This window comes from Lissotriton helveticus, chromosome 11, assembly GCF_964261635.1.
Source record: "Lissotriton helveticus chromosome 11, aLisHel1.1, whole genome shotgun sequence".
NCBI classification, from domain to species: Eukaryota; Metazoa; Chordata; class Amphibia; order Caudata; family Salamandridae; genus Lissotriton; species Lissotriton helveticus.
Window position 1 is genome coordinate 634,001,009 of NC_136072.1, and position 72,089 is coordinate 634,073,097.

A 72,089-nucleotide genomic window follows, 5' to 3' on the forward strand; every position below is an offset into this window, starting at 1 on the left:
GTGCAGGATGGGTGTGCCATGAGATGTCAGAAATCCCCTCTCCTTCCATAAGAGCCCAAAATGATGAACCACCCCGAAGGCATATTGGCTGTCCGTGTAAATGTTTGCTGTCGTCCCCTTTGCTAGGATACATGCTCGTGTGAGGGCAATCAGTTCTGACGCCTGTGCGGATCGTTGCGTGATGCGGGCGGTTTCAACTACAGTTCGAGCTGTGGTAACTGCATAGGCAGCTGAGGTGATGCCATCGGGGAGTTTAATGCAAGAGCCGTCTACCCATAGCTCTCCGTCAGGGTTTGGAAAGGCAGTGTCTCGGAGGTCGACTCTACTCCTAGTCTGTTCGTCCGTGAGGGTCACACAGTCATGTATAGGGGGGACATTTGGGTCATTCTCGGGCAGAGGCAACAAGGTGGCTGGGTTCAGTGTGGTGCATCTTTTCAGCATGATGTGGGGTGCAAGCAGAGTCAGTTCGTATCCAGTCAGTCGTGCGCTAGTCAGGTGTTGCATCTTAGTCTAGTTCAGGAGGGTGTCAACAGCATGGGGCACTAATACCGTGAGGGAATTCGAGAGTACGATCTCCTCACTTTGTCGGATAGAGACAGCAGCGGCAGCTACGGCTCGAAGGCAGGCAGGCAAGGCTCTCGCTACGGGATCAAGAGTGGCAGAGAAATAGGCACATGGTCGTTGCTTGGGGCCGATGGTTTGAGTCAGGACAGACAAAGCGCATCCCTCCCTTTCGTGAGTGTAGAGAGAGAAGGGTTTGGAATAATCGGGGGTTCCTAGGACTGGTGCAGAACAAAGGGCGTCTCGAAGTTCTTTGAAGGAGGATTGGCATTCGGGGGTCCAAGGGAGCGGGAAGGGGACATCTTTAGCTAGTAGAGAAAGCAGTGGCTTTACAATGAGACTGAAGTTTGGCAACCACTGCCGGCAGAAGGAGGTGAGGCCTACCAGGGAGCGGACTTGTTTCTGGGTCTTTGGGACAGGGGTTTCTAGAATGGCCTGAATTCGATCGGGTGTAAGCTTTCTCCCATCTTTGGACAAGAGGTGGCCTTGGTAGGTGACCTGGGGTTGGCAGAATTGCAACTTCTTCTTGGAGACCTTGTGGCCATTTTCCGCAAGGAAGTGCAGGAGTTGGACAGTGGTAGTGACTGCAAGTGGAGTGGTGTCGGCCGCCAAAAGGATATCATCGACGTATTGTATCAACACCACTCCATCCGGCAGCTGAACGGCGTCCAGTTGTCTCTTGAGGGCCTGGCTATAGATGCTGGGACTTTCTGTGTAACCTTGGGGAGCTCTACAAAATCTATATGAGCGGCATTTTAACGTGAAGCCGAAAAGGTAGCGGCTGTCTGGGTGGATGGGGATGGAGAAGAATGCATTCTTGAGATCGATTACAGTGAAGGTGGTGGCTGTGGAAGGAATCAGGGTCAGAATGGTGGTGATATCCGAGACTACGGGGTACTGAGGTACAACCACTTTGTTGACCTCTCGAAGGTCGATGATGAAGCGGTACGCTTTCTCATCTCCCTCACCCTGCTTCTTTACAATGGGTAGGATAGGGCTGTTGCAAATATTGCTGACTACTTCCTCTACCACTCCTGCCTCTACCAAGGACTGGATTATCTTTACCAATGCCTTCTCACCTTCGGGCGATATCCGATACTGTGGGAGTTTTGGGAGTATCGCATCTTGGCGAACAGTTATGTGCACAGGGTCAATCATCATGCGTCCTACGTCAGCGTCAGTTTAGGCCCACGATACAGAGGTAGAGAGTCGAGTAAGGATGAGTCAGCGTCAGAGATGGAGAACATGTGTCGTGAGGGATAAGGTCTGAGCAGAGTCGGGTTATCGTACAGAATGACTCGGACTCCGTCCTGTGAACACCTAATAGTAGCTCGGAAATGCTTCAGTAAGTCAAGTCCCATAATGGCATCGGGGGTGTTGGAGGAAAGCAGAAACGTCGTGTCAGTGGGGTTACTGTCCAAGTCGAAGGAGATCGGCGCGGACAAGGGATTAGTGGAGGGCGTTCCATCAAAACCTATTGATGTTATGTGTGAGCCAGACAAGGGTGCCCTTGGAATCAGTCGTTTAGATAACGCACTACGTGTCGCGCCAGTGTCTACCAGAAATGGAGACTTCGTACCTAGGACCTTAGTGGTGACATAAGGACCTTGCTGGTCAACATAGAGCTCGACTGGATCCCTCCCTTGCCCTTGGCAGCCCTATGCGAAGTCGCGGGCATCGTCACAGTCAGCCTGCTGGCATTGATTCTGTCGGGGGGCGGTCAAAAGTGTTCGGTCTGCCTGGTCTGTCATTGCTAGCGTCGTTTGTGTGCCCTCGTCCCTGTCCTCTATTTTTCGGCCCATCCGCTACGTCTTTTGTGTCTCTATTTTTGTACGTTTCTAACAGGACCGGACACTGGGACTTCCAATGCCCAAATCCCTTGCAGAACGCACACTGGTTGTCGTCAATGTCTGTCCGTCCAGCATAGGGCGGGGGGTACGGTCTTTAGGGGGTGGATTTCTAGGGGCAGTCGACTGGTAGTGTCCTTTGTACGGTTCCCTACCTATGGTCGCTCCTTGCAATTGAGCGATCATTACTCGTTCTTTCAAGTCCTTTTTCTTTCTCTCAGTCGCTTTGTCGTTCTCATTCTTTTGTCGTTCGTAATATTGAGCCATCTGAAGGATAGCCGCGGGTTTGGAGGCAGCCCAACTACTTTCACTAGTCTGTAGTTTCTGCGAGACTTCTGGAGTCAGGCCCTTTACGTAATTCTTCTGGACGAATAAGTGATGTCCGGTTGCAGAGGTCATGTCCTGGCCGCTGTAATCGGAGAACACCGTTTCGAACCTGGAAAAGTATTCTGATACGTCTTCCTGGGGTTTCTGGCAGCAGGCCGTTACTATCGACCAGTCCACCTTCTTTTCTGGGACTATGGTTTTGAGTTTTTGTACCATTTTGTCTGGCAGGTCTAGAATTGATTTCAAAGGTTTCTGTCCGGGCTCTCGTTGCTTGTCTATGCCATCGAGTTGTAACCAGGTATGTCCGAACAGCTCAAGGTGGTCGACTTTCTGGATTAGCTTCCACACATCAGCTGTTAGACATAGCCCGAAAAACAAGTCGATGTCCGCTAGGGTCATAATCGTCGACCCCAAGGCGGTACCTAATTCTGTGTAGAAGGCAGTGGGGTTCTTTCGTAGATCAGGCAAGGACTTTTGAAAAGTCAGGATGTCTTGCTGATCCCAGGGTTGGTAGACCCAGTTTTATATTACCCTCCCCCTCGCATCTTGGTGGTTAATATCGTCGTGTGTTCCCTGTCCTCGTGAGGGGACCCAATAAGGAGCTGCTTCTCTTATCGGCATCATGGTGTTAGTTCCCTCGGTTTGAGGTACAGTCGCTACAGGGGTCGTGGTGCTAGCTTCTAATCTTTGTTCAGTGAGGTGGCGGGAGACTTCAAGCGTGCGCATGAAGAGGTCCGTCACATCACGCTCACCTCCGTCTCCAATGTCGACTTTTCTATACAGAGTCGTTAGGCTTTCAGGACCTTTGGCTTGGTACCGATCTTCATAAGCATTAAGGGTGTGGTAACAGAAACGTGTCACAAAGTGTCGTTTGTGGTTATTGGCATACGAATTGCATATATCTGTTACGTAATCTTCGCTTTCTTTCCGTTCCACTAGCGTCTTTACGATTTTATCAATCCCTGCTCGTTCATTCTTACTCCATCGGTTTAGTCTAGCGGAGTCTTTCTTCTCAGTGTCGGGGTCATCTACTGTTGCTGCTTGCGCTGCGCTGAGTACAAGGGGCTCGGCCGGTGCGGAGGCCGTGAGGACCGAGGCTCTGGTACCGCTCTCATCTGTGCTTGGGGGTTGCGTGCGTTGCACTAGGGGTTGAGAAGGGGCGTATGGAGGGGGCATGTAGATGATCGGGGGACCTAGCAGTAGATCATCGTTCGCTCGCTGCTTTGAAGGTAGCTCAGGGTAAAGCGTGGCGGGCGTTCTAACGGGACATTGGCTTGATGTTTCAGATTCTTGTTTTAGTTTAGCTTCCTCTCTTTCTTTTATTTTTTCTTTCAACTTGTTCGCGGCTAAATGAGCTGCTTTTCGTAATTCTTTTTCTAGTCTGACTTCATTTCTTTTCTTTCGCTGTTCTGTTTCTTTGCGCCACATGCCAAAACTATCAAGCATAGTGGGCGTTGTTTTATGGTTACGAAGGGCTGTTTCCAGCACGCTTATTTTAGTATCATCGAAGGATCCTATCAGTGGCCACTGACTTTCCTGGTCCTTTTTAGTATATTTATGCCATAACTTACTATAAGCTACGGCGACTAGTCCATACTCTAAAAACATATCCTTATTAGGGGTGCCTTCCAGAGGAGCCGGATGATCCACCTCTAATAAGCGGTCCGGGCTGAACCAACTACTGAACAATGGGGAGAAGATAGGCATGACGGGTTACAATGGGGACAAAAGTCTGCACTACCTATCCTTCACTACTTTGCGAAGACTAGGCAGAATATTTCTATTCTACAGTATTCGCAAATAGGGAATACCCAAAGAGAGAACTAATTCCAAACAGACAATGTTCGGACAAACAATCAATCAATCAAATGAGGAATAAAATAGGCGCGACGGGTTACAACGGGGGCAAAAGCCTGCGCTACCTACCCTTCACTATCTGCAAAGAGAGAGGGAAATTCCTGTTCCTCCCCGTTTGTAGGCAGAGAAGATCCTTTCAGAGAACCAATTTCGAACAGTTAATGCTCGAACAAACAATCAATCAATGGAGAGGAAAGTAGGCGCGACGGGTTACAACGGGGGCAAAAGCCTGCGCTACCTACCCTTCACTATCTGCAAAGGGAGAATACTCCTATCCTTTCCCGTTTGTAGACAGAGAATCTCTCAGAACCAAACAATCAAATGCGTAATACTAGTATTTTCCAAGACAATCAAACAATCAATTCGCAATTCGTCGTGTTACACGACCTTACCCGGACCGCATGGACAGTTTCTCGTCTTCCGCTTCCAGCGCCTGATCGTCCTCTATTCTCCGTAATTGCTGTGGCACTCCTGATGGTTCCCAGTCAGGACCGTAGATCACTCGAGAGAGGTCTGCTCGGAACCGGTGAAGTTCGGATGATCGGCTGCCAGACGAGGGTCTATCGGGCAGGAGCTCTTTCCCGATCGATGCAGTCGTTCACACTGTCGTTGGGACCTCTCCCACTGGATCCACGTGTCGCTGATGGGCCCCACGTTTGGGACGCCAATTGTGGAAAAAGGGCATGCAGGTCAGATCGATTACCCCTTTTCAATGTTTGCCCGGCGATAGCCGCCTCTCATACCATTCAATATTACCAAACAAAGAGGCAGGTGCTGGAGACTGGAAGGCAGGAAACAGGAGTTTATTCCGTCGGAGCAGAACACGTCAAATCAGACAACAGGGTATCTTCTCGAGGTGCTCTAGCCGCATCTCTGAGGCCTGGCCTCTTATACACAAGTTTATGGCTTTATTACGTTCATGACATCCGTGGTATCGCTTTGAAGTACGAAAAAGGCATCTTTGGAATCCCCGGTTCGGGCCCGTTCTCACACGTATCTACAGTAGGGGTCCCCACCCAAATCTCAGCATAATGGCTGTCGCGCAGCTGTACATTCCGCTGGGAACAGGAATGCGGGCGATCGGTCGGATCTAGGGGTGTGAAGGCATTGATTAATCCCCGCTCCTTTGATGTGAGGCGAGGTCCTACTGTAGGGGGCAATAAACTGCATCTGTTGGGCTAGGTGATGGCCTGGGATCAGGCCGGACAATCGGGCAGGGAGGAAGAGGTTATCAAAGGGCCTGTTCTATGAATGAGATGAAAGAGTGAGGGGGTTCAGCACGTGTCGTGGCTCGGAGGCAGGGTCGCGCTGGAGGTGCGTTTATGGCCCAGGCAGGAGAGACCGGGGGGGGTGAGGGGGAGAGACGTGCTGGCTATTGGCAGTGGGCAGAGAGACCATGGTTTTCAAAAAAATGGCTGCTGCTGCAAGTGTGCGTGAGTCTGAAAGGGGACAAGATGGCGCCGATAAGTTGACATCACAAACCAGATTTTAACAAGGCTACTCCGCATATCCTTGAGGGTGCAGAGGCAATGAGCTTTACTCTCAAGTTAGTTAATACCTCCTCATTCTCTGGCCTACTAATCTACAGGCCCCCTGGCCCGAGAGCCCCGTTCTTAGCGGCAATTCACACTTACCTTGAAAATTCTCTTGAGCACAACCATTACACCATTTTGGGAATTTTTACTTTCATTTGGAGGACACAAACAATGCAGAGCTGGTCAATCTCCTGGACATATTCTCCTGTCATGATCTCAAACAAATAGTCAATGAACCTACCCACTTGGCTGGCCACACTCTGGACAGCATCTGCACCAACATGCCCCTTGCTGCAAAAAACAAGGTAACACCAATGCCATGGTCTGATCACTTTGCCGTGTTCTTTACCATTTTGCTCATCACCTCCCCTCATAGAAGGCAACTTAGGTCCCCCCCAGGAAATATCGAGCCTGGAAATTAGTTACCAGGTCGGACCTATTGGGTGCTCTTGAGGATAGAGTAGTGGCCTGCTCAGATGCAAACCAGGTGGCTATGGCTCTCCAAGCCAGCCTTCTTAATACCGCCAACCTGGTAGCACCGGAGAAGGCTTTTAGAGTGCGGCAAAAACGGGTGTCTGCTCCGTGGTATTCATCCGATTTGAAAACCTCTAAAATCAAATATAGACAGCAAGAGCGGGTCTGGAGAGTAAACTATGATCCAGCCCAGAAGAAAACCTATTGTGCGGCACTAGATGACTATAAGAAGCTAATAATTCAGGCTAAAACCTCCTATTATTCTAGGAAAAATGAAGATGCCGCTCACTCTAGCAGAAAACTATTCTCCACCGTCAACTCCTTACTGAGCTGCCCCCGCGGCGCAAGCTTTATACCAGACAAAGTATTCACGGATAAGATGGCGTCCTATTTCCAGAACAAGGTCCAATCCGTGTATAATGATCTGGCCAGAGCAGCGGATAGTTCACAGGTCGAGCTGAGCAGGCACAATGGCATCTGTAAAGCACAAAGTGACCTGTCAATGTTCTCCCCATTGGATGAGAACGCGCTGACTGACCTACTGCTGGCCACCAAGTCAGGCTCTCCTTTGGACCCCTGTTCACCTTTTGTACTCCACCTGGCACCGGCAGAGATAAGCAATTTACTACTGCCGGTATTGAATCAGGTTTGAACTCGGAAATCTTTCCATTAGCTTGGAAAAAGGCCTGTATACGGCCTTTGCTCAAGAAGCCCAAGTTAGACCCTTCTGATGAGAAGAGCTATTGTCCCATCTCCTGCTTGCCGCTGCCAGCTAAGCTAGTGGAGAAAGCCATGAATAGAGAGCTATCTTTCTATTTTGAGACATGACATATTCTCGACAGCACCCAGAATGGCTTCCATGCGAATTACTCCAAGGAAACTGCTCTACTGATGGCAGCTGAGGAAATTCGGAAGGGGATGGATGAGGGAGGCAGGGTCACATTGGTTCTTCTGGATCTTACAGTGGCCTTTGACACCGTAAATCACGAGGTACTCATCCAACGGCTGCAGGATATCGGTGTCAAAGGCCTAGCGTTAGATCTCCTCTCCTCCTTCCTGTCTGACAGGGAACAAGTCATCTTCTGGAACGGATTTCAGTCAGACAAATTTTCCCTTCCAGGAGGAGTTCCCCAGGGTTCGGCGTTATCGCCCACCCTGTTCAACATCTATGTCTCCCCCCTGTCCAAGCTAATAAAGAGTTTGGGTTTCAAGCTGGTGTCATATGCTGATGGCACTCAGCTGATCGTTTCCGTGTCCCACCCCGTGGATTCCATGGTTGCGGACTTCGCCGGCTGTATGTCCGAAGTCATGCAATAGATGAACTCGAACTTCTTAAAATTAAACACTGAAAAGACAGAAGTCCTAGAGTTCGGACAGAAAGAGTCTGTCTGGAACCACAACTGGTGGCCCACATCGGCAGGAGTCTGTCCGGTCCCAGTGGCTAAAGCAAGGAACCTGGGGTTTATCTTCATGGATCTGTCATGGAAGCCCCAGGTGAATCAGGTGGTTTCTGCCTGTTTTTTCATGCTTAAGGGGCTGAGAAAGATCCTGCCGTTTATTCCTTACCATCTCAGGAAAACGGTTATCATTGCCACTATCTTTTCCAGATTAGACTATGGAAACGCCCTCTATTTAGGAGCAGGGTGTGCTCAACTGGCCAAGATGCAATCAATCCAGAATGCAGCAGCCAGGATGCTCCTCCACCTGCCTAAATACCATTCCCCCTTTCAGGTTATCAGGCAGCTACATTGGCTCCCTGTTCAGAGGCGTATAGACTTCAAAGTGCTCTGTCTGGTGCATAAAGCCCTGGCTGGTGTGGGGGCCTCAGATCTCCAGCACCTAGTCATGAGGTACCTGCCAACCCGACCCCTGAGGTCTGCCTTGCAAGGGCTGGCTATGGTCTCTAAGATCAATAAACACGATGGGGCGGGAAGGACTTCTCCCATCTAGCCTCGAGGCTTTGGAATTCATTACCTCAGCAGCTAAGACAAATTGCCGGCCACAGGAGGTTCAGGAAGGAGGTTAAGACTTATCTTTTTACTCGATAGGACAGTGGCCAGCGCAATCTCAGTTACCCTGCACACCGCCAAGACGCCTCGGCATTAGTGCGCTTTAGAAATACCATCACTCACTCACTCACTCACTCACTCACTCATTCACTCACATTATTTCATGAATCTCCCAAGATTCTGAACCATGAGAAGAACAGGGTGTAGTTCCTAGGCAATATCCTGTGTTTTTTAGAGTGAGATTCGATTGAGAACAACTCTAGACTAATATGTAATATGTGTACACTCATGAGGAAACAGAGATAATTATTTATTTTCCATTGACAGATACCATGTGCAGTTACTCTTTAACATTCTGGGGCTCTGAAGCAGACACACATTGATCCTTTGTTGAAGTAGCAGGGCAGGGACCAGGTGAAATGAACCTACTACAATATCTTTCTCATTTGTTAATCCCATTTTCCCTTCCCCTCGGGTACTGATGCAAGCTCAGCGTCTCTCATCTAATGCAGCGGTTAGTGCTCAGGCAGATAAGGCATCCAGTCTCGCCCCATTGGAACCACCTGGAATTCAGGTGAGTGGGGCTGCCTAGAACACTGACACTGTGTAGTCTTCCTAGACAGCCACACACAATGGGAGCTTAGGTGTGACTGGATGGGCCATCACTTGCCGGTTGGGAGGGAGGAGCTGGGCACAGACCCAGTTACCCTTAAATAGTCTGTATCCCGACGCCACAAAAAGATCTGCATACACCTGTAGTTAGTCTGGAACCAGGGCAGGGAAGGCGGGGCATCTGTGCATGCCTCTACAAGCTTCTCCGTACTTCAAAAGCACAACTGTGTACAAAACAAGGACCTCAGACACCAACTCTTCAGTACACTTCTGGACCTGTGGATACTGTGCCAGGAAGAAGGACTGCTGTGCTACTACAAGGAGTACCATACTGCTGGACTGGTGCTCTGAAGGAACTGCTACCCCACTGTGCTGACCTGCTATCTGCTGCCCTCTTGACTGGGGAAGAACTGGACCTGCAACTTTATCTGAACCCAGGACCTCAGAATGACTCAAATGGCTCATCGGCTGGTCTCCTGATCCTAGCCTCAGGGACATAAAAGGCTCTCCCAAAGCTCCTAGACCGGTCTTCAACAAGATCCTGATCCCCAAGCTGTGCCTCCCAGGTACTGGACCTGTGGTGTGGCTCACAGGCTCTTTAAATCAAGTTTCTGGGCTGTTAGTGATGCGAACGTGCCCATTCACGCCATAATCACGCAGTTCATCACCAAAATCTAGCTCGGGGCACCATCAGCCTGTCCCTTCATACAGCAGCATCAGCAGCCCATGGGGGACTGTGAACATGAAGCTCCAGCCCGCCCGTCCGCGACACTGACCGCTCCATGCCGACAGCCGCGCGCAACGCTCTTTTTGGTCTTTGCGACTCTCTTCAACCTGATTAAGAAATTGGCACAAAACTTGAGAAGGTAAAACTTTAGCAGGACTTCTCTGGGAGTGTATCTGACCCATGCTCCTTTATGGTTTGCCTGAAGACTTTGACCTGGTCCAGCACGACCAGATAGCAGCGGTTGGCACTTTCTGCTTCCAGGTGCTATTTTACAGTTTATTCTTTATAAATTCATAGTTCCGATTCTACTGATTGGATTTTGGTAATTATGGTCTTATTTTATTTATTCCATTAAGCTCTCTTTTTCTAACCTGGTGTTAGATATTTTTGAGTGGTGTTTTAGCTGTTTTACTGTTTGTAGTGTTGCCTCTAAGTTAAGCTTAAATGCTCTGTGCCAAGCTACCAGGGGGATGAGCACAGGTTAATTTGGGGTTTGCTTGTGCCTTATCCTTACTAGGTTTGTAGCTACTGCTTGACCAGGGCTCAAATCCCAGTAAACCAATAACCCCATTTCTAACAGTGTTCCACTACATTGATATATTTAAAAACTATTCCATTTAAGCCCTCGTTCATTTTCCACAGGACAACGTCTCAGTATCCCTAACTCCACTCTGGTGTGTGTACCAGAAATAGCAGAGCATGATTTATCAATAGAAGCACCACTTTCCACTGTACATTAACATTACAAGTGTATTTTGGTCTCATGCAAATATAGGCTTAATTTAATGATTAGCAGATTGGGCAGTATCTTTCAGGATTGTGAAGGATTTTACCGCCACAATCTCATTAGCATGCCACCTGCAAATGTATAGCTAAATGCTGGCCGAGCAGTCATTTCTGTACATTGATGGGACAGTCCATCACTGTTGTTCCTTCCAATGTATTAAAAGTGTGGTGGATGGGGGGCGTGGACGGCGATCGACCAAGATGGCCGCGTTCTGGTGAGGCTCCGAGGGTGAGACTGTAGCCCTGTAGTAATCCGGCCAATAATCCTGTCTTTTGGTGACCCAGACACCACAACAACGTAGCGGAGGTGATTTGCAGTGAAGCGACCCCTCTCTGAGCCCGCCACGATGCCGGAGGCCCGAGATACGTCGTGAGAGATGCTGCGGCCTGCACTGGCGCCAAAAGCACCGGCCTAGATTTATCAGCCCGACCAAAGAGGCGCCTTCGCGACCGTCGCGGGTGGACGCGGGACTGAGTTGGGCGCCGGGAGGCGGGTAAGTGACGGCCTGGCTTGCCCCCCCCCGCGCCCTCCCCCCTGCCTGCCATCGGCCCCTTGAGGAACACACGGGGGAGCCCGCTGCCTTCCAGCTCCCGTTGGTGAGACTGATTCCGAGCCGCCGGTGGCCGCTGGCATCACCGGTCCCGGCGGTAGATTGAAGCACGACCCTTGAGGTCCCACCGCAACCGGGAGTGCCGGAACCCCGCCTGCATCCTCCGCGGAGGGACACTCGCGCTCTACACTTCGACCCCCCAGCGGCGCAAAGACGGCAACAGAGACCGAGGCTTGCTAGCCCCACCGGGCCCGGCGGAGGCCTGACTCGTGGCCCTGTCGGCCCGCCGCGGCCTGCGGTGGTGAGCTTCTTCCAGTGTCCACATCGGAGGACCACTTACACGCCAGTCGTGGGGTGCATTACGACCTCCCCCACCCCCCCCCCTGCTTCACAGTGGCATATTGGACATTGGGACTGATGTCCCCATCAGACCCAGCAGCGGCGTAGCGCACACTCAGCCACAACCCGCAGTGGCGGGATTCCTCCGGCTAACAACGCAGGGGCCAGCATACACGCAGAGCGAGGGGGACCCCTAACCCCTTGATCCACAGTGACACAGCAGCGGTGAAAGATAACCTGGGACTGGCATCCCCGTGAGACGCCGGACGACACGTGGAGGGGCAGACTCTTACCCCCCTACCAACCGACCCGAACCCCGATCTGCGGCACATCCCCCCCCCCTTGCTTGGAACCGCAATGGGCGGCAGGGGCAACCGAGGGACCCAGCAAAGCAAGTTGGACAAATTTGCCTATGCCAAAGATTTTCCACCGTTGCCGGAGCAAAAAAGGACCAGCGTAAAGGGTGCGGAGGGTGGCGCGGTTTCGGCCATAACCCTGGAAGACATTATGGCGGCCCTGACGCAGGTGCAGACCACGGTGGGCTCCATCTCCACGGACGTCACGCTCCTGCGGGCTGATCTACAGAAGATGTCGGCGAGAGTGACAACAGTTGAACAGGTCACTACAACACTTACATCTGACACGGCATCGCTATTGAAAATAGTGGCGCGCTTGGAAGAAGACAATAAAATACTGGCAGACAAGATGAATGACCAGGAAGGGCGCTCCAGGCGCAATAATATCCGCCTTATTGGCCTGCCAGAATCGGAGGGGGGGCCTGCCATGGACCTCTACGTGGAAGACCTAATAAGGAAAGTGCTGCAGCCTAAAGGCCTCTCCAACTTCTTTTCGGTGGAGCGGGCGCACAGAGTCCCGGGGGGGCGTCCCCGCTCAGGGGCCCGACCACGACCTGTTGTGGCGCGCATATTCAACTTTAGAGATCGCGATGCCATCCTACAAACGGCGAGGGTCGCGCCGCCCATACGCATACAGAACTCGGAAGTTTTAATTTTTCCTGACTACACGACGGCGGTGGCGGCGAAACAGAGAAGTTTTATCGAGGTGAAGAAGACACTAAGATCACGTGAGCTGCCGTACTCCATGCTCTTCCCGGCGCGCCTAAGGGTGGTAGCTGAGAAAAAAACTTAGTTCTTCGATACGCCGGAGGAGGCACACGACTGGCTCGAGGGATGGAGACCGGTGGAGGGCTCGGGCAAGCAGACCAACAGGCGAAGGAGACAAGACCAGTCCGGCGAGCATGTCGTGGATGGGCTGGAGGAGAAGGCTGAGACGGGCCCAATCGAGGACTCTGGTGACTGACTCCTGCGGCATTAAGGGAAGTGTCTAAACCTTTTTATTTTTCTTATGGTTGAGAACTGTCGCAGAGGCGTTGAACCAGTCCTTTTTGGACACTCACCTCCTTGGTGTACTACTGAGACTTTAAAAGTGAACTGGGACACTAAAACTGTTGGGGGCTACTGGTCCCCCTTGTACTTTCACCCCCCCTCAAGCTCTTGTAAGCAATGTTGTCCTTTGACTGGGGTAGTAAGTACTCTGCTGAGTTGGGGTGGAGGGCAGTTTGGAGTCCGCGAGGCAGGGAGGCAGGGAGGGGGGAGGGGGGAGGGGAGGAGGGACTGTTCTACGTTGTTAGTTTTGGTTTTCATTGTAGCGATGCATTTGACTACTCTGTTAGGCATGCTGTTGGGATTTACAGAATCGATTACTTGTATGCTGAGCACTCAGATCCAGGATGATGGGGGCTGACTTGCTCTCGACTCGACGGGGAGGTGGAACTACTGTGACGCCGTCACTGTCGATACTTTCCTGGAATGTCCGGGGCCTGGGGGACAAGGTCAAGAGGGGACTGGTCCTGAAACACATCAAAAGGGAGGGGGCTGCGGTGGTCCTCCTGCAGGAAACACACCTCACTGGTACGGCAGTGAAAGCTATGGATCGCTGGGGTTTCCAGATGATGTTACATTCTGAGTTTACCTCTGGGTCAAGGGGAGTAGGCGTCCTAGTTAAGAAGCAGTTCCCCCTACTTGTCCAGTCTGCCAAGTCAGATACGGCAGGAAGATTTGCCGCTATACACGCGCAGTGGGAGGGACAACCCATCAACATCGTCTCAGTATACATTCCTCCTGCACTACAGGCAGCAGCCCTAGCGGACCTTAGCACTTTCATACTAGGGCTCCCCGAGGGAGGTTTACTTCTGGGGGGAGATTTCAATCTGATAGCTAACCGCCTGCAGGACAGGGTTCCTCCGAAATCGGCCCCAGCTGGCGCAACGCGCCTGGCAGATTTCATGACTGCGATGGGACTGGAAGATCAGTGGAGGAAGTACAACCCCCAGGGCCGACAATACACATACCACTCTGACGTACACAACACGCTCACCAGGCTCGATTATTTTCTTAGCTCGCCGGGTGGGCCTGGTACTGTCTCCAGAATAGAGATAAGGCCACGAGGCATTTCAGACCACTCCCCCCTACTACTTACCTATACACATCACCAACCCACGCGGCGCCGGATTTATCCTATCCACGCATCACATCTGCATAATTCTAAGGTCAAACAGGAGTTAAAAGTGGGAACCAAACAATACTTCAGGGACAACACGGGTTCGGTGTCCTCAGCTGCCACTCTATGGGAGGCTTACAAAACAGTAATTCGGGGATGTGCGATAGTCTCCATCACAGCACTTAAGCGGGAAGGGCAGGCGGAGCAGTTAACCCTAGAGACAGCGGTGACGGAAGCTGAGGCGCGGCATGCGGAAGATCCAAACCCCACTACAACACACGCTTTGCGAATAGCTCAACAACATCACAAAGCTCACCTCGCGGAAAAGGTCCGATTGCAACTAGCTGCCACACGACACAGGGTTTACGAGATGGGGGACAAAGCGGGCAAATTACTGGCCTGGCTGGACAGACGAGACAGACGCGACAGGTGGATAGCACAACTGACGGTACAGGGCGATGTCCCCATTAGGGATCCTGGTGCGATAGTACAGGCGTTGGCGACTCACTACAAAACAGTATACGCGTCCGCGTTTAAGATCTCGGAAGACGAGGCATACACTTACATCAAAGATCTCAAAATGCCAGTATTGACTGAGGAGGAGACGCGGGCCTTAGACGTAGACTTAACAACAGAGGAAATACAGCTGGCGATTACAGCCCTACAGACGGGTAAAGCGCTGGGACCCAACGGGATACCAGTAGACTTATATAAGCAACAGGCTGAAACACTCGCACCACACTTGCTACATATGTTCAAGGATAGCCTAGAAGCTGGTGAACTCCCGCCAGATCAGAGAACGGCCACGATAGTGGCGATCCTCAAACCAGGGAAACCTGCGGACCAATGTACGTCATATCGCCCAATTTGCCTCATTAACGCGGAGGCAAAAATACTTGCGAAACTGTTGGCGCAGCGCCTCACGCCTTATCTGCCCAAACTCATACATAAAGATCAATCCGGGTTTATGCCGGGCAGAAACACGGCCCTCAACATGCGCAGAGTGCATGGTGCACCGGCACGGGCAAAATATCTGTTAGAACCCGCAGTGATACTGTCCCTTGACGCCCATATGGCGTTCGACACTGTCCACTGGCCCTTTTTATTTGCGGTCTTACGTCACTTCGGTTTCGGCCAGAAATTCTGCTCCTGGATCCGACTGCTATATGCAAGACCGATGGCTCATGTGGCGGCGAATGGCCATATCTCTGAGGATTTTCCCTTACATAGAGGCACGCGCCAGGGCTGTCCACTCTCCCCGCTGCTGTTCGCCATGGTCCTGGAATCCTTGGCTGAATGGATAAGGTGGGAACCAACGATCAAGGGCATCCGCTGGACGGATGACTGGGAAGATAAAATTTCCTTATACGCCGACGACGTGCTTGTCTACCTCACTGCACCCAGGCGCTCGATTAACACACTATTAGATGTTTTCACGGTCTACGGTCGGGCTTCCGGCTACTCGATCAACTGGTCCAAATCTACTATGTACATACTGAGCGGTCCAGCGCCGAGCCTGCCGAGCACCTGCCCGCTGCAGATCTCGGTCGACGGGTTTAAATACTTAGGGATACACGTTACAGCTGACCCTGCGTCCTTCCATAGGCAGAACCTGCAGCCCCCCCTTGACCGACTCAAACGTGACATTCGTCACTGGGAGTCGCTGCCACTGACACTGCTGGGCAAGGCTGCCCTCTTCAAAATGATGGCCCTGCCCCGCTTTCTATACGCTCTAGAAAACACGCCCTATCCTGTCCCCCCCGCGTACTTTAAAACCATCACAGCACAAATCTCAGTGCTATTGTGGGGCTCTAAACCCGCCCGAATAGCGCAAGCCAAACTCACGCGTGGCTGGTACGACGGAGGCATAGCACTCCCAGATGTGCTCCTGTACTACTGGGCGTCACAGCTGAAGGTTATTAATCAATGGCTTCATCTTCCCCAGTCTGAGCCGGCCCTGAAGGCGGACAGGGCGCAGTTGGGATTCTCCGGAATGCTGACTCCCCTGTACGATACATCGCTAGTAGCGTCGAAAATCGGCCCACTGCGACACACTCTCACCGTGTGGCACGCGGCGTTGCGCAGACTGAAATGGCGGGGAGTGCTAACGCAACTCACCCCGTTATGGGACATAAAACGACTTGGGCACCTGCGGCACTCCAAGGGCTTCGACCGTTGGGATGCAATTGGCATCTCCACCATTGGAGACCTGTGGCAGAGAGGGCACGTACTGCCTTTTGAAACACTACAACAGCAATATGAGCTAGCACCGACCGAGCACTTCAGATATACACAGATACGTCATGCCTTGACAATGGTGTTCAAACCTGGTACAGATATCCCAGAGGCGTCCCCGCTAGAGGACAGACTGCTGACAGACTTTATGCCTTCAAAAGCAACATCGCTAACCTACAGAAAACTTGTAAATAATCTACCTGACCCCCTAGAGGCCCTGCGAAAGAAATGGGTACATGACTGCGGCGACATGGATGACACAGAATGGCAGGAGGCGATTTCATCCCCAAAAGAAATAGGTATCCCCGCACGTTTGCGCCTAGTACAACTCCGTATATTACACAGGTCATACTACACAAGAGATGCACTACACAAGATGAATAGGATAGCACACCCCTACTGTCTGCGGGGATGCGGGGACATAGGGAACTTCTACCACACAATATGGGAGTGCCCCCGAATTGCGCAATATTGGGCACAAGTGATGCGCACCATGTCACAATCGGAGGACCTCTCTATACTCCCAGATCCCAAACGGTGCCTCCTGAACGTGTGGGAGCCCAATGATCTCACGCTCTATGGACAAAACTGGATGACAATAGGTATGATGGTGGCGAAGAGGAATATAGCACAAAGGTGGGGTGGGGGGTTACCACCATCCATAGCGACCTGGAAACAGGACATGGACGCTGCAATGATTGCAGAACGGGCTGTGTACCGGAACAGAAGATGTCCTAAGAAGTGGAAAAGGGTGTGGGGGTCATGGAATAAATATAGAGGGGACATTTGCGACCCACCTACTGATGAAGATGACACTGGCTCTGATAGACTTCATTTTTGTTTCATCTGGGGTACTAGCCAAGGCACGCGAGTACATGGTGGTCACTGCTAGTTTCAGTGATCACAATCCTGTCCTCCTGATGCTGGACCTAGACTGTTTCCGGACCCATAATCCATCAGATGTGGCAGCCCCAAGGGCCTTGATAACTAAAGACCAGGGAAGGCGCCTAAAATGGGAACAAATAGTCCCTGAACACTTCTTCCATTCACTTGCCCAAGAGTCAGAGGCGGATATGGCAGTATGTCTGGACCCAACTGCTCGAGGCCCGGATGTAGTAGTCGCATACGAGGAGATATGCGGAAGGATTGCTAAGAACTTGGAGCTAAGGTCTATCGGGCTAAGGAGTAAGAAACCCCAGAAATGGTTCAATAAAGAATGTTCCCAGAAACATAGTGCTCTGATGAAAGCTCTAAAACAAAAACCTAGGGACAGGACGTTGGTGGCCAAGATTACAAAACTGCAGTTTTTAAACGTAAATCTGGAATCAAGGAAGAAGCTTGGGAGAGCCTTTTATCTACGGATGTACAGAGAGACAGCAAAAAGTTTTGGGCCATTGTGAACCAACCCTTCTTTTCTAATGAAGGGAAGACCGATATGGACTGTGTAATAGAAGATGATAGATGGGTAGCCCATTTCGAAAAGATCTACGAATCCACAGCACCTGGTCTAATCGATAATGTCCACAAATCCCCTAACCTGGTTATGGAATTTAGTAGTTTGGAGGTTGAAAGGGCGATTAGAGACACAAGCAAACACAAAGCCCCGGGCCCTGATGGGGTTCCTGCAGATCTCTACATCCAATACCCCCAATTCTGGTCGAAGATATTAATGAACGTTTTTAACGCAATACCCACAGCTCGTTTTCCTTCCTCTTGGTCCACCTCTATCATTGTGCCCATATTTAAGAAAGGGAACAGGGGGACCCGGCTTGCTACAGGCCAATCTCCCTGCTGGACTCTGCCGTTAAGATCTTGGGCAGGGTCATTTTGCAGAGGCTTGAGGATTGGCTTGGAGAGAGCAGGATCCTCTCGGAGTTACAGTATGGCTTCAGAGCACACAGAGGGACCATGGACCAGTGTCTCAACCTCCACTTAATTATCAGCAAGTACACAGTGGTGAAGGGGGGACTCCTTTATTTGGGTTTTATGGACTTATCATCCGCTTTTGATTTGGTCAATCGCTCAAAACTGTGGTCTATTTTGGGTAATATGGGTTTGGACATAACTTTGGTTAATTTTCTGCACGACCTTCATTTAAATTTATTTGCATCTGTTAGGGTGAACAGGGAGGGAAGGTGCACAGCAAAGTTTAAGTCTGGAAGAGGTGTCAGACAAGGCTGCATTCTGGCACCTCTCCTTTTTACATTGTACATCAACTCCCTAGGCAATTCTTTGAACTCAGTCACCCCAGATATTCCGCGTATGGGGGGGGTTCCCATTCCGGTCCTCCTATACGCGGACAACGCCGTCCTCTTAGCTCGGACTGGCACAGGCCTTCAAAAACTCTTAGATCACTTTGGCCTCTTCATGGAAGCTCTCGATCTTAAAATCAACTCGACCAAATCCCATGTTATGGTTACAGGCTCACGGAAAAAACACACGAAGATCAGATCTTTTAGCTGTAATAGTTCACCAATTTCCAGGGTCCCCTTCTTTTGCTATTTGGGCGTCACCTTTGATGAGAAAGGAACATGGGGTGCACAAATGAGATTAAAACAGAATGGAGTTACTAGATCCACTACAGCCCTCCTGCACTTCTCTAAAAAACTGGGATCAAAACCTATGGAAGCTATGACCCGCATCTATAAAGCTAAATGTTTGGCAATTGCCTCTTATGGGGCTGCCATATGGGGCTATGTTTCATGCCCAGGCATTCAGATCGCAGAAAATAATTTTTTGCGAGCTTTATTATCACTACCTAAATCTTCCCCTATACACACAATTCATAACGAATTAGGCTTGGGTCACGTTACTGACCTCTTAAAAATGGCCCCAGTGATATATTGGGTTAAAACGTGGACAAACGAGGAAATCAGTTTAAATCATTGCATCCTCAAAGATTGTCTGTCTCTGGATAAAGCCAATAACATCCCGTGGCTGGCGTATGTTAGAGCGGCATGCGCGAGACTTGGGCGTCCAGAAATGTACTCTTTACCCCACAATTTAAAAAAAGAGGATGTAAAGTGGGTCAAGCTGCATTTCCAAAACCTGTTGGAGGCTGAAAGGGAAACGGTAGAATTAGGTAAACCAATGGTACGATCACTTTTTCAACTCTCCTCAACTTTAGCCATGGAACCTTACTTGAAATATGTTACTAAGCCTTACCATCGCTTTTTACTCATAAGGTTCAGGTTCAATCTAATACACCTTGTGCTTGGCTCACAATCAAAGTGGGGCTCACCAGAGAACTTACCCCTCTGTACCTGCGACTGTTTTTCCATACAGGACACCCTCCACTTAGTTATGCTTTGTGAACATTATTTGGTGGCTCGCAAAAAATTCCTGGTACCTATTCTGAAAAAATTGAACTTTGTCCAGGTACGGCCAGCATTATTACATTTACAGATGCTGAACTCGGTACAGACAACATATGGGGTAGCTTGTTTTCTGGCAGCAGCTGCCAGACAAAATAAACTAAGAATGGCTGCTATTTCTAACAACCAAATTTTGACACTTGTATAACTTTTGTTGGACACCATGTAAATTTGCTCTTACAGTCATCTATTTTTAATTATATTCGGTTCTTTGTGCTTTTTATGAAAGTGTAGTAATATCTTTTTATATAAGTTTAATTGAATTTTAAACTTGTTTTGTATATCATGTTTTGCTTTTATGGTTTTAAATAACCGAATAAAGTTTCTTTGACTGACTGACTGGCTCTGATACCGAATAGTAAGGCTCCACCCGGGGTGCACCCCGCAGCTCATGATTTACCATGTATACTGTTCAGCTCTTATGTTAATGATGTACTTACAAGGATTCTGATCCCAAACTCAAATGCATACCGTGTTTTATATTGCCGAGTGACATTGTATCGCACTGTTTTAAAAAATGCTAATAAAAATGTTTAAAAAAAAAAAAAGTGTGGTGGATGGCTGCTGCCAGATATGTGATCTGTCCACCAAACTATGGGCCTCATTTATGAAAAGTGACGCATCGCTGCGTGAAAACAGCGATGCGTCACTTTTCATTGCACCCTCCTTGCGACACCAATGATGCGTCATATTTACAGTATGACTCATCATAGCGCAAGGAGTTACAGATATGTCAGTATTTCTGATGTATCTGTATGGCGCAAAAAGTGACGCATTGCTGGAGTGTGTCACAAAAGTGACGCAACTCCAGCAATGTGTCCTTTCACATGGGGCAAGCCCCATGTGAAAGGGCCTGCATCAGTCTTACGCCTGCTGTGAGGCAGGCGTAAGAAATTTACGCATTTGTCTCCTAGAAGTGGTGCAGTGAAATCACATAGATTTCACTGCGTCACTTCTACGACCCTTTCTTGCGTCAATACGCCCCCCCTTGCATACATAATACCTGGCACAGGTATAATGTGGCGCAGGGGTTTACAAAGTGATGCATATACCTAGATGCGTCACTTTGTAAATATGGCGCAACAAGGCGCATATTTTACGTCACTGGTGCGTCACAAAAAGTGATGCACCGGCGGCGTAAAAGTGAAGCACAGCCTCATAAATGAGGCCCTATATAATTTTTTATTAAGAAACAAGCTTTCAAAGTGTCATTTTGTTACTTAAAAAACAAAGGTTTTCCGACCCTGATGCCCTGCGAGTTCTTGCCCAGGGTGTGAGAGTCATAATTGTTTTTTCCTGTCCCTCACTGCAAGTTTTCCTGGTGGTATCAGACAGGGGAAAAAGCATTACACTAACTACTCTAAATAGGGTGGTCAATTTGATGTTCTTTTTCCAATGGTTCCCAGTCCATCAAGCCTTTGAAGGGAGCATTCTGTCGATGCACCTAGCAGTCGATCCATTGATTGAATACTTAGATCTGCCCATCTCTAAATGAGGGGTTGTGACAAGCAAACAAAGGAAATAGCAGAGTCACTAGGGACCTGTGGTATATTAGGTTATTGGATGAATAATGGTCCCTAATGGAGTATTTCAAGCAAACTATTGTCAAATCCAACTGGTAATTTCACGTACAAATAAAATGTAAAGAAGCAAATAGCAAAAATGTAATAAATGACCAAGTGGATGCTAGGGACGAACATGCTTGGTGCTCCTTGAAGTGTGATAAATACCTAGTGACAAAGATGATCAAAATGTACACATATATGGTGTTTGTTAACTAGTGCACTATGCAGTTTATGTTTAGAAGACTGCTATAATCTATGAATTTGGTATGCCGCATTACCACTCCAACCACTCACAGCAGGTGCCTTCTAGATCAGCCACATTTAATTTACAGTTTTCCCCATTTGGCATCTCTGTGGGTTCTCCGGCTCATGGCTTGGTATCACTGACTCACTGGTCCCTTCTAGATTTCTCCTGACCAAATCTAATAGACATTAAGGACATCCTTTTCCAAAAACATGAGGGTATTGAATAGGGTACAGTAATTCCCATTGTTTGATAAAGGGTTTGGTTAGTGCACCTCAGCACGTAATAATCAGATTGCTAGATGTAATCTTTGGTACAAAGTTTGTGCCCCTCTGGATGATTTTAGTTTTCTTTTCTTTGGAATTTGAGTAGCAATTCCATGACAAGATTCTGATATCGTCCTTTGCTATTTCTGCAGTTTTTTAAAAATATTGTCACTTTTTTTTTTTACCTTAGCATCATCTTCTTGTTTAAAACTTCTATTGAAGGAAATGTTCCTGACGATTCTTTCATTGCTTGACAATGTGGATGCCTTGGTCCTGATGCGGGATTGTACTGTTGTTTTAAAGTCGAATTGTCTTTGTTTCTTTGATCACTTCTGTGTTTTCAGGCGGTTACTATCCATTCTACCCCACCACAGAGAAACTTAAATTGATGTATCTTAAATTTTCCTGGGTTTCCTGCAGCATCTCTGAGTTAACACTCCATCATTTTGTATTACTTTCAGCAGCTTAGCAGGCCATTCTGAGGGTTATTTTAATTTCTTGCCTATTTCATCTTCAAATTCAGTGACTGAGTAGTGTAATGTGCATTGCCGAAAATCAATCTGCCTTTTCTATGGTTTACTCACTTTAGCTCTGGCTTTAGATTGTGTGTTTGTAATTTTCCTCAAATACGAGCTCATTTAAAACACATTCATAGGCTCTGGTGGTGCAGTAAATTCCCACCATCTACAGACAGTGTTTATATAGCACAACTTTGTGTGGCCTGGAAGCCTTTGTGTGTGCTTGCATGTTCATGTGCACAATAAATGTGTGTGCTGTATTTTTCTTCACATGATCAGACTCATGATCAGGCCTGAGTGACCCCCCTGACTAGACCATTGGAAGTTTGCAAATTTTCCTGAGACAAATTGGATCACCTACATTGATGACAAGTTGATTGAGGCTCTGTAAACCTACCATCAAACTTGCATTCCCTTTTTGCATCATGATCCATCCAGCCCTTTTGATATGATGGTTAGCTAAGTGTATTTATGTGGTTAAAACTGGTTGATTTATGAAATGTCGGGCATTCATGTCTGTCTGGGGTTTCCTATTGAAGACACTGGAGTTCTGAGGGCACCCAAAACGCAACTCCAATATTGAAGGGTGCTTTCCATGCAAGACAGCTATTGTACTATATCATGTTCCATATAACTATCACATCCAAGTTATCAGAGGCACTGACTGCATTCTGATGTTATACTGCGTTCTTATCTCCACTACCAGTCAGAACATGGCCTCTCATTCACTCCACTATTTTGTCCCCTTCCATTTCCTACTTTCCTACCTCTTCAGTTCCTGATTTGCAGCAGAATTGCCTGGGCATCTGATTCATACTTTATTCTGTCATTCTTTATTCATGGATTAACTGCCTAGACCAGGGTCTTCAACAAGACTGACGTAAAGCCCCAAAGTTACATCTCCATCTTATGTAGGCCCTGACTCTATCTTTGCTGAGCTTCAAGCTCCTAATCAATGGGGGTCACCATTTTTCCCGATGTATGCAGAATCTTTGTCATGTGTGCCATTAGATGCAGATGTCGCCTGCCATATTCTTTCTAAGAACTGTGAAAGCGTCAAGTCATTCGACTGACAACATAAATACCACACTTAACGCAACATTTGTCTGAGTCAAATCTTCTTTCCACCATGCCAAGGTTAAATAGGAACATGTACAGACATATAACCAAAATAATATAGTCTTAACGTCCTTTTACCTTATATGTTCATAAGGACACATCTTTGATGCACACCTTGATGCACATTATCTATGTCAGACATTCCTAAACTTATGTAAAAAATTCCCATTTCAGCTAAGATTTAACATATGATTATTACAACTTTACCATTCTGGCAGAGATGTGCTCACCTACTGCCACTTCACAGAAACTATATCTTGCCTGAGGCTGAGAAAGCTGAGTCCCATAGGGATACAGACCAATTGCTACCTTAGTGCGTGTTTGCCTCTGCTGATGAAGACAGTGTTTGCCTTCAACCAGGTATTCAGTGCATCTCTTCTTCCTAGGAAACTCTAGACTGCAAGTTGCACTGCCTTCCATGCTCTCTTAGTACAGTTCATAGAATCAGATGTTGGGGTGTTGGGTTGTAGATGACATTTTAAATCACATTTTATCAATGTTAGAAATGTTCAGTCTATTCTTGTTATTTATAATGTGTCTTCTTGCGGTTTTTATAATATTCTTTACAGCAACCTGTCTTTCACATAATCGTTGGTGCATTCGATCAACTTCACTCTTGTCATCCTTGGGTGGGAAAGCACACCTTGCAAAGTTATGCCGAAGTTGTAACTTAAGTAACGTGACCTTTGGATAATGTATAATGTAGAGAGTTGTCACAAAAGATGAAAATAACAACCACTCTCTACACCGTCAAGTAACTGAAATTGACCCATCACACTACATGCAATTGATGGTTGTAAGAAATGGTAAACTGCAGATTAAACCCCACCAATATCCTCCACAGAGGCCACAGTACATGGCATTTGGCTCTGCACAGGTGTCTGGATGCAAGATATGGCATTTGGCCACATCACAACCCTTACCCCATTTCTTCCAAAGTACCTGCTTTATATAAACAAACATTACTTTGCCACTAAGAAAGGTATCCTTAGCTACATGTAACAATGTTTCTCTGTTTTTTGTGATTGATTGATGCACAGACTGTTTAGGTCAAACTAGCTCTTAACAGCTTTTGCCAGTGTATAGCAGCCGTTGGGCATTGGACCTGGCTTGTGGTCAGGGCCTGTATGCAGCTGCAAAGCCCAACCAAGCCAGCTTTGCTTATGAACAGCAGGCTGTGGGTAAAAGACCTACATCCAAGTCTAGTGCACTACCTCCTCCCACCCACACCAGCTTCTCCACCTCATACAAATCCATGACCATTGGATGTGCACATTGGTGTCTGGAGGCAGGGCCTGACTTAAGGTTAAGGCATGTACACGCCCCTCATATTAAACATCTACTGCATGTGGCATTCAGCTATGCATAAAACTAGTTAGGCACCAAGCAAGACATTTGGCCAGGTACTGTGGTGACCCCGTGTCCTAGGAGTTTCAGTACAGGCCTTTAGCTATGTTCAATGAGGGCTGAGTGAAAGGTCTTTTCGTTGGCCCAGTCATTGTGACTATTCCTCATTTAAACAGATACCTCTGCACATTGCATCAATGTGAGAATTGAACACGTTTTTGCCTTTTTACAAACCCTGCACACAACACTACATCCTCAGTTGCCTTTCCTTCTCCATTCAGCCACACAGTTGAGGTACACACCCGGTGCCCATGAACCCAAACCTATTCAATAAGGGCTTCATTTAAAGCCCAGGTTTTAAAAGTAATAAGTGCATGTACAGTGGATAAATGAATGGGCATAGTAACAGAAAGAATATAACATAATAATATTTTAAATAGGCCTCTCCGAAAAGAGTCTTTAATAATAAATAACCTTAGTGGAAAATATTATATACAAATCAGTAAACTAACATGTCAAGCAAATAAAATAAAAAAGCGGTGATTCATCAAAAAATGCTTGAGTTCAAAACAGATATGCTCACCCAATATTATTGAAGCAATATTGCAGTTTTGCTCACCACACCAGACATGCTTCTAATAAAGAATGCAATATGTTCCTTTTTTGCATATAGGGATAATTTTTGCTTCTGGACCAATAATCTTTTGAGGAACTTTGCCTTCTGACTCTTTAGTGTACCTGGCTGGCTGAGACTGGCTTAATGTGATCTTTGGCTTTTTGCAAGTTCACAAGAAAACACATTCAAATGTCTAGCAGACTTTACTTTTATCCTTATACTAGAGTAAGAAAAGGAGCTTAAACCTCAAAGACTCAACTTAAAACATGGTCATGCAATTTACAAACATATTGAGCTTGTCATTTGGTACAAAAATAAAAATAAAATCTCCTTTGAAAACTTGAATGCTGGCTCAGTTCTCTTGTGAATTAATGCATGATAGAATATATAAATATCACTTTGTGGTATACCGGAGCATAGCTATAGCAAGAAACTGTTTAGAGAATCTTTCATCATCAAACTTAATGCAGGCTCTTCTTAAACTTTGTTCAATGGTGGGAAGAGATGAGATGCTTACTTCACACAGGGAGAGTGAGAGAAGGCCAACCTAGTTGCATTCTCCCACAAGCATGTCGGCACACAAGAGGGCAACCAGACTCTTTAAGAAGAAAATACAAAAAAAACACTCAGAGATTCTACAGGAAAATCAAGAGACTTTGGTGTAGATGCCTCACCCACTAATTAGTGACATGCTTCATCATCAGTGCCTATCCACACCCTGGGCGGACTTGGTATACCCCAATCAGAATTACTATTTATTAATAGGGTACCGTGGGCTTGTTAAAATACAGGTACAGGGTCCTAATTGAGCATTATTTTCTCAATTTGGGGATGAAGTTCACTTGCTTCTTGAGGGTCCCTGGGGGCCAACTACCCCTCCTGTTACCTTCATTAAGTCCCACACAGTGGGATTGCTAAGAGGTCTTTGGAGGCCAAGCCCCCCTTTCTCCACCACTCTGCAAACGTGCCTCCTGCCACACTGCTGGTTGGGGGATGAAGTCCACTTTACTCCCGAGGTTCCTTGGGAGCCAAGGAGCTCTCCTAGTACCTCTTGTAAGTCCTACGCAGCTGAATTCCTGAGAGCTGTTTGGAGGCCCAACCCTCATTCTCCGCTAATGTGAGTGCTAGGTAAAAAAACCTTAGAAATTCACTAAAACACCTAAGGTTACAGAGACGTTATAGTTAGAAAGATAATTTTAAAAAAACATAGAAATTCACTAAAAAATAAAGGTCACAGGGGCATTTTAGGTAGCAAATATAATTGAAAAACCTTACAAATTCACTAAAAAATTCAAAGGTTACAGGGACGTTATAGTTAGGCTGACATTTCACTCGTACAGATCCAGAGAAATTCATCCGTAATAGTTACCTGAGTTAACTATAACTTGTGCCCCCGCAATGCATTGCTTATGACCTCGCATATTACATCACTCATGACATGGTCAGTGACATCACTGATGACATCACTAATGATATCTCAAATGACACCAGTGGTTACATCAGTGATGACATCATCCAGTGACTGTGAGTGTTTTTAAAACATTTATGAGTGTTAAATATATATACCTTGGTGTATTGGTGAATCAGTGGGTGTATGAGTTACTCTTTGGATGACTGAGTGGGTGCATGACTGACTGTATAGGTGAGTGATTAGGCATCTCAGTGAATGTATGGATGAGTGCCTGGTTGTGTGAATGTATCTGTCTGTCAGTTGATGTCTGAGTGGGTATATGAGTGTGTTAGTGGGTACGTGAATGGCTATATGGGTGATTGATTGGTTGACTATCTCTATGGTTGTCTGGGTGTCTGTGTGTGTGGGTGAGGAGGTGTGTGACTGCCTGTATGGATGAGGGATGGGTCGGTGTATGGGTTAGTGAGTGCATGTGTGAGAAGATGTATGGGTGAGTCAGTGCCTGTATGGCTGTGTCACTGATTGAGTGCTTGTGTCAGTATGGGTCAGTAACTGTGTATGTGAAAGGCAGTATAGGTGAGTCACTGATATATGAGTGACTGTATGTGTGAGTGAGTGAATGTGAGAGTGGCTATATGGAAGAGTACATATGTCTGTCAATGACTGTATGGGTGAATGAGTATGTGGTACTTTTCGTATGAACAAGTAGGTGTATGAGTATGTAACTGTTTGGGTAAGTACGTACCTGTATAATTTACTGTATCAGTGAGTGTGTAGGTGTGCGGAAGTTCTATGGGTGGCTCACTCAGTGTGTGAGTGCCTGTATGGGTATATGAGTGGATATGTCAATGGCTGTATCGGAGACTGAGCAGGTGTATGAGTGGCAGTATCAGTGAGCAAGTAGATATGTGTTTAGATCAATGAATTAGTGAGTGGCTGTGTAAGTACTGGTATTGATCTGTCAATGGGTTTGTGAATGGTTGTGTGGAAGTTGCAGTGGGTGGTGAAAAGATTCTATAGAGGTATGAAAGGGTGCGTAAGAGATGATGTGGATGATGTCATCACTGATTTCATTAGTGATATCATTTGAAATGTCATCAGTGATGTCGTGAGTGGTGTCACTGGCCATGTCATGTGCGATGTAATATGTGAGGTCATAAGCAGTGCATTGCGGGGGCACAAGTATTAGTTAACTCAGTTAACTATAACTGCTGAAAGAGTGAAATGTGAGCCTAACTATAACGTCCCTGTAACCTTTGTTGCGGTCGCCAGTAGGTAGTTATAGTTAGGACCTAGCTACCATAGGAAATCCGCAACATTCTATTGGGAATAACTCTGGCGCCGGTTGAGGAATTTGCGTGCAATTTTCCCAAATTTTGGCCAGCTCCGCTCTGCTCCTTCCCTGAAAGTTTCGGGGGGATTCATGAAGTGGGGGCTGAGAAAAAAGGAGGGTCCCAAAACGTGTTTTCCCCATGTTAATTTCCGTAGGACGGTCTGACAAGTCTACAGCCCGAACCGCTGAACGGAATTACGCGAAACTTTGCCAAATTGTAGGGACTGGTACGCAGATGTGCCTTTGCTATATTTGGTGAAAATTGCTCAAGTGTTGTTTTTTTTAAAATTAACTTCAAAAACACAAATATATCTATAGGGGTGCTCCGAGTGCTCACCGGTACGCCTACCGGGGAGCGCACCCGGCGCGCTACGGGAGTGAGCGAGCGGAAAGCTGGTTGGCTGTTGGATGTCTGACAACATTCTAACAGTCTGGAGAGTCCGCCATTTTGTGTCTCGGTAGAATGGAGACACAAGAGGTTAAAAAAAGGGGGAAATGATTAAAAGGGGGCAGGGTAGACACCCCCTGACCCCCTAGGTTTTCTGAGTTGGGCCTAGAAGGACCCTGAAGGGCAAAAAAACGATTTAAAAAAAAAATTGCGGGGTAAGCGCTGTGTGCGTTCCCATGTACGCTCACCGGTACGCGCACCCAGAGCGTACCACTGGGAAAAATATTGAAAGAAAATAGTGTTAAATAAGAATTTGGAGTGCTTAGAGCTAGGGTAGTTCTAAAAAGAGCTGTTGTGTTATGTGGGTGATTTAAGTACCTACAAGTAGGTACAGATGCAGAGTCTAAAATTCACTACAATACAATCACTTCGCTACTACTTCATAAATTAGATATAAAAATGAATAATATGTCAACTAATTTTGAATTTGTAGATATTAATTTATTGTTCAGAATTTTCATAATTCAATAGAATTTGTAGCATGTCCTCTTCTGGAATTTCCTCTTCAATCATATGATCAGGAATGTCCTCATTATAAGTGTGCCATGATGATTCTATTGTATCCAAACATTCGATAAATTCTTCATCAAGAAATTCATCCTCAATAAATATCTTTGAAATTTCAAATGAAATTTCCTTGGTCTCCTCATTTTGATTCATTTTAATTTCAAATTTCTTGCTGTAAATTGCAGAAAAAAGTAATCACTTTCAATTATAGTTTTTAGTAATACATAACATAAAAGTAGCTTAATCAAGTATTTAGTTCTTTAAAATTAATTGGACAGTGTATAGTATCAGGCAGGAACTAGAAATATAAAGCACTGCATGTGATGAAGCCTATCTTAATCCATAATTATAACAGAAGGACTGTAAATAACTAACAGAAAACATTTTCCAAGTTATCTTAAAGTGTACAACATAGTTCCCTTTAGATATTAAAAACTCACCTTTTTGAAAGTAGAAGAGTAAGTACTGTGTAATTGAAAGTCCTGAAATTGAGCAGCCAAAATTCCACTCAAAAGTACCTCAGACAGGAGTATCACAAAATGGCTGTGTTTTCCTCTCATTTAAGATACATACATAACCAATCAAACTTCATCACAAACAAATTCAAAACTAAAGTAATATTTTGATTGGTTCTAAATTTGAAATACTTTAAAATGTGTTTTCCCCAAACAATTTTCCATAGGACATTTAGACAACGGTGCAGCCCGAACGGATGAATGGAATTACACCAAAGTTGGTAAAATGATAGGTACTGGTATGTAGTAGGGCCTTTTCTATATTTCTTTGAAATTGCTCCAGTGGCTTTTATGAAAAGCAACTTCAAAAAAACATATATATTAATAGGTGTGCTCCAAGCGCTCACCGGTACGCGTACCGGGGAGCGCACCCGACGCACTACGGGAGTGCGCGAGCGGAAAGCTGATTGGCTGTATGATGTCTGTCAACATTCTTAACAGTCCGGAGAGTCCGTCATCTTGTGTCTCAGGAAAATCGAGACACCTGAGGTGAAAAAAAAAAGGGGAAATGATTAAAAGGGGGCAGGGTAGACACCCCTGACCCCCTAGGTTTTTTGAAGGAGGCTTAGAAGGACCCTGAAGGGCCCAAAAACTATATATTTTTTAATTTTGTGGGGTAAGCGCGGGGTGCGTTCCCGGGTACGCTCTCCGGTACGCGCACCCTGAGCGCACCACGGGGAAAAGCAGTGTAAAAAAATAGAGTAAAAAAATAATGTAGAGTGTTTAGAGGTAAGTTAGCTCTGAAAAGAGCTGTTGTGTTATGTGGGTGTTTTTTGTACCTACAAGTTGGTACCAAGGCAGAGTCTCAAATTCAAGAGGAACACTCTATTCCCCTCATCTGTAAAATGTACACCATCTCTCCTATAGATGCCTTGCATGTTGTAACGCAAGTTGTTGTGGTAAATGGAACCCATACCATAGTCTCTGAGGAAAGTAGAAACAGATGTATTTACATGTTTCCTTGCTTTCTCAATCTGTGGACAAAATAGGTTGGACCAATTCCATTTTTGCCTTTGGCATATATTAGAAAATACCAAGGCAGTTTTTGGAAAAAGAGACATCAATTGCCCAAAGATGTCCTTTAAAAGCATTTCCAGACCTACCCCAGTCAAAGTGCCCAAGTCATTGCCACCACAGTGCACAATTATAAGGTCAGGGTGTGGAAGATGCATAAAGGATTTTATCAATGGTATTAATTGGTGACTTCTTAATCCTCTCTGTCCAATCCACACAATATCCACATTTGGTAAATCAAGGTTGTAAATCCTTCTATTGCTTGCAAATTTATCAATACAGAAGACATAGCTATGACCCACAAACCAGACTTTTGGCATCTTGAAGGTAGATGTGCTTCTATTCAGATGAGTAGTGGAAATGAAATGGCAGTTTGAAAGTAGGAATTATTAAAAAAAAGTGGTTGAGATTCACTGAACTTGAAAACCCAGAAATGATTGGTGCTTTCTTAAAAATATTAACTGAAAATTAGGGTGCATGCTTTTTTTTTTAAAGAAGTCATTTCAATGGTTGAGAAAAAGTAATTTAAAGAAAGATTGCATTTGATTAGCTAGTACATTGAGAGGTCAAACACCATTGCTGTATTCTTTTGCAACATAGTATGATGAACTTCTGATCTGTGTGCTGAGTTAGGAGGGAGTTACCATGGTAACAAGGTGAATGAGCACTGGGGGGATGGGTGAATGTTATGTGAGTTTCAAGGTCTTCAAATGTACAGCAATTAAAATGTGCAGTTTGGTTTTGAATTTGTGTGGGAACAATTTTGATTGGTTATGTACAAGAATATGGGTCTGAAATGAGTAAGAATCTGTGCCATTATTCTCAGGCTCCAGTGAAAGAAGCATTATTCAGAGATTCTGCTTAAGAAAATCTGTTCAGTGTGACTGACACTGTTCTACATCTTTCAAAGCATTTTTAAAGGTGAGTAATGATTATTTTAATAAAGATAGAGTGCTGTATGCATTATGGGGAAGATTAAGAAGCATATTGTGCTTCTTTATTCTTGCATTTGCATTTGCACCGTGGGTTTGTTAAAATAAAGGTACAGGGTCCTAATTGAGCATTATTTTCTCAATTTGGGGATGAAGTCCACTTGCTTCTTGAGGGTCCCTGGGTGCCAACTACCCCTCCTGTTACCTTCATTATGTCCCACACAGTGGGATTGCTAAGAGGTCTTTGGAGGTCAAGCCCCCGTTTCTCCACCACTCTGCAAACGTGCCTCCTGCCACACTGCTGGTTGGGGGATGAAGTCCACTTTACTCCCGAGGTTCCTTGGGAGCCAAGGAGCTCTCCTGGTACCTCCTGTATGTCCTACGCAGCTGAATTCCTGAGAGCTGTTTGGAGGCCCAACCCTCATTCTCCGCTAATGCGAGTGCTAGGTAAAAAAACCTAAGAAATTCACTAAAAACACCAAAGGTTACAGAGACGTTATAGTTAGAAAGATAATTTAAAAAAACATAGAAATTCACTAAAAAATAAAGGTCACAGGGGCATTTTAGGTAGCAAATATAATTGAAAAACCTTACAAATTCTCTAAAAAATTCAAAGGTTACAGGGACGTTATAGTTAGGCTGACATTTCACTTGTACAGATCCAGAGAAATTCATCCGTAATAGTTACCTGAGTTAACTATAACTTGTGCCCCCGCAATGCATTGCTTATGACCTCGCATATTACATCACTCATGACATGGTCAGTGACATCACTGATGACATCACTAATGATATCTCAAATGACACCAGTGGTTACATCAGTGATGACATCATCCAGTGACTGTGAGTGTTTTTAAAACATTTATTAGTGTTAAATATTTATACCTAGGTGTATTGGTGAATCAGTGGGTGTATGAGTTACTCTTTGGATGACTGAGTGGGTGCATGACTGACTGTATAGGTGAGTGATTAGGCGTCTCAGTGAATGTATGGATGAGTGCCTGGTCGTGTGAATGTATCTGTCTGTCAGTTGATGTCTAAGTGGGTATATGAGTGTGTTAGTGGGTACGTGAATGGCTTTATGGGTGATTAATTGGTTATGTACAAGAATATGGGTCTGAAATGAGTAATATTCTGTGCCATTATTCTCAGGCCAAACACAGGCCACCTATATATAAGCAAGACATAACATTAATTACTCATTACATGTAACATCCTGGGCATATGCCTAAGATCACACTGTGAGTAAAACTTGATTCACCCATCAGCGTGATCTTAGGCACATGACCAGGATGTACCATGTAATCTACCATGTCTTTAAAAAACATGCAATTCCATATTTTTAAAGACATCAACTAATCACATTATTCACCCAGATCCTTTTAAAATCAAGCTTGACTCACAGTGTGATCTTAGGCACCTGACCAGCATGTTACATGTAATCTACCATGTCCGTCTCTGCAAGCAGTATATGTGTCTCTGGTCATATTATTTCCCTGTCTCTACAGGCCAAACACAGGCCACCTATATATAAGCAAGACATAACATTAATTACTCATTACATGTAACATCCTGGTCAAGTGCCTAAGATCACACTGTGAGTGAAGCTTGATCCACCCATCAATGTGATCTTAGGCACATGACCAGGATGTAACATGTAATCTACCATGCCTTTAAAAAACATGTAATTCCATATTTTTAAAGACATCAACTAATCACATTATTCACCCAGATCCTTTTAAAATCAAGCTTGACTCACAGTGTGATCTTAGGCACATAACCAGCATGTTACATGTAATCTACCATGTCTGTCTCTGCAAGCAGTATATGTGTTTCTGGTCATATTATTTCCCTGTCTCTACAGGCCAAACACAGGCCACCTATATATAAGCAAGACATAACATTAATTACTCATGACATGTAACATCCTGGGCATGTGCCTAAGATCACACTGTGAGTGAAGCTTGATTCAGCAATCAGTGTGATCTTAGGCACATGACCAGGATGTAACATGTAATCTACCATGTCTTTAAAAAATATGTAATTCCATATTTTTAAAGACATCAACTAAGCACATTATTCACCCACATCCATTTAAAATCAAGCTTGACTCATAGTGTGATCTTAGGCACATGACCAGCATGTTACATGTAATCTATCATGTTTGTCTCTGCAAGCAGTATGTGTGTCTCTGCTCATATTATTTCACTGTCTCTATAGGTCAAAAACAGGCCACCTATATATAAGCAATACATAACATTAATTAGTAAATCGTTTTTGGCACAAAGCAAAGCACATGTAATGTAAATCAGCCTTTCGTTGTATACTAGTGTTTCTATCGTTTAATTATTGTAATTGCTATGTAATATGTTTGTAGTGGTCTATAATATGTTATTTTTTGTTTACTACAGATTATAATCATCTATACAAAGAAAGAAAAAGATGCCTTCCAAACAAAGACGTGAAAAACTTTATAAAAAAAAAAGGTCTAAGGAAAAAGAAAAACAAGACTCAACCAAAACAAAATCTTCAGAGAAAAAAAAGAATGCTCCTGGTAAGCAAACTAAAAATGTTCTCAGGAACTTATTGAAATGTCCAAAAAAAGAAACGTGTGTTTTTAAACAAGAATAAGACACCTGTAATTAGAAAGAAGACAGTGTGTCCCTTTAAAAATATTAGACCTGTACAATGAGATGATATTGTCTTCAACAAAAAAAGGAGAAATCAATTTATTGAAATTCGTAGATGAATGTTTCATACCAGAATTATATCTAATTTATTAAAAAATGTAAAAAGGTATCAAAAAAAGACCGCTTTTTACAAGAAAAAAACATAGTTAAGATTGTGGATGAAGCATTTAAAGTGAAAAATAAATTGTTTAGTTTAGTAATGAATAGAATTCGTACACTCGATAAGGTAATCAATGTGTTCAAATCAAAATGTAGGTGGAGGAGAGTAATTAATCGGACTAATTTTTGTGATGTTTTTACTGGAGAATGGAAGCATAGTTCAAGTTGTGAGCCATTTTTTAATGAAGAAAGTTACTTTCAGGATAATGATTTGGTGCATGCAGTTGACACCAGTGGTCGAGCATATGAGGTGAAGGACGGTTGTCCGGTTGAAAAAGAAGAGATTGTGCCTAGAAATACAGAAGAGGTGTTAGCTGATGAAGTTTTAGGGAGATGTCCTAAGGCTCCAGTGTATACTTGGAATTGTAGTAGTATTTGTAGTGTGCGACAGGATTCAATTGATTTGTTTTGCACTTTCTTACGGACATATACTAAGAAAAGTGTGAAACAAAAAATGAAAATTTTACCAGAGTTAGATCCTTGTAGAGTGAGAGAAAAAACAGGTTTGCAAGGGCATTCACTGGCTTGTCTTTGAAGAAAAGTATGTCAGAGTGTTTTTCACCATTTTAGGATGTTAGCAGTGCATCATAATAAAGTGAGGAAATTAGTGAGAAGGTTGTATTATGCAAAAAGTCCAGCACTTAAACTAAACAGTTTAACAGTGCTCTTTTGCATGGAACTGAATTAGATGTCAAAAACATTTTTGATGAAATTGAGTTTTGTTACTTTGGTGAAAAAGAGGTCAGTGCAGAAATTGATACAGTAATGTAGAAGAGAATGTAGAGATTTTAAGTACAGGAAAGTTTGAAAATGAAATTACAAAGTTTAAGGTCAATTCAAGTGAAAGGCCTAATTTTACTTGTATGTGTTGTCGACGAACTCATTATAAGCATCAGACTAGATTAGTTGATTTATATGTAAAAAGTGAAAAGATAAATAATAATGAGTGGAAGGATTTTGCAACTTATTTGTTGGTTGAAAATTGTTTTGATTTGGGTTCTGATCAACGTATTTGTAAATATTGATATAATAAATTAAATGAAAACAGAATGCCTGCTAGAGATGTTCATAATAATCTGGAGTTGGTAGACATTCCTTCTGAATTGATGGATTTAAATACCTATGAGTCTATTCTGATTCAATGTGTGCATCCTTTTCAGGCTCTTGTTCGCATGGAGCCTAAGACAGGGAAATTGCCTCCTTCAGATTTACAGAGAGGATTAAAGGGAAGAGTTGTTTATTTGCCTCTAGATTTTAAGAAAAATATTGATACAATTGGTGTCGAAAAAGTAGAAGAGGAACCTCTGGTTATTCTAGTTAATGGTGTTCCGACAAAAAGTAAGAAAATCTGGCAAGAATTACTGAATGTTAGGAAAGTCAAAAAGGCAACGTTGTATCTGGTAAAAAATAATCAGTACTATAAAAATGTGTATGTGGGAGAAGAGGAAACAACTGTACAAGACGACACTGATGTCTCTGCTGGGCAAATAGAAAAAGTTGATGTCTCTAGAAGTGAAGAAAATTATGAACATTATTGTGTTCATCCATTGCATTCCAAAGAAGTAATGGGGAATGCTATTGACTTGTTTCAGGTGAAAAAAGCCAAAGGAAGTCCCATTAGTGTATGGGAAGAAACTTTGGAAGCTCATTGTTTTCCACAGTTATTTCCAACAGGTGAAGGTGGACGATATGACGACCACCTGTTCAAATTCCTGCATCTGAATACCGGACTTCAAGATCATATGCAGAAGATCCAAGGTTTCGTCAATGCATTCCATATTTGTTCCATACTGTTTGAGAGTGATTTGTCTGGACTTTCCTATGCAGTAAACAATATACTGAAAAGTGGAACACATCTTTAAAATGTTTTGGCAAGGGATTTTATGGAGAAAGTGAAACTGCAAGACAGTGTTTTGGAATCTCAGCTAATTAATCTCATGGCATGTCAGAGTGGTACTAACGAGTATTGGTACCGTCGTCATGGGGAATTGAAATGTATGCTAAGAAACTTATGAACTCCTACATGGTTCCTCACTCTTAGCTGTGCTGAGTATGCTTGGGAAGACTTACTTGAATTTCTACGAGAGGCAAATAAAAACATTGAAAATATTGAATACAAGACACCTGGAGAACTGTGCTCTTTGGATCCAGTTAATGTATGCAGATATTTCAATCATAGGTTTGAAGCTATGATTTCTTTTATTACAAACAAAAAAAATCCTCCGCTTGGAGAGGTGTTGGATTTCTTTTGGAGAAAGGAGTATCAAGCAAGAGGTGCTCCTCATATACATATGCTGCTATGGATTAAAGACGCACCAAAATTTGGAACAGATTCAGATGAGAAAGTGATGAGTTTCATTGAGCAGTATTCTACATGTGCTGTTCCGAAAAGTCCAGAAGACAACAATTTAAGACATCAAGTTTTACGCTTTCAAACCCATCGTTGTGGGAAATACTGTCATCGAAAATACAAATCCAAGGACAAGTTCTACACGAAATGTCGTTTTGCATTTCCACGTCCAGTAACATCAAAAGGAAGAGTCAACTATTTTATGTCTTCTCTGCGACATACTGTGACTAGAAAATCACCCAAAAATACATACAACCTAAGAAGAAATGAGGAATCCAAATTCATAAATGACTACAACCCAGTCATTTTGTCCATGTGGAATGCTAACATGGATATTCAATATGTGGCTGACAACTCTATTGCTGTGGCTCGATATGTGACGTCTTACATCACAAAATCAGAAAATACGGAACTGAAGGAAATGTGGGAGGAAATTTCACATGAAAAGAGTCTAAGCAAGAAATTATACAGTTACAGTCTGAAGATGTTGTCGCATCGAGAAATTTGAGCATCTGAATGTTCTGATCGGTTATCCTCAGCAAGTCTATATGCCAAATCTAGAACCATCATTTGGGTGAGTCTCTGTCTTGCTGCAACACGAAACCGAGTTTTGAAATCTGTACAAGAAATAGAGTATTTGGCGGAGAAAGAACCAGACAGTACAGATATTTTGAAGACAAACATGTTGGATACATACTATCCAAATAGAAGTACTCACCTTGAGAACATTTTTCTCTATGAAGTTCTGCAAACCTATACTTTTAAAAACAACTTCACAGAAGACATCAATAAAGGTGTATATGCAGTAATTGGTTGTGAAGGCTGTCTAGTGAAACAAAGAAAAGGCCATTTGATTAATCATCGAAAATTGAGTTGTGAATCTCCAGACAAAAGGGAATTTTATTACTTAGCTCTTTTGCAACTCTTTAAGCCTTGGCGTACAGAAGAGGAACTACTTGGAGATTTTCTTACTTATGAAGATTCGTTCAATGCAACCAAGGATACCATAGAATGTGCTGTTTTTTCAAATTATCTGCAAATGTTGAACGAGAAAATACAGCAAGAAGCTACAATTGCAGCAGAGATTGCTAGAGACAGTTCTCAAGATAGTCAGAGTTCTGCTTCATTGAGTCAGGATCCACAAGGAGGACCAATTATACAAATGAAGCTGCCAATGCCATGGATGAAGTTGAAAGAGCCATGGAACAAGCTCAGGAGGATGGAGTTTACTTAGAAGATTTGGAAAAAGAACTAAACATTGAGCAGAGACAAATATATGACGAAATCACAGAACACATTAAGCATGGTTTATCTCATGACAAAAAAGAGTGCTCATGTACATCATTTATACCTGTCCGAGTGGAGAAGCAGGAACTGGAAAAAGTTTCCTGATTAAAGCGATTGCAACATATTTGTAGAAAACCTCGGAGTCATCGTTCTCTTGTGTTGTTACTGCTCCAACTGGGTTGGCAGCACACAACATTAAAGGGATTACTTAACATCGCTTATTGATGCTGCCAGTGGAGCATGATAACAAATTACAATACCACAAGCTATCTGGAGAAGCTTGTTGTGAAGTTTCAAGAGTCCTAAAGAAAATTAAACGTCTTATCATTGATGAAGTAAGCATGGTATCAAATGTAATGCTTGCTTTTGTGCATTTAAGAATGCAAGAAATTCTTAAAACAGAGTATAATGTGTTATTTGGAGGCAAACACATCATCGTTTTTGGAGATCTACTGCAACTAACTCTAGTGAAAGGACAGCCAGTGTTTAAAATGCTTACGCATGAAGATTTGTAAGTGTAAGCAGAAAGGAAAAGGATTCAGGTAAAGATGTTGTTGGATTTCAGTTTGAAAACAGTTCTGGTGTCAACTGCTATGCTAATGTAGTGGTTAACGTTGTTTTTTTCTCCAAACTGTACAAGAACAGATTGCTGAAAATCGTGATCAAACATGTTGTTGTTTATTAAATTCTGTGTTTGACAAATGTAGCAGTGATAGAACAAAAATGCAAAGTGTTTCTGAAATTTGAAATGTTTTAGACATATGTTCTGGTCAAAAACAATTTTCACAGAATATTCAGCAAGATTGTCAGGAATTTCTAATGTATATGCTGGTTGTTTTACAAGATGAAGGTGTAGATGTAGAAAATCTTTTTGGCCTTTCTTATAAATGGCAGCATGAGTGCGACAATTTCTCCTTTTCAAGTAGTACTACAATAAACACTGAAAGATTTATATATTTGACTTTACCAGACTGCAAATCAGTGTCATTTAATAATCTAGTTAGACAAGCAAATCAAAGCATGGTCTGTACTCAATGTAAATCAGCAATGCTATCAACATTATTCATGCAAAGATATGGACAGTATGTAATTTTAATGTTCCAACGATGTAGACCTGATGGAAATAAATTGACAACTTTAATAAAAAAAATTGTGGCTTCTCAATTATCAATTTCAGGAAGAACCTTTACAACTGCAGCAATTATTTACCATGATGGTCCTTCAACAACATCAGGACATTACACAGCTTATTTAAAGTGTCATAAAGGATGGAATCACTGTAATGATACTCAATTGACTTTCAAACAACGTTTGCCTTCTGACTTACAAAATTCTTACCTAGTGTTCTTACAACCGAAATTTTAGGGAAGGGTAATTGTCCTATGAAGATTACAGCAGTTATTACAATGTAGTTTGCTGTTCGAAATTACTTTCCAAGTGACAGTGGTGAAGATAATCAAAAACATGTAGTTCTGATAGAGGTAGTATATGTATTTCACATAGTATGTGCTGTGAGTATTATAGAAAATATTAGTAAAAAGTAAGCTAGAGGTGGAAATAAAACTATTGTTTCATAATGTAAAAGATGTTGGAGCTTTTCTTTCAGAAACTCGGGTAAATGAGAGATTAAGAAGACTCTTGACTAATTTCAAAAGAAAAGGACTTTCCATATACTATTTGGCCTCGTGGAAAAGTGGATGGATCAAAAGTGAGTTTAGATATGTTTTTTCAAACTTTTACATTATTTCTCTCTCCTGCTCTTGTTCACTGTCACTGAATGTGTCCATGTCATTATCCTTTTAGTAATTTGCTCTCTCTCTATTTCTTTTTAACTCTCTCTGACCTTCACCATTCCTTTGTTTTTCTTTCTGAGTCCTTCACTACTACTTTATCTCTTACTAACCTTTTATGACTTTTAATCTCCTACTTTGTCTCTTGTATTGTAAAATATATATTATAAATATTCTAACTTATTTTTTTTGTCTTTCACAGATATACATTTTAATGAAAATATGTAATTAAGTTTACATTACTTATAAGGTAAGTTTGATGTACAAAATTTACTTTCCCTATACTCTTTTCCTCAACCTCACTACTCTTCTCTGCGCTTGCCTCACTTATTCTGAATACCCACATTTACTCCCCTTTTCCTCACTCCTCTCTCACGCACCTTCTTTCAGACCTTCTCCTTTACTTTCTTTCCTTTCTCTTCTCTTACTTCACTCCTTTACTCTTTTCCCTTCCCTTACTCTCCTTACTCCACTTCACTAACTCCTTCTCTTCCTCTGTCCTCTTAGTGCTACACTCCCCTTCTCTCAATCTCTCTCTGTTAGCCTCATTCTCTACGTCCCCTTAGTCTCTCCCTCCTCTTCTGTCACGTTCACTGCCTATAACTCAGCCATACTCCCACATTCACCTTCTTTCAGACCTTCTCCTTTACTTTCCTTCCTGTCTCTTCCCTTCTTTCACTCCTTCACACTTTTCCGTTCCCTTACTCTCCTTACTCCACTTCATTAACTCCTTCTCTTACTCCCTCTGTCCTGTTAGTTCTACACTTTCCTTCCCTCATTCTCTCTCTGTTACCCTCATTCTCGCCGTCCCTTTAGTCTCTCACTCCTCTTTTGTCACACTCACTCCATATAACTCAGTCATACTCCCACACTCATCTTCTTTCAAACCTTCTCCTTTATTTTTCTTGTTATCTCTTCCCTTCTTTTGCTCCTTCACTCTATTCCCTTACCTTACTCTGCCTACTCCACTTCATTAACTCCTTCTCTTACTCCCTCTGTCCTATTACTTCTACACTCCCCTTCCTTCATTCTCTCTCTGTTTGCCTCATTCTCTCCGTCCCCTTAGTGTCTCACTCCTCTTCTATCACGCTCACTCTGTTTAACTCAGCCATACTCCCACACTCACCTTTTTTCTAACCTTCTCCTTTACTTTCCTTCCTCTCTCTTCCCTTACTTAATTCCTTTACTCTTTTCACTTACCCTACTCTCCTTAGTCCACTTCACTAACTCCTTCTCTTACTCCCTCTGTCCTCTTACTTTTACACTCCCCTTCCTTCATTCTCTCTCTGTTTGCCTCATTCTCTCCGTCCCCTTAGTCTGTCACTCCTCTTCTGTCACGCTCACTCCCTAAAACTTACGCATACTCCCACACTCACCTTCTTTCAAACCTTCTCCTTTACTTTCCATCCTGTCTCCTTCCTTCTTTCGCTCCTTCACTCTTTTCCCTTCCCTTACTCTCCTAACTCCATTTCACTAACTCATTCTCTTACTCCCTCTGTCCTCTTACTTCTACACTTCCCTTCCCTCATTCTCTCTCTGTTAGCCTCATTCTCTCCGTCCCCTTAGTCTGTCACTCCTCTTCTGTCACGCTCACTCCCTATAACTCAGCAACACTCCCACACTCACCTTCTTACAGACCTTCTCGTTTACTTTCCTTCCTGGCCCTTCTCTTCTTTCGCTCCTTCACTCTTTTCCCTTCCCTTACTTTCCTTACTCCACTTCACTAACTTCTTCTCTTACTCCCTCTGTCCTCTTACTTCTTCACTCCCCTTCCCTCATTCTCTCTCTGTTACCCTCATTCTCTCCGTCCCTTTAGTCTCTCACTCCTCTTCTATCACGCTCAGTCCCTATAACACAGCAATACTCCCACACTCACCTTCTTACAGACCTTCTCCTTTACTTTCCTTACTCTCTCTTCCCTTGTTTTGCTCTTTCACTCTTTTCCCTTTCCTTACTCTCCTTACTCCACTTTACTAACTCCTTCTCTTACTCCCTCTGTCGTCTTAGTTCTACACTCCTCTTCCCTCATTCTCTCTCTGTTAGCCTCATTCTCTCCATTCCCTTAGTCTCTCACACCTCTTCTGTTACACTCACTCCCTGTAACTCATCTACAATCCAACACTCACCTTCTTTCAAACCTTCTCCTTTACTTTCCTTCCTGTCTCTTCCCTTCTTTCGCTCCTTCACACTTTTCCCTTCCCTTACTCTCTTTACTCCACATCACAAACTCCTTCTCTTACTCCCTCCATCCTGTTAGTTCTACACTTTCCTTCCCTCTTTCTCTCTCTGTTAGCCTCATTCTCTCCGTCCCTTTGGTCTCTCACTCCTCTTCTATCACGCTCACTCCCTATAACTCAGCCACACTCCCTCACTTATGTTTCTTTCCTCCCTCACTCAATCCTCTATAACACAGCCATACTCCCATACTCCCCTTCTTTCAAACCTTCTCCTTTATTTTCCTTCCTGTCTCTTCCCTTCTTTTGCTCCTTTACTCTTTTCCCTTCCCTTACTCTGCTTACTCCACTTCATTAACTCCTTCTCTTACTCCCTCTGTCCTCCTACTTCTACATTTCCCTTCCCTCATTCTCTCTCTGTTAGCCTCATTCTCTCCGTCCCCTTAGTCTGTCACTCCTCTTCTATCACGCTCACTCCCTATAACTCAGCCACACTCCCTCACTTATGTTTCTTTCCTCCCTCACTCAGTCCTCTACTCTCACTTTTTCCTTCACTTTCTTTGTCTCTTCACTCCCTTACTCCCCTTGAATCACACTCACTTGCCTTTATCCAGTCTGTATCACCACTCTTTCCTCAACATCACTGCTCTTTTCTTACCCTTCCACACCCCGTTCCTTTACTACATTTTCTTCACTTATCCTCATTCCCCTTGTTCACTCCCCTTCTCCTCACTCACCTCCCACACTCACCTTCTTTCAGTCCCCCTACTTCACTTCCCTTCTCCTCTCGTCCCTTTCTTTGCTTTCTCACTCATTTTCCTTTCCTCTCTCACTGCACTCCACTTCAGTTACTCCTTTTGAATTTGTTAAGAATACAGCTTTTTTGGGAAATTGGAGGTAGCTCTAAAAAGAACTGTTTATTTCTTCTTTTTATGTTTTTTTCAGAACAAAAACAAAAACAGGGAATGCAAATCTGCTCAACAGGAGCAAAAAAAAGGGGAAAATTAGGGCTTGGCGAGGGCAGCTGTGTTCTTGCCTCCAGCGTGCAATGAGCTTGATGCTCTGCTCACCATAGCAAAGCATTTCATCGCATTGCTTGCACTTTATAGTAATGTCACTAAAAACAGGCTGTATGTTCGGAATCATCTCCAATTCCGCTGCCCGTCCTCTCCCTGATGTTGTGGCTCCTCCAGTAGATGTAGAGGCACCATCCCTTGGGGGATTACGTGCCAGGTGTCGGACACTCTCCCGGGCATAGTTCTGGGGGTGCCTCCGTTGGACGTGGCGAATCATGGTGGGGTTGCCAAAACTGTACTTCCTTCTGGGGTCTCCTCGGGACAGCACAGTTTTGCAGATTTTGCATTCCACTTTAGGAGCATTCACCTTTTTTTATCCTGCAGGTATGAAAAAAACTTCCAAATAAAATGCTCCTTGAGCTTGGGCTGAGGAGGCTCGTCCTGAATGAAGTCATCTGACTCCTCACTGCTGCTAGGTGCTCTGGCAGCCATTCTTTACACAAAATGGTAGGACAGAAAAGAACAGGTCTTGCTGTCTCCAAAGTGAAAGAAGAAGTGAAGGAAATGGGTGGGGTTTTCATTAGTTGTAAAAAAAACTGTGTTATTTAAGGTCACATGACTTGACGCGCTTAAGCTGCGCGCACCAGAGCGCTTCCGGGGGCACTTATGCGGCGCGAACGTAGGCGCTTCCGGGGGCGCTTACGCGGCGTGCCTGAATGACGTTTTGCTAGCTTTTTTTATGCACGCGAAAATAGCGCTCTCGCTGGCCTCTCGGGTGAGCTTACCGGTGCGCGCACCCTGAGCGCTCCAAGACAAAATGAAAAAAAAACATGAAAAATAGTTTGTAAAAAATTTTAGGGTAAAAAAATAAAATAAAATAATAGTTATAAAAAACAGCTAATAAAAAAAACTGTTTAAAAATCGTAGGTTACAAACTCTATATATAAAGGTATTAGCTTTTAAAAAAAACTATGAAATTCACTGAAAAAACCATAGGTTTCACAATCGTTATAGTTAGGAATTAGCTTTTAAAAAAACATTTGAAATTCACAAAAAAAACATAGGTTTCACAATTGTTATAGTTAGCAATTAGCATTTAAAAAACCTTTGAAATTCACTAAAAAAAACATAGGTTTCACAATCGTTATAGTTAGGAATTAGCATTTAAAAAACCTTTGAAATTCACTGAAAAAACCATAGGTTTCACACCAGTTATAGTTAGCTGAACATTTTGCTCATACAAAACCATTGAAATTCCCACTTTATAGTTAGTTGGACTCACTATAACTCGCATGCCCGCAATCCACTGCTGATGATGTCACATATTACATCATTCATGACATGGTCAGTGACATCACTGATGACATCTCAAATGACATCACTGATGACATCACTGATGACATCTCAAATGACATCACTGATGACATCATCCAGTGTCTGTGTGTTCCTGTAAATTAAAAATGTGTTTAACATATTGTAGAATGAGTGTATGTATGAGTGTTTGGATAATGGATTTAGTAGGTTCGTGACTGACTGTATGAGTGGGAGATTAAATGTGTCTTACTGAATGCATGGGTTAGTGACTAAACTGTTAAAATGTGTGCATCATTATGTCTGTTGTTGTGTAACCTGCTGCATGTATTGACCTCGGCGGCGGTGCACTCGTTCAAATTCATGTAGGCTCCAGAAAAGCACCAACAATGAGTCACTCAAGCAGCGGGTGTTGTTTTTCGCGGTGGTGCCCCGCGACGTTTAACGATTGCTCAAAATTCCCAAATGATCCCAGCCGGGGTGGAAAAAATACAGCACTCTCGGGGTTCCAGTACTCAGCGACGAGGATTTATTATCCAAACAAGCGCGTTTCGGGAGAAACTCCCTTCGTCAGTGTTTACATGCGAACACGCGAAGCGGCACCTTTTTATTACATCAGTTTTGGTGACAGACATAAAAATAGGACTACTGTGAGCATTACTGCGCCAGCGCCATCTTAAAGTGTGTTTAATGCCGCATCTTACAGTATGGATGTTGAATACATTTCCAATCACATACATCCATTCGTTGGTTGGTGGGAGGAGCAGGTAGCCTGGGCCCCTGAACACGGAACATCAAATAACAAGGTGGTTGCCTGGTGTAGGTACATCGACGACCTATTCCTGATATGGGACGGGTCGTTAGAAGAGGTGAAAGAGTAAGTCAAAGTCAAAGTCAAAAATACTTTATTCGATTAATTTAAAATCATAAAAGTATACTACACATACAAATATACACATATCATCACTTCAAATCATTATAGAGCAGTTGCTGGGGAGTAATTATTTAAAAACATGTAAAAAACAAAAAATTGTTAAAAAGCATCACTTTTACATAACATCTCATATTAAAAGAAGTAAACTATAAATTTCATCTTACAGGGTTACTTAATTCCTTATAATCCAAATAGACTACTCATGGAGAATAAGATTATGCTAAACTTGTGTACATTCCATCATTGGGGTTCTCATCAGTCTATTCCGTCTAGCACGTATAGATGTTACCAAAAAATTTGCAACTCCAAACATCACTATAGGGGACACCATAAGTTGTAAGAACATCAAAGCAGGTTTCACCTGCTTAAATCCCTTGTCCCTCAATAGTGGAATAATATATTTCTTTCTGCCCTCTGCAAAAAAAGGGCAAAAAAAATACTAAATGTATCAAGTCTTGATCCGAGAAGCTGTCACATTTGCATGGGTCATTTTCCCTTGGTTTACACCATTTCGTATATTCACCCAGTAAGAAATGCACCTGATTAAAGCGAAATTTCGTTAAAAGCCATCGGTGGTAAGATCTATTCACAACTGTCAGGTAGGGTTGTATTGCCATAGTGGATACCAATGAATAATGTGCCCTTACTGTTGATTTCTCAATTTCCTGGGCTTCACGGTGAAGGTTTCTACTATCCATGAAGTGAACTTTTACCCAGGAGATGTCATCTTTACTCAGACTTTCTGGGTTATAATAGAGTTCAGGCCGGCCTAATTGTGTGGCGGTAGCTTTGATGTGTGTCAACCATTGTATATCTTTTGCTCTGTCTCGCCCCATACAATCGCTAATAATTTTATGGTTTAATGTTAAACTTGGGTTCAGCCATATTTTCATCCAGAGGAGTAGTGGGGCCATTTTAAGTGTGTCCTCAATATAGCCTATCCCTAGTTCCGTGTGTACTGCGAAGGATGGGGTAGAGTGTGGAAGGCCCAATAGTAGACGCAGAAATTTGTTCTCCTCTTTCTGTTTTAGGGTAGAATCTCTAAAACCCCATATCGCAGCACCATACCTTGCTAGAGCCAATGTTTTAGCTCTATGCAAGGTCAATATGGCTTCTATGGGTTTACCTCCCAACCTTTTCGCAAAACCCAGTATGGCAGCCGACGATCTTCGTACTGCCATCGCTTTATTTGCAATCTGAGGGGTCCAGGAGCCCATGTCATCAAATATTACTCCCATGTAGGTGAATATATTGACTTTTGACAACACTATGCCATTACAGCGAAAGAGTACATACAATTGCTAAATAACAATGATTGCAATCTGAGATTTACTGGAGACATCAGTCAAGAGAAGGTCAATTATTTAGACCTCCAAGTGACCGTAAGAGATTGGAAGATATGTACCTCATTATACCGCAAGCCAACGGCGGGAAATAGCGTGCTGCACGCCACTAGTAGTCACCCTAAAAGACTCATTAACAGTATCCCATATGGAGAACTGCTCAGGTTGAGACGAAATTGTACTCTAGATAAAGATTTTGAACAGGCAGCTAGATAAAGCATTGACAGATTCTCTGATAGAGGATACAAACGCAATCTCTTGAATGATGCTCTCAAGAGAGTGAGAAAACTTCCGAGACATTCCCTCTTTGAGAAAAAGCCACACCAAACCACTAATGGTCAATTTTGCATGATTACCCCCTATTCGGCCAACTCATCGAGATTGAGATCTATAATGACAAAACACTGGCATATTTTAAAAACTGATCACATTGTTGGCCCAGATATGCCAGTTGTTCCACTGATCACTTTTAAGAAAGCTAGAAGCTTACGTGATAGTATGGTCCAAAGCCATTTAAATCCTATACGTAAGGGCCAGGGAACATTGAAAGATGCGAAGGGCTTCTTCCCCTGTGGGAAGAGTAAGGCCTGCGCATCCAGTAAACGTACATTAACATTCGAGGTGAGAGGCTGCAAGGGTGGAAAGAGGATAAACAAATTCATGTCCTGCCACACAGATCATGCAATTTACTGTTTGATGTGTCCCTGCCAATTGAGATATATTGGCAGCACAATCAATCAGGTGAAATTAAGAGTGCTGGAGCACATGCGGGCGATCGCAAATAGAGATTTCTCTTACCCGGTCGCTCGACATTTTGCTATAAAGCACAACAGCAACAGGGACCTGTTGAGGTTTTTCTTTGTGGACTGTGTATCTGAAAATCCACGAGGAGGCAACAAGTTACAGATGCTCAGGAGATTGGAATCCCGATATATTATTAATTTAGAGACCAAGGCCCCGGGGGGCCTCAATATGGGGGAAGAATTATCATCTCATTTGGGCTGATTTTTGTTTGTTTTCTTAAAATTGCAATTTATGACCATTATGCTGTGGCTAAACTGATTTTGGGAAATAGACTATAGAGTCAGTGTATTTGATTAGAGGGTTTAGAATTGTCCGGATAGGTGCTTTGATTTAGTATCAACAGTGGGGACATGTTGAGAGGTTTTCATGGATATGATGTATAATACTGGGAAGTGGCAGCCTGATTGACTGCAATTGCTGATCCACGGCAAGATCACAACAAGATGACCGATTGGTTTTAATGTTGAAATGTACAATTATTGTGCTTGAATTACAGATATTATCCTATTTAATGACTTTATGTCCCAGACGCACCATGTCCGTGTGTTTCCCATACATATGCTAGCATTTATCAATATGATAAAATGTAACTTGACCGATACACGGTATGAGTTTGAAGGATGATGCATGTGATTGAAAATGTATTCAACATCCATACTGTAAGATGCAACATAAAACACACTTTAAGATGGCACTGGCGCAGTAATGCTCACAGTAGTCCTATTTTTATGTCTGTCACCAAAACTGATGTAATAAAAAGGTGCCGCTTCGCGTGTTCTCATGTAAACACTGACGAAGGGAGTTTCTCCCGAAACGCGCTTGTTTGGATAATAAATCCTCGTCGCTGAGTACTGGAACCCCGAGAGTGCTGTATTTTTTCCAACCTGGCTGGGATCATTTGGGAATTTTGAGCAACCGTTAAACGTCGCGGGGCACCACCGCGAAAAACGGCACCCGCTGCTTGAGTGACTCGTTGTTGGTGCTTTTCTGGAGCCTACATATATATGTATATATATATATATATATATATATATATATATATATATATATATATATATACTCCACAGTGACCATCCACTCAAATCCAATAATCCAGCCGCACTTTCCCCCGGTTACAACAAAAGGATAGCGTAGCACCAGGTCCAAGTGCATAATAAATCTTTATAATATGTTTTTTATTTTTCGAAATTTAAGTGCTTTCACAACACCCCGAGCATTTTGGCTAACACATTCAACTGGGCTATCCCATCTATTTCACACTCACTGTTTAAAAGGCAACAAAGGACTCATTTGTCCATATCATGCACTTCCTTTTGGCAACATCTAGAATGTACATTGGATACTCACATCCCATGGGTTCGGCCATATTTAAATTCCATAAAGAGTGTTTACTAAGCAGCTTCAATTATCAAAATTTCAAATACTGAAGTGGGAAAGGACATAAAACACTCAAATATTTTACTATAATACTGAAATAGCACATCATATCTTAAATATCCAGAGAAAACATCTAAAGCACAATTAGAAATTAAGGGTTCTAACACATATTCTATGGAATATTTAGATGGATGTCTCATCAAATGGTAACTTAATTACTATGCAGTTCATGCATTTTACCAATAATGTTCATATATTCATGCAACCACCATGTAATGGTGGGAAGCCTAGATAGTGCAAATATGCTTATTATAAATATAAAGTGCTTATACTTCTTATCATCATCATATTGCACAAATCCCATAAAGTGTACTAACTTATTTCTGATACGATTCAGAAGCCAAACGGGCTAGAGATGAGATACCCCGTATATGATACTGATGAACATACAACAGCATCGTTCGATAATAAAGCGCAAATGTTACAGTAAACTACCCACACTAGTTGTAAATATACACCGAAAAGTTATAAATAGAGAATCTCTAAAAAACAAGTAAGATCATCTATCCTGTCCAAAATACATATGATAAATATTTGAATCTAATATTCATATATCAAATGACTGCACATACCTCCATCCCTGTTTTTATCTTTAGAAGAATTAGAACAAATTATCAAAAGTTGCATCTCACTGTCCCACTATATAGTTAAGCTCTACCCAAACAAGTATAGTAATTCTGTCGATGTGCCTGAAGTTCAGTAAGATCCCAGTATAGTATCATCTAATACTATCTACAGTGCAAGTGCTGTAAAGTGATCAACATCCAACATTGATATATGAGGGTCAATTTCAATCAAAATAAACAGGAATCTGTCCTTATTTTTTTAATAAAAGTGAATAAATTATCTGTATAGTCTCTTCTATTGTTCAAACCAATCCAGTTACTATGACCTTAAATAAAAAACAGATGGAACATAGTATTGGCTAAAGCAAACTCACAGTTGGACATGCAATTCAGCATCCAGTTTATGGCCCCATGGTTTCTCAGTGCCTAAGAGAAGGATCATCCGTGATTCACGCAATTCAAGTTCCCTATTGTCTTTATGTGGATGAGCTTTGATATGCTTCAAGCCATAATTTTGTAAAAGATGTCATATCTCTGTGATGCTTTTCCCAAAAATGTTTAGCCATGGGGTATGTTCGATCATGGTGTTTTATGGCCCTGAGGTGCTCCAACTCGCCTGCATCTTCTGATCCGAACGAACAGACAAGCGTGGACCCAGTTTTAGTAGCTGCATTATTTTATTTCGCCAATGCCGCCATAACGCGTTTCGGGAGATCCCTCCCTTGATCACATGATCATATTATTATAAAAGCCCTTTGTATGTCATGTATATGCAATTCTACTATCTGCAGTGTGGAATGGGCATAGGTTCTGGCCTTCAGCTAAGCAGAGAGCTAGTGCCCTATACAAAATAACACAATGACAAGCATCTGATCTCCAAAGGGACTCCATCAGATCCTCCAACCACCTAGTCACTTGCACAATTCCCCAGGGCTTCGTTTTTGCTTTTATGCTTATCAATCTCCACACAAACCTTTCGAAAGTCTATCTAGTCCAATAAGTTTCCCTACAGCAATATGCCAACAATACATACTGATTGCTAAAAACTGACATCAGGAAATAATAAAAATTCCTCATACCTTGCCTGTAAAAAAAAACAATCATGGATGTAGGCTGTATCTCTAAAATTCAATATGACTAACATTTATTTTCTACTTATTAATGGCAGTCTGCTTTAGTCACACTTACATGGTAGTATCAGTATCGGACTTCACCTTCTGTCACTTTTCTTCAGCTTGGACCACCCTGATGTTCAAGGATGACATCATGAAAATAGTTGAAGTACCCTTGTTTCAAGTGAGACTCCTAAAATAAATTATCCCCTCCCTGTCCCTAAACATGTATTTTCAACTGTGCCAACCCTCTTCCTGCCTGACATCAATGGAAGTTGAGCCCTGACAATATCTTTGCTCTCTTGAAAAAAGGCCTTTCCTATTGCTTTTCGCATGATCAACACCCCGAGAATTTTTGATCATATCCCCTGGGATTAAGCAACTTCATTGTCTTCCCATTTAAACCCATATTGTGTTGTCATTCAGCTGTATGACCAACAAGGCTAATTCTGAGAGAAAAAAACAGAGTATTAAGCAGACAAATGTATGTTTCCATCAATGCACAACCTCCAGAAGCCCAAAGATCATGAGGCTTGAGACCCAAAAGTCCTGAAGTGACTCCATATGCATCCACAGCTTCTCTTCCTACAGCCCAAAATTCTGAAATGGGCTACCCTTGCATTTTAGACTCACCCCCTCTATACAATGCTTCCAGAAATTGCTACACATATGCCTCTATTTTCCTGCCATTGTGGCTCACTGATATCTCCTCGCATGTAACATGCAATGTATACCTTAATCTTAATCATTCATGTTCCATTTGAGCTATGCAAACATCATTATATATATGTATAAGGTATGTATTAATATTGTCCTTTGTTTCTAAATATCCCAACACACTACTGAATATAAAAAGCAACATTTCCCTTCAATAGGTGGCATGGCTGAAGACAAGGCCCCCAATGAAGCTGTGTTTAAAGCTTGCATCCTGGTACTCCTGTCTCTGCATTACACGAAATTGAAGTTCATTGCTAATGTACGGTTGGATGTGCACATATTCCCTGATATTGACAGGAAGTCATATCACTTGAAGGCATAACCTGCAAATGTTGCAGCAACTCCTTCTATTTTGATTAAATTGTGCTTCTGGAAAGGGGAGGGTGATGGTAGTGACCACTGGAGGTCTCGATGTGAATGAGTTTACAACTGGTGCTTGTGACTTCATGATAAGTGCTATTTTCTTAATTAAAAAAAGGAAGAGATCAATTTTCCAAAGTTCATAGGTATAAGTCCACTCCACTTGAAAAAAGACAATTAGAAGTTCTTAAAACAGGATTCTATCAGCTTTCGATCTTTTATAGTTCAAATATTTACATATGAAATCACATAGACCCATTTATAAACAAGAATGTTTTTTTGTTTAAAGTGTTACATGAAAACACCTTTTAGTTTCTTACATCCCTATAAGGTAAATGTTCAATATTCATATATAATTATATCCAGTCCTTTTCAAATGAATGTTGGTCAAATATTCCAGAATTGTTGATGATCCAATAAATATGTTAACCGCATCGATGCCGCGGCTTTTCCCGCTGTACGCGGCAATTTTAAAATTACCGCGTTACATGACGAGCTCAGTTCGTCATGAGCGCACGGCAGGTTACGCTCATGACGAGCTGAGCTCGTCATCAGCCTGGAAAGTGTTAAATGGTGAAACCACTTTTGATCTTAATTATAACCAAATCTATGTAAATTTGAGCCAGTCCTATTTGTCAATGCTCAGGATGGCCGATAGCAAAACACTCTAATCTTTAATTGGTCTTCATTAATACTAGCAGACCTCGGTCACTTACTGTCTACTATTGAACCTCCACAATAGGGAATGTAGCTTCTCCATTCACGTGCATTGGCTTAACATTATAAATAGGGTAATCAATGGAGAGAGCGAGGGTTTTGAGGGGCGAGTCCCATCCCCAGATATGTAATCGTGAAAACAAATTGGACTGGCCCACTGTGTGGAGGTAGTGGAATATTAGTTGTTATTCCAAGTCACTTGTAAATTGAGATTAGTCAGCTGGGCACACTAGCTTTTGTTTATAAACCCCTCACACACCAACCTGGTTGGTGTCATGCTTCATCATCGGGGTCCAACCAGGCAGCCGAATGCCGCCTGGTTGTACTTCAACACCTGACTACAGCGGAGCAGGTGTGGTGCAGTAGTGTGATGTGGATGAAGGTGGGTAATAAAATGCACCTCTGGGAATCCTTGCCCAATATTTTATTCGTGGCGGCCCAGGGTGTGAGATAAAAGTATGTGGTGCAACTACAAGTAGAAAAATTATGACTACTTAGTTGTCTAGGTGTTGGCGGTCTACATGTTTCAGTCCCAGGAGAAAAGTGTACGGGACTTTTGTCAGGACCAGGTAGCGAGTGGCAAAAAGTGGTGCCACGTGTGAATAATATCCAACACACGCGCTAAGGTGTGTGGAAAAAGGTTAAAAAGTGCAGTTTGTTCAACTTACATATACTGCAGTGAAGCGAGAAAAATCTTCGCTAGGGGTTGTAGTCCAGAAGATCGGGGCGAGGGGAGAGGTTCTCCCGTGTATTATTTGATAGTGGGGAGTCCTCTGCGTTAAACCTAGTCTGGTGCCCACGGCGTCCCGGCTGGTGGTGTGTGAGGGGTTTATAAACAAAAGCTATTGTGCCCAGCTGATTAAGCTCAATTTACAAGTGACTTGGAATACCAACTAATATTCCACTACCTCCACACAGTGGGCCAGTCCAATTTCTTTTCACGATTAACATTATAAATGACAGCTATTGCAGACCTTCATTGCCAAGCAGTTTTCTGAATGAGATACAGATACACACTACTGACATGTTAAGCAATACATTGGGTAGGCATGGCATAGGTGGAGCATGGGCGATCCTGTGAATCTACCCTTATATTTTGATTACAACCCATATTTGCAAAGACTTGTAAACTTGGGTTTGTGCCAAAATGGTACCCGAGGAAGGTGTAACAACGAGACATACCTTTATTTCTCCTTGTAACTTCCTCTTTCATGGAAATATGCCTCTAAGGACTCTATTTTTGCAGGAGGGTACACCTTTCTGAAGAAAACCTATCCTGCCTGTAATGCAGGCACCCTTGCACAATGGGGCAAGGGTGTCTGCATTGGCCGTAGGCAGCATTGAAAGTGAGCAGAAGTGCATCATGTCTTAGTAGGTATGGTGCATTTCTGATCTCACTATTTTAGACAACGCAGGGCAACAAGTTACCTTGCTGCGGTGTATTAAAGAAGAGTAATCTAGCCCATAACATTTTTGAAAATTATAATAACATGTTATTCTTCTCTTTGTATAGGCTATGCATGGGAATTCATTTGCAAGACTTAGGTAGAGATTTAATTAACAGCTTGACAAAACTTGCAAAATGCCTAGTCATTGACTGCAGCAAATTGCGGATTTGGTCGTCATCAACATATTACAGCTGCTGCCCAGTAGGATAGAGTCAGCTACTGTGAAATGATACGAAACACTTGTGCACTGTCGGCTGTAGGGAGTTAGATTTCCTTGGGTGTCTTTCTCACTTCCTTGTGGTTACTGCTGTCTGTTTCCCAGAGGTAGCCTTAAGCTTTCTTTGTTAAAAATAGCATAAAAACATTTTAAACATTATTTTCAAACGTTTTGTCAGATACAAAAATATAGCAAATGTCCTATAATAATGACAGAGGCAAGCATGAATTAAGTAGTTGGTGTTCTTTTATGATTATGGTAATTGCCCTTCAAACATTTCCATTGGAGAAGATGGTGCATCTCCCAATGGAAATAAATCTAAACTGCACGATTAAAAAACAGTTAACCACAACATATTTTAATTTTAGCTACTTTTTTGGACTACCAAAGTTATGGATGCATCCCTAGGGATGACTCAGGAATTCAGTGTTTCTTAGATTTACATAAAGTCGTAATGTCTTTGAGGGAACATTCAGGTTTCATTCATAACCAAAACCGTGTAATCATAGAAGCTAAGCATAATATTCCTTTAACTAAAAAACCATAATATTGTCAATGAAAGCTAATGCTACAACAGGAACTGACAGCAACAGCTAGAACAAGCAATAGTCACCAACGTATGAACATACTTCAGAAACAGTGTTTGCAAATTAAACAACACTATAAAAAAAACTTTTAAGCAGACACTTGGTGTCTCTGCTTATCTTAGTGTAGTCATTTTGGCTGTCTACTTCTCCTGGGTCGAGCCCAATATAGCAATCAGTTCATTGTGTCCACATTCGACAAGCCCTTTACTCAGTCAATGCAATGTTTTCTTATGATATAGAGGTTTCCAGAGAAAACCCTAGTTGTTGGAGACTCTAAAGTTCTGGGATATGGTGGGCATAAACAGCCTTAGGAAGAGCCGTGCCATGGGTCTGGCTTGATTCTAAGAACTGGGCCTGGACATGAAATTCTGCCTCGCTCATGGAGTTTGCAGAGTTTTTCCACTCCACCCTCGACGTAGTGAGCGGAGTTCCAAATACTCTGCTTCCCAGAGTGGAGTTTTTTTCCTCGCTCACACTTCCCAACGTTAAGTTGATGAGCACAAGAGTGGATAATCTTACTACAGACCACCTCTCAGTGAGATTTCTCAAAGTGGGGGTTGCGAATGGCTGCTACTCCTGCATTGAGAAACCTTCCATTTGAATTGAGGAAGCTGCAGCTCGAGTAGAAAATCTTCTCAAGAGGCAGAAATGAGCAGCGTCCTCTTGCACTGCACATGGTGCCATTTGCACTGATTTTCCAGTGCGGGACAAACATCCGGTACTGAAAATCAGAGCAAATGGCATGAACTAGCACACTCCGCCGCATGCAGAACTCAGCATGGCGGAGTATTTTGGTAACTTCACAGAGTTGCGGAACTCTGTAAACTCTGCCCAGGCCTACTAAGAACCAAAGCATGAGCCAGCCACCAGAAGATGTAAATCGGGCAACAAAAACAATGAAAAAAATATTCTAAACTCTGTGGATTAAAAAAATTCATTTGTAAAAATGTTCAGTTTCTCAGTTAAGCACATACCATTTTATCACTGATATGAGTGACATTTACTGAAAATATTTTTCTTCAACATGAAACACGGAACAAAACCCATTAACTTGATGACAGTGCCACAAGCCAACTGAAGCATCCGTTACACACTGGAACACAATGTAGATATCCAGAAAGAGTAGTCTATTTAAGCAACAGGAGCATCATTAATACAGATGTAAAAAGGCCCAGAGAGTCCTCAAATTGTTCTGAACATTTAATCATGAACAAAGTACATTTCAATACAGAACACCAGCCAATCCAATAATAACATGGCTTCTTTACAGAATATGTAGAATGTTACAGTAACCAATAAATACATAGCTTACACCAACAGTCCATAGAATGAAACAATTCCATATAGCTACACAATTACCACATGTCTCCCATTTCACACACAACCAGTACACAAACACAAAACACAAAAGTCCTTCAGACACTACAACACACCCAAACCCTAACCACAACCATATGTCCCAACAGGCAAAAGAACACACACTGACAGAAAACAAAAGAAAATTAAACAATAAACCTATTAGGCACTCTGCTAGCATGAGAACGCCTACGTAATTGGTTAGCTTGATCAGGCTCTAACCGACCACCTTGATCAGACCCAAGATCTTCTCCATACTTGGCTTTAACAAATACTGGCACAAATGAGTTTGCCACATGTGACATGTTCCACACATTGACCATTGGAAATCTGAATAGAGTCCCCACATATGTCCACCACTTGAATACGTTTCAAGTTCAAGTTTATGTCACAGTTTGATATCATTCCAATAAGGCAATACAAACAATTCACACTCTATGCTTGAAGTGAAACTGATAATACATCATAATACTTAAAACCATCATTCATGTATAAATAGATTGTTCCTTCACACTTGGTGGGGCATATTTACAAGGGATTATCATCACCAGAACGTCACTTTAAGTGACGTTCTGGTGGCCATATACCCTTCACCATATTTACAATGCGGAGTGCAGCCACTTTTTGTAAATAAGGCCCCTTTACATGCATCACTTAGAGTGAAAGGGGTGTGCAATGGGTGTTGTTGTGGGCGTCCACCGCAACACCCATTGCTTTTGATGCTACTACAGATTTAAAGGAGGTGTAAGCACCTTACAAGGATCTGAGACAGGGCCACAAACTAATGTTGTGCAAGAGCATGCATTAGAATGGCGAAACAGGGAGAAATATTTTAATTTCTTCTCATTTTTGCTTTTTCTTTGTGCGCTGCATTCTGCAGCACTCATAGAAAAGATCAAAATGCCATTAATAATTGTTTATGTGTAGGAAGGTGTCCCTTCCTGCACATAAACATTCATTAAATAATGTTGATATACTACGTCTATGTGTGCTGAATTCTGCTTAGAAGTAACAAATTTCCATTACTGATTGTTCATGTGCAGGAAGGGAAATCTTGGTGGAAGGGTGTCTACATTAGCACTATGGTAGGGTATAAGTACCTTCAAGGGATTTTGTTATTATGTGTTTCAAACAAAATTTCAAACAGTACTTGGCAGCCTTGTACACATAAGACCAATAGTGCAAAGCAACAATCTCAAATATTCAGTCAATATATATAGGTCACTTCAAGTGATCCAAATAGAAGAGAGGGAGAGGGTGTGTATGAAAAAAATGTATTTAATACTCAAAAAATAGATTTGAGAAAAGGGTACGGAATAAATAACAATGGTATAGGAGGAATATTTCAGGAATAACGATCAAAGGAGAACTCTCTATAACAGTTGTATGCGCTTGTCCGCCTCTTCACAGTTGATCTATTAATTAAGCAGACGAAGCCTATATGTCGACGTTTCGGTCTCTAGTCTTGAGTTGATGAGACCATCTTCAGGACATATAAATCATATCTTGAAAACCCTGGTAGAGTTAAGTCTTGTTGCCTTCAAAGGTAATATATTGGTGTTTAAAAAAGGCGATCAATAATGCCTGTGCAATAAGTAGCATAGGAAATCTTCCGCTCAAATTAATTCCGGTAGATTCAGCTCTAGGTGCTCTCAAAGTTTAGTATGGATAATTGGTAATTGTTTACTGCGCAAAAAGATGTTGCACAACGTCTTCCCCTTTACTTTAATTCTTTATGGGAGACGAAAGATCTACATGAAGAAACCATAAAGTTGTCAGCGTAGCCGCATGCATCCTTGCTTCATTTCGGGTGCATGCGGCTACGCTGACCACTTTATGATTTCTTCATGCAGATCTTTCGTCTCCCATAAAGAATTAAAGTAAAGGGGAAGACGTTGTGCGACATCTTTTTGCGCAGTAAACAATTACCAATTATCCATGCTAAACTTTGAGAGCACCTAGAGCTGAATCTACCGGAATTAATTTGAGCGGAAGATTTCCTATGCTACTTATTGTACAGGCACTATTGATCGCCTTTTTTAAACACCAATATATTACCTTTGAAGGCAACAAGACTTCACTCTACCAGGGTTTTCAAAATATGATTTATATGTCCTGAAGATGGTCTCATCAACTCAAGACTAGAGACCGAAATGTCGACATATACGCTGTGTCTACTTAATTAATAGATCAACTGTTAAGAGGCGGACAAGCACATACAACTGTTATAGAGAGTTCTCCTTTGATCGTTATTCCTGAAATATTCCTCATATTGTTATTTATTCTGTACCCTTTTCTCAAATCTATTTTTTGAGTATTAAATACATTTTTTTCATACACACCCTCTCCCTCTCTTCTATTTGGATCACTTGAAGTGACCTATATATATTGACTGAATATTTGAGATTGTTGATTTGCACTATTGGTCTTATGTGTACAAGGCCGCCAAGTACTGTTTGAAATTTTGTGTGAAACACATAATAACAAAATCCCTTGAAGGTACTTATACCCTACCATATCTTTTGCCCAAACCCTCAAGGGTATATTGGGTTGCTCATTTGTGGTTACTACATTAGCACTAGGCAGCTAAATGTAGCACCATCTCTAGTGAAAACACAGGGTGCATCATATTGTTGTAAATACGGCACATCCCTGCATTTGGGAAATGTCGGAGCGCTGTGCTATCAAATTTGGCATAAATCTACGCTCCATCATTTCCTTGTAAATATTCCCCTGTGTGTACACATCTAAAACTTTACGCACCTAATAGCGACTAGCTGTTCCAAACCACAAAACGGAATTCACCTGAATCTCATAATATTACATTTTAAAATAGCTTTTGATAAAATCACTGATATGGTGGACTTGTAAAATTCCGATAGCTGGGAGTAGCAAACTTCATTTTATTTAATTTAAAACGTTTGGAAAATACAATTATATGAGGTAGTAACAGTGAGACACTTTCACAAATAACTGTTCATGTTCTATGATATACCATAAGATTGATAGTAAAAACACACTCTGCGAGTGCATATCTATAGCTGTGAGCAGCTAAACTTCAATAAGCCTTTGCTCTGTAACAATGGATCATTAATGCGGACGCAATCTCCGACACCCACAACTTCAACATCCTTGCGCATTTTCTTTGACCTACATTCACAAATGTATCTAGACTTGCTAATGTCATCACTGGCACAGTTCACTTTGTTACACAACATCTGCACATCTACACTGGAGTCACCAACATTCATCATCCACATAGGAGAAAGACATGGCTCCACTCTCCTCCCCTCATCATCTCAAAAGTAATTTGCTCTGTTCCCGACTGTGGCGTTGAGCAATAGGCCTATGATAACTCTCTAATAGCTTTAGCACAATCTTTGCCAGCTTTAAGCGCATGTTGGATACACTCCATCATTACTTTATTAAATCTGTGTACCTTAATATTGAACTGGGGATAATATAATGGAGTGAGCAAATGCTTGATACCATTTTTCTTTAGAAAATAATGCATGTCAACAGAGATAAACTGCACACAATTATCTGACAATATTTCAGAAGGTGTTCCTTCCCTAGAAAAAACTTTCTTGAAAGATTTAATGACACTGAACGTCAGTGGCGGCTGGTGGCATTTGAAAGTGGTAAGGCATAAAAGTTCAGGATGAGTGCTCTGTGATGAGTGAACGTGGTGAGCGAGGCCGACGGCCATAAGAAGGGTTCGGGAGAGAGAGGAAGGGAGAGGAGACTCCCACATGTTTGAAAAACAGGCCTCTGCTGATACTGACCAGTACAAATATATCTGCCCTTGGTCAAACCTTGAGCAAGAGCTCAACTTTTATCTCTCCTTGTGTGCTAACTACAACATTAGGTTAGTCTCAAGCCACACTAAACATGCCCCTGAGCACTCACACTATGGCATCATCAAATTAACTTTATTAGATTTGAATAAGCCAATCATAAATGTTCAATTGCAGTAAAACACTGTCAATCTTAAGAGCTTCATATTTCTTCTCGAGTTTACTTCCAAGCACCCTTTACCCAAAGGTTAGACCCTAAAAACTCACACTTCTATATGAAGTGTGAATATAAACTCTGTTCCAGTGCAGCTTTGTCACCCAGGACTGCTTTACAATGCTGTGCGTGGCACTCTTAACACACACACATACAATCACTGCTCACTTGGCATTGACAAAGTCTTGTCCTGGCATGTGCATCCCATTCAACACTCTGTCCAGCAACTAGCACTTCCTAGCCTTAAACCTTTGCATCCAAATACTCGCTCGCCATAATATGTACATGTGTGCGAACACTCAACCCAGCAGATGCACAATAACCATCCAACATTCTTTTGCCTGCCACGTGCTCACAAACACACACCTCCAGCCATCACTCTTTCTAGTACAAGTTATCTAGATCCGGAGCTATCTAGCATACCTAAAGACACCTGGACGCACACAACTCCGAGCTCTTTCTTGTCCACGCAGTCAGTCCTGATTAGGCCTACATGTGCACTCTCTTCGCCCAACCTCTTGTGGTCTGCACACCACCATCAGGAAGGACTGCTAGACAGACAATTTGCCAAACAGTAGTCTCTCGCTTGCACACGTACCTCAGCATACATAACACAGCTTCTGTTCACACATCCGACGCAACTGTCTGCTAGCTAGAAATAGGCTTCTCACCCACACATCCAGTCTGCCACCACCACTAGCATACGAACCACCCAGCTGCCCCTCAGTCACACAAGTGCACAGTTACCTCACTTGAAATTCCAACATTGTTAACTTCCCCTGACATACCGCGCTCGGCCCAGCAGCACATATTGGACACCATGAAGAATGGAGGGAGACGCACTGGCACACATTCCAATTGACACTACAACAGTAACAAAATCCAAAATAAAACAAAAATGAAAACACGGCTGTTAAACTCACAGTCCCTATCACTTGACTAAGCAGGCCTGGTATAGATGGCAATGAAAACAACAAGTACGCGCCAGCGATTGAAGTGCCAAATAAGTCACTTGCAGACACACAGCCTTCTTTAACTTCCTTGTCAATATAATTAACAAACACACTCTGGAAGCTTTCTTCACGCATTCCCGCTGTACTTGTCCTTGTCACTGTACCTGAGGCTTCTCACACAACCAGTCACAGATAACACGAGGTGTTTCGTTGCAGAAATGCTTACATTTATTTCAGAGACCAAGGTGTCAGCAACACCACATGATATCAAACTATGTTTAAAAAAAATACTCCTACGTTATTTATATCCAATTTATTCGATAGATTAAACTGTTACTGCTTACCCTGTACGACACGTCTTTTTTACAAACCATAACTACATGTTTTAGCCACTGAAATAGGAAGTGGAGCCTAACCAACAATGACATTTAGTAATAGTTCAGCTTCTTAGCTGGTGCAGTATTCCCACAGATACTCTGAAATGACACCTACATTATCAGCTGTTTTCACTGGCGCACACTGAGTTGTGAAATTGCCGGCTATCAACGGCAGGTGGCAGATACATGCGTCCGTGCACAGATTGCAGTTGTGCACTGACACATGTGTGAACTATGCAATGGGGGCCAGAAATTACAATGGCCATAACTACGAGTAAAACATAAAATAACGAGACAAATGATTGTGTTCCTGTAAATGTTGTATAATCACTGTGGGTAGAAAAATACATCTCATGTAAACGCTGCACCTTGTATACATAACAGGCTTGCGCCAATTTGATTCAAGATTGCTGTGGCCGGCATGCTCGCGGGAGGGGGGTGTGTTCGAGGTTGCTGGGTAGGGAACTATAAAGGTGGGAAATACAAATAAAAAAATATAAACTTTACCTACCTTACCACTGGGTCTCCGTGCACGCTGCCTGGCTTCCGCTCCTAGAGGGTGTATTGCTGCAGCTGGGTCCCATGCTGCATGTTCCTACAGGAAGCAGCACCGAAGCAGCCAGCAGGCAGCCTCCCTCCCCTCCCCTAAACCAATCACAACGCTGCAATGGCAGCCTTGTGATTGGTGATGCGAAGCAGAGAGTGCTTCTCTATGTAGGCTGCTGTATATAGCAGCCTACATAGAGAAACATGAGCAGAGTGGGCCGTCCTGCTCATGTGCAGGGGGAGTGTCTTCCCTTCTGTTGTGGCCCACAACAGTGAGAAATCCACTCCCCCCTGCGCGTGAGCAGGACCGCCCTCCCTCCCTCCCCCAACCAGCCACTTCTGCTTTCTCGGAGTGCGAGAAGCAGAAACATAAAATGGTAGTTTTTACCATTTTATGTTTCTGCTTCTGGCACTGCGAGAAAGCAGTGGGGCAGAGTCCAAACACCCATATGGAGGAGCCGCCACTGCGGAATGTACTGGGTACAGACACAGCCTTCTCCTCAACTCGCCTCGAAAAATGATCAATTATAACAATCAAGTACCTCACATGAGAACATAAGACATTGAAAGGACCCAAAATATCAATGGCCACCTTCTGACACACCTTTTCCAGGCAGTGGTGCAAACTGGGTGTCGGAAACAAAGTAACCAAGGGGCATATTATCAAGAAATGGCGTTAAAATTCTTGCCGCTTTAGCGGCAGAAAACTGCAGCTAAAGCGTCGATAATGGGCTTGATAATATGCCCTTGTGAATTCTCAAAGAAGCCCATGTTCTGGTGTGAACATGGGCTTCTATGGGAATTCTCTACGGCATATTATCAAGCCCATTATCGCCGCTTTAGCAGCAGTTTTCTGCCCGCTAAAGCGGTGATAATTTTAACGCCCTGCTTGATAATAAGACCCCAAATGTTTGTCACTATGGCAACACTGACAACAGTTATGGACTAAATGATCTACATCACCATCCGTGCCTGGCTACCAGTACTTACAACGCCACTCACCGTTTGGTGGCTGTCATGCGCAAATGACCAGAATGTGCCATCTCCAAAATACTATGGGGCCGATTATGATGGCGGACGGACCTGAGTCCGTCCGCCACCATAGAGCAGGAGGGAACCTCAGCATTGCCTGCGGAGTTCCCTCCTGTGCAATTAGGATGTGACCGCCACCCTGGCGGTCACATACTCTATTTTTACCATTGCGGCGGAAGCGGCTTCCAGCTGCATCCGCCGCAATGGTAAAAATGCACACATTGCATTTGTATGCAGAAAGCGGCAGGCACCGTGCGGTGCCTGCCGATTTCTGCATACAAATGCAGGGGGGTACCATAGGTACCCTTCATGTGCACCCCCCACACCCCTTCACCTAGGGGGCCCGCAACGGGCCCCCGCAGTGAAGTTACACATGCTTTTCCACGGCGGAAAATCCGCCGCGGAAAAGCATTTTTTAAAGCCCTTCCTAATATGGTGGACGGTGTCTGAGAGACACAGCCACCATATTAGAGCTTTTCCTCCGCGGTTGTGAGCCAACCGCGGCGGAAAAGCTGCGGACGGAAACCAGGACCCACCAGCCATCCTAATGTGGCAGTGGGTCTTTGGTGGGTTCGCTGCGTTTTTTCCGCATCCTCAGGGCCGGCGGTGTCTTCTGCCGGCCCAGAGGATGCGGAAAAAACGCAATCATAATAGGCCCCATTGTCTGTAACAAGTGGGGGGAATCAATTTATCTCCTCTAACCAACACATCACATTCCAAAGACAGCTTGTCAACAATCTTCCAAAAAGGTTGCAAATTGACCTTCGCACTCTTCTCTTGAGACCAACCGTTGATGACAAAAGCAATAACTTCTTGTAAATCAACATCCAAATCTTTCTGTCAAACCTGTGCACTCACACACACGACATGATCTACCACCCTAGCAATAATACATTCCTCAATGTCTTCTATCACAGAATCTGATTGGTCATCCACCAGTACTCAAGACACGCAATCATCTTTAACATCCCCTCCGTGCAATGTGTGACACTTTGAAATTAAACTCAAGCAGTTTCACAGATAATCTGGCCAATCTTACAGTAGATTTCTTTATCTTTCCTCTCAAGAGGATGTCAACTAAAGGTTTGTGATCTCTTCTCAACCAAAATAAGGTTTTAATTTCTCCACTTGCCATGTACACGCAAGCATTTCCTTCTCCATGGTAGAGGAAAAACCAGCACAGCTTTACACCAATCGACCTCTCCGAGCACGGCACACTGTGATGACAATCTCACTCCTCGCAGCAGCTCACACTCCTTTACAATTTTCATGCACATGCTATTTTCAGCAATACACTTGCAACTAAATACAGTGCAATATCAACTAATAAAGATTGTCTACTGTACTAAAAAGTCAACAGAAACCACATCATACAAAGTAACACAAACACACATTCAAATGAAACCTCATGCTGAGGGTTAATCACTCTGATCAGTGTATCTTACCTCTGCGCCAATGGTCCATCACACTAATCATGCCTCACATTCATACAAAAGATAAACATCCCTTTCTCAATTGGGCTGTCAATGACGTCTCACAACTAACCCAACAAAATCTCAGCAGACAATTACAATACAGTGTCTTCTACACTTTTTAATATCATCCCAGGAGGTTAGGCCACAATGAATCCGATACCAACTTCTCAACAATAAACAATACTCTTAAGCAATAATCCAAAGCATTATTGCATCATATCACGCAATCTCCGCGAGACACCATAAAATGGCCACAAACACCGCAAGCTAAGCCTAAGCCAGTTATACACAACTCTGTTTTTCAACCCCTCTACTTCAGGTACTAACTATACTCGGTATGCTACCATCTGAGTACGCTCTAGGCCAGTCCTTCCCATGTGGTTCTGGTTGATAGACTTTTTTAGTAGCCTGAGAGGAATACAGGTTAACAACAAATTAGATCTTAAAGTACAGTGTGATCATAAGGACAACACATCAATGTCTGAATCAGTAACATTAAGTTAAAAGGTTTATTACAAACCCAAAGCCAGACTGATATTTATCAATCACAAAAACATAGTATTAAAGCATAAAATACCCAAAGGGAGATCAAATCATCTAACAATATTGGTTGTCAACAGCAAAGAACATATTAGGATCTCAGTAGCAGTCATACAGAAACTAAGGAAAAGGATTTGATGACTAGACAAATGGTTTTGATCCTTCTTCCCATACATGGAAAAGATTTGCAGCATCTAATAAACCTTACACTAACCTAAGGGTAGGGGAAACCCTAATGAATCAAGGAATCAAAAAAGGTTTCAGCATAGACCCTCTGTAGAAAGTCTATAAGTAAAGAGTCATGTCTAGCATGAAGCAACGCAATCAGAGATGTCATGAGAGGTCATTCAGAAAAACAACTTTCAGATTAGTATTATTTGTCTCAACTGTAAGCTTATGGCCCACAATCAGGCTAACTTAACATGTGTTTTCAACTACATATTAGTTCTAACATAACATCCAATAAATTAAATCTTTAGTAAAGGAATCAACTATTTTGTACTCTACGCTTAAATGTGGCAAAATATACCAATACATTTTTATTAACCAAGAAACGACAACTGGTCACTATGTATAAAGAAAGCATTAAACACACATATGATTCGTTCTTACTAACCTCTGGGGAATGCACTGAATTAAAATCATTTTAGCGCACCACCTTACAATCTAAACCTATAAAAGATTAATATCAGCAATCCAGATGTCTCTGAAAAGGAAGAGCATTAATATGCATAGCATAGATGCACTTTCCATATCTTTAGTGAACAATCTCTCTTTAGTATCACAGGTACATTGGGCCAAATGTAAATATACATGTGGCCTCACCAAACGTAAAAGGAAGGAGCCAAAATTATGCAACTCCAACCCCAACTGTCATAATGCAAGAAAATAGGGTGGGAAATAATCAGAGACAAAATAGAGTGACTCAACTCTCCTAATATATTCACATAAGCAACACCCAGGAGAGCTTATGCACGAAGAACAAATCATCCAAGATGGTAGATATAAAGAAATACGTGCTAAAAAGATTGCAGTCAGAGAAATCCATGGTCTGCAACCTTTCACTAGCACTGGATTTTGCTGATATCCTCAGAGTACAGAATCAACCATAACCAGCTACAAAATGAGTATCACTGAAGGGCCCCATTAGTAAAATCTCTGGTATTTTGAGGGAGATATACCCCAGCTGGAATTATCGGATCTACCTTTTACTTTTTCACCTGTTAGACAACATCATGTGATTTTCACCTGGAATAAGGGAAATATTCTCTACCCTGAATTACTGGGTGTCCAATTTTTCCTGTTTTTCCTATGTGAAGCTTTTTTCTAGGCACATTTTCAGCCTTTTCAGCAGGAAGAAAATGTGCATGGAAACTCATTTGTTATTACCAGGTGCATTCCTGCAGGTGCATTGTGGCAGCCATTAAAATTAATATTTGAGTAGGGCCCTCCTAAGCGGTATCACTCCACCTAGCTCATAATGTTCCCTTAAGGCCTAAGTAAACTAACAAAAAGAATTAAAATGGTGGAATGGAATAGTGCACTGAATGAAGTGCCTCTCCACACATAAGGTTAACAAAAGGCTCATGTATGTACCCAGGTTCTGCGTGAGGTGTTTTTCACCAGTGTAAGCTACGGAAAATGCGCAAGTTTCACCAGACATCAGTTAAAGTGGACGCATCTCGCAGGTCCATTGACTATACTATCAAAGGCATTTTGGAGCATGTAAAGTAGTACTCATTTCCCATGTCTTTACATACTCTTTCTTGCCTTTGTGAATTGAACCCAGAACGCCCAAATCACTATAAGTAAAAGTGCAAGGTAGGCACAGCCCTTTCTGTTTATATTACATCTCTATAGGGCACATGCATCAAAGGAAATTGCATTCGCAAATGGTGCGAATCGCAAAATTCGGCCGTTTGCGAATGCAATTTCAATATTTGGGATGCATTACCATTTTTGTAATTTAGCAATTTAAGATTTCGCAAAATTGCGATTTCTTAAATTGTGATTGCATTTAACGAATCTCTAATTGAGATTCCTTAAATGCAATGCATCAAACATTAAAAATTTGCGAATTTGCGAATAAGGGGAGCAAATTACCATGAGGTTGAACCTCATGGTAATTTGCGAAAACTTTGAAAAATGCACTTTTGTGCATTTTTCAAAGTTTCATGTGCACACACATCCCCTTAGGGCATGTGTGTGCACAACATATGTGCACAGATTGATTTCAGGGGTGCAACAGGGTGTCCTTTGGACACCCCTGCACCCTTGAAATAGCATTCTCAATTTGCGATTCGCTAATTGCTAATCGCAAATTGAGAATCTCTTCCCATTCATTCCTATGAGCCTCTAGGCCCATAGGAATGAATGGGGAGGTATTCCTTAATTGTGATTCGCAATTTGCGAGTCGAAATTAAGAAATATTAAGAAATCGCAATTTATTTAGCGATTTCTTGATGCATTGCATTTTGCTATTCCTTAATTGCGATTCCTTATTTTTCGCAATTAAGGAATCGCAAAAAGCAATATTGATGCATGTGCCTGTATGACTATTCCAGGAATATCCCCATTTTCGAAGGTCTGTTTCCAATTCACAACAGCGTGTAAGACTTTAATAGAACTACTTTACTACTCCGAAATGTGTCTATTCCTAGGCGTCTATTTTTGATGCTAGCGTTCTGTCTTTCGCTGATAACTGTCAGCACTACAGCTGCAGAGTGATCACATCCGAGAAGGCAGCAAATGTTTCTGCTGCTAAACCACTGTTAAGACTTGTAAGACTGCATATCGATTTCCTAAATTCTCACTCTGCTAGTATATCATCAGCTTTATAGACACGCCGCTGTGTGTATAATGACAAGGCCTTGGTGCTGAACACAGAGAATCAGATGCCTTTTTAATTTACCGTGAACTTTAATTTTCTCTTCACGTTGTTAAACAGAAACTCTCCAGAGGACACCTTGTAAAATCGCTAATCCCTCCATTCTTTTATGGGCAATCATGTTTTTCAGCCGCGGACTGCGTAAACAAGTTTATGGGAGCTTTCCTCCAATAATTGGAAAATTCTGCAAAGCATAACTGGAGATCAAATAAGAAACAGTGAAACTGGAAATTCATTCTGTGTTTTCCATGTTAGCTGTATATTCAGATGCTAAAATTTCCTTAAGATCTTAAGGCCATTTTCTGTTTTGGTAGCACCTGTATCAATCAATTGGTAATAAATTGCATAACTTTTGTAGAACTTTTTCATGACAATTTAAGGAGTTCACATTATTTATTAGGAAAATGAGGAGCTTTGAGATCACCTGAATGAACTTAATGAGAGAACTAGAGCAGCTCTCCTTATAGTGCGAAAAACACACTAATCTAAAGATTTTTTCCCAGTTATTTGGCCCTTCTGTTACCATGATGTACAAAAGATTTGCACCTCACAATTCAGTTGCAAACTGGTTTGCGAATGGGAAAGGATCCGTACCGCATGTACGAAAGCCATTCACAAACCAAAAATAGTGATGCAACCGATTTGCGAGTCGCACATTTTTACAAAGCATTGTTAGGGATTCGCTAATGCTGACTCACAAACAGGATGTGTGAGTGGGTCGCATATAGCGAATAGTCGCTATTTAGCCTGTTTGCACATGCAACTTAAGACCAATTCATACCAGGTAGTAAATGGGTGCAAACTATAAAAGCTGGTCCAGAATGCAACATGGCTGTCCATATTGACTGCCCTCTACATGATAGTGAGGTGGATGCACATACTGGTTGCTCAGCTGAGGAGGAGGCAGAGACAAGAGAGGGTATTGCGCGTCATTTTTGACCAAACAGAGGAATAGATATATGACAAATACAAGCTAAGTAACACTGTTATTTTAGAGTTAATTTCCATCTTAAAGCCACACCTAGAAACAGTACTCTGCACAGCAATTCCATCCACACCCACGTCCAGGTGTTGTGCTTGTTACACCTATTAGCCAGTAGTAGTTTATAGGGTGTGGTAGCTGATGCAAGTGGGGTATCGCAAAGTGTGCTTTCATGTTTCTTCATCTCTTTCCTCTATGCCATACCTCTAAATATCCACCAGCACATATACATGCCAAGGAAAGATGAGGAAATGCAGACTACAAAATGACAATTTTACTGGATTGCAAAAATCCCCAAGCAACACATGTGCTCATATTTCCCCATCCCATCTTGAATACCTTTTCGAAACCGGAAAACACGCATTCCTGTAATGTACACGTGCTTTGCAATGCCCACAACATAATCACTGGCATTGATTCACAATATCCAGGGAGTACACATGAACCCAACATGTTCAGGCACAACAGAATATACAGACAACTGGAAAGTGGGAGTTTGATGAAGAATACTTATTAGGTACTCACAAATAATGTAAATGCTGATAAGTAAGTGCCCAATCTGCACAAAATGTATGTTGACTCTCATTTAAATATGTGCTTCAGGTGACAGTGCGTATGCCCCACATCCCTGGATCCTCACAACCTATCTTTCTTCCACCAACCAAAATGAAAGCAGACACAACACTGCACATCGATGCACCAGGACTCTGTTTGTGCAGGCATTTGGACTTCTGAAATCAAAATGTTGCTGCATCCATAAGAGTGTGGGGCTTTTGCAATAAAGACCAGAAACTGCTTGTAAGATTGTAGCAACATGTGCCACATGGCACAATATTGCCTGCAGGATAAGCCTACACATTGCAGTGTCTGAATCTGATTCAGAGGAGGTGGATCCTGATCCACCTGTTCAGAAGCCAACAGAGGAGAACAGTGTAGTGGAGGGGAGAAGGCACCTCGACCACATTGCTACACATTACTTTACAAAGTAAGACATTTTCAAATGCACAATACTGTTTAATAATGCCACCACACTTGTTGAATGCTCAAAGTAAAGCTACCTTTGTTGGTGCTGTCTGTTACAGCACCAACAAAAAAAGGAAAACAAGTATATCCACGCCCTGAGCAGGGCACCTCGTTTATTTTCTTGGAGAACATCCGGTATGTGTGGTGCCACCATGCTGAGGTGCAGGAGTTTTTTCTGGCACTGCATCACAGCACAGCTGCATCTGTGGCAGAGATGCTGCTGACGCTGGACAACTCACTGTCAGGAGCCTCTGCACCCACACCACTAGCAATACGTGCTGCCTGGACTGCCTCCAATGCAGCTGTGATCTGGCCAAGGCCCCTCAAGACATCCCCCAGTGAAGTGGCCCATCTCCACCTGTAGTGTCACAGTAAACTTGGATAGTGTAGTGGCCTGTGCAAGTCTCCCAATAGCCCGGATCATGGCATTCATTCACACAGCTCTGCTCCTCTCCCTGTGCCTTTGAGTGCTCCTGCCCTCCGACATCATAGTGCAGAGTTTCTCTTGGTCACCAGAAAGTAGGTCCATTTTTGTCTTCATGCAGGCCTGATAGTCTGTCAACTGATTGGCCACTATGCTGAATCCCACTTTTAATGACTGTTGCACTGCCTGCAATGTGTGGTTTACCATCCTCACGTTTTTATGCTGCAGGCACTGCACCAGCAGCACGGATGCCTTAAGACCACCATACGCCACTTGTTGTATTGAACTCGCCTGAGAACCAGAAGCCTCCGATGTGTGACAGAGCTTACGTCCATGAAGAGTGCAATGCCGCTGTCAGGACTTGGAAACTGGCTACAGTGTTGGACCGAGTGGCTGTATGGCATCCTCCCCCTCTACTGAGGTGGGTGTGGGGAGAAGGACACACTGCTGGAGCGGCCATGAGAGGTAGGAGGCAGAGTCTCTAGCCCTACTGTTTCTTCTTTCTCCATCTGTGCCTGTTCTTCACTCTCATCTGTTGGGCCTTCAATATCTTCCCCAGCTCCATCTAATTGAGATACCTTTAAAAATGTTACATGTGAAACCCATTCTCATGGATCATACAAATTCCTTCTATATATTTCTGACATGGACTACACTGTTTCTGTCAGTGGCTACAAGTCCCATTATTCATGCCCAAAATATCCCATGTGGGATATTTTGGGCATGAATAATCCAATCCTGATATGGATGTTTAGGTTTGTTTTCCATGCATGTGAACACAAGGTTCAAGGTTAGAAATGTTGCCATAATTAAAGTTTAGCACTTATGTTGCAAGGGTACACGTGCAGACATGTCCAGGTTGGCAAATTCTATGACAGCCTCTGGCTCCATGGTGGTCTTCACCTTTGACTCCAGTTTCATAGGTGGGGGTGCAGTGTAGGGTCCACCTCCAGTGGCACAGGACTCACTCAGGCATGTTACAGCCTTTTACTTTGTGCGGTACAGGACACCGTACCACCCCTTGCAAATCTCTTTGACAGAGTGCTGTGCCACACCCACAGCATTAATATTCTGCTGCATCTCCTTCCATATCTCGTTCTTCTGTGTCTCTGCAACATTCAAGGATGCCAGGCCAAACAGGAGGTCGTTTTGCAACACTCCTCAGTGAGAATCTCCAGCTCCTGCTTTGACAACCTCAGTTTCCTCTTCATCATTCCTGGTGTTGGGTGACTGGTGTTTCGGGTCTTCAAATCACTGCATGTGCTCTGCAGCCTCTTTATGCCTCCCTTCCTGGCTGCTGAGATCCTGAACTTCCTGTTTCAGGAGTCACCTCCCTGAACCTGGCAGCAGAATTGCTATTTCTTTATTGCAGTCGCTATTTGTGAGCGCATTTACAATTTGCGACTGAATAGGTAACTTCAAATTGTGATTCCCTATTTTGCAATGCAACTCATTTCCAAGCCACAAATTCCGGGTGGTCGGCTACGGTACATGCCATTTAGCGATTTCCTAATTGCGAATCACTAACATTCGCAATTAGGAAATTGCTATAGTCACCCCAGATACTGTAGGTGCAATGCAGAACATTGAGACCGAAGCGGTGAAATTTGGAGTCGTCTCTGGCTATGCACTCAATCAGGGGAAGACACAAATTGTTTTAAATAAAAAAATTGTGATGGACGACCCTAGAGTAGTAAAGGGAGCAACTTACCTGGGGGTTACCATCTCCTCAAACCTGGAGGAAGTTGTGGATATTAATGTCAAGCCAATGCTGAACTCAATGCATAAGGACTTACGACGCCTAGATAACCTTCATCTGTCCATCATTGGGAGAGCAAACGCAATCAAAATGGTGTTTTTCCCAAAAATATTATA